The sequence below is a fragment of the Chiloscyllium punctatum genome, chromosome 46 (assembly GCF_047496795.1).
Source record: "Chiloscyllium punctatum isolate Juve2018m chromosome 46, sChiPun1.3, whole genome shotgun sequence".
In the NCBI taxonomy this organism is placed as follows: domain Eukaryota; kingdom Metazoa; phylum Chordata; class Chondrichthyes; order Orectolobiformes; family Hemiscylliidae; genus Chiloscyllium; species Chiloscyllium punctatum.
This window is the reverse complement of record NC_092784.1, coordinates 20955681-21027769: the sequence shown is the minus strand read 5'-3', so window position 1 is coordinate 21027769 and position 72089 is coordinate 20955681.

Genomic DNA, 72089 nt, shown 5'->3' with positions numbered 1-72089 from the left:
TTGAATTACACGTGTTTCCCTCTGGTTTTCTCCCTGACCATGATTAAGAGCTCTGTGGTGTCAGTGATGCCAGCCTTATGCAGTTTCTAAGCGAATGAATGTGTGCACTTCAGTTCCCAGTGTAGGGCGCTCCGTGTTGGGCAGGGCGTTTGAGCAGCTTTCAAACACGTCATTGGAACTTGTTCAAAAACAGAAATTGCTGAAGCAATGAAGCAGCTTTGGCGGCATCTTCTGTAGTGAATGTAGAGTTAATCTTTAGAGTCCAGTGGCCCTCTACCAAGCCCGCAGTTTCTTCAGCAATTTTTGTATTTATTTCCAGTATCCACAGTTATTTGTTTCATTGAAAGTTTGTGCTGTGCCTATTCGTTTCTGAAGAACCTCAGCAGGTCTGGCAGAATCTGCAGAAACAGAGAAACAGAGTTAGCGTAACAAGTCCAATGTGACTTGTTCTGAACTGAAAAGGGTTGGACACTGGGCTTTTTAATCCCTTGCCGGAGATGGGGGATGGGTGACTTGGAAAAGAGGATGTGGCAAAAGGTAAACAGGCTATTAGCAGTGGTGAACGAGAAGATGATGCAAATTGGGTTTAAATTAAGGTGTGAATGGGGGAGCGGGGTTCTCTCTCGGTGAGTGTAAGATAAAGAAGACACAACCACACATGGCCATAGGGAGAACAGGAGAGAGAATGTTGACAGTGTGGTATTATATAGATATAGATCTATACGTTTTCACGGTATACATCATCACTGCCTTCACACAATGGAATTCAGGTGCTTGACCTCTTATTGGCACTAGTAAGAGTTTCATGCTGCCTTAGTTTTGTAACATAGTTCAAAACTAACAGTTTGAACTTTGGGCTGTTTTCTACACCTGTCATTTGTAATATTCTTTCAAATTTGCAGTGCATATCGTTAAACGTTTGATCTTGAAGTTAGTATCAAATTGAGTGTACGAGGTTGAGGGGTGGCTTTCTAGAAGGCACGGATAGAGTGAATAGCGAAGGTCTTTTCTGCAGGATCGGGGAGTTCAAACACAGATGCATAGCTTTAAGTGAAAGGGGGAAACTTGAAACCGACTAAGGGACAACATTTTTTACACAGAGTGTGATGTATGTATAGATTGAGCTGCCAGAGGAACAGTGGGAGATGCAAGTACAGCTACAATATTTCAAAGACATTTGGGCCAACATATGAATGGGAAACGTTTAGAGGCATATGGGCCAAGTGGAAGCAGATGGGATTAGTATAATTTAGAGCTATTACAAGGGGGCATAGCTTTAAATTAAGGGGGGGTAGATATAGGACTGATGTTAGGGGTAGGTTCTTCACTCAGCGAGTCGTAAGATCATGGAATGCCCTGCCAGTAGCAGTAGTGGACTCTCCCTCTTTATGGGTATTTAAGCGGGCATTGGATAGGTATATGGAGGATAGTGGGTTAGTGTAGGTTAGGTGGGCTTTGATCGGCGCAACATCGAGGGCCGAAGGGCCTGTACTGCGCTGTATTGTTCTATGTTCTATGTTCTATGTAAAACCTGGTCAGCATTGACAAGTTGGACCAAAGGGTCTGTTTGTGCACGATATGACTGTATGGAAGAAGAAATTGGGGAAAATGTACGAAAAGATATGATATAATAAATTGGTAAGAAATATCAAAACAAGCATCATGGGCTTTGCTGTCAACATAAAAAAAAGCTTGAAGATGTGTGTGTGAGCTGGGGGGGAAGTGAAGTGAGGAAGGTACATTGAGGCCAATAGGAGTGAGTGACTGGAGGACTGGCCACAGGGAACAGGCAGATAATTTGTACTCGTATTTTAAATCACTCCTCATGTGGGACGTAGTGTAAGCATGTCAATGGTATAAACAAAATGGTAACAGGAGGGAAGTTATTGAACTGTCTCTAACAAAAGGAACAAGGTATTTACCTAACAGATAAAAATAAGGGTAGGTAGGTCAGCAGGAATTTATAGTTAATTTTAAAGAAAGTGGTCACAGACGGACTAGTGGCATTGTGTGAAATATTCCATAACTCTCTGGATTACAGGAGTGTTCCAGTGAAACTGGAGAATCTCCAATGTGGCGCCTGTCTTCGAGAAAAGAATGAGACAGAAGGCAGGAACAATTTAGCCTCACCATTATTGCTGGGAACATGCTAGAGCCTGTTATTAAGAAAAGAATTGCAGGGCACTTAGAAAAGCTTAATGCAGAGATGGCATAGTTTTTTGAAGGGAAACTATTTTTGCTCTGTAAAATCATACAAATTCTTTTTTGGAGATCCCTGAGAATGTCAAGATTAGAGTCATTCTGGAAAAGCACAGCATGTCAGGCAGCATCCAAGGAGCAGGAAAATCAATGTTTCGGGCAGGAGCCGTTCATCAGGAATCCCTGAGAATGTGACAAGCAGATTTGATAATAGGACCTGGACAACATGAGGCTTTCCAGAAAGTTTTCACAAGGTATCACAAAGTAAACGTACTGACTCAAGACAGAGGCTTGTAGTATGATGAATAATATATTTGCATGGGATAATGGTTGCTTAACACATAGAAATCGGGGAGTCAGGATCAATGGATCTTTATGATAAAGACGTATCTACTGGATTACCGCAAATATCAGGCCGATGGCATCAGTTATGTACAATCTACACTGATAGCCTGACGGCGGAAGATGAGTGCAATATACATCAGAGTCAGTGGATCACTTTGAGAACCAAAATGCAGGCTGCTATTTAATGAAGAGGACTCCGAAAAAAAGAGTAGTGCAAAGGGATTGGAGTGTTCCTGAGTATGAAACGTAACGTCAGCATGCCGATGCAGCAGGGAACTAGGTTGGTTCATGAGGCAGTTTTTTTTGGGATGGAAGGGTTGAATTATTGAATACATTTAAAATGGTGAGGATGTTATTCATTGTGGTTGAAATGAATGAGGGTGATATTACTGAAATGGACAAGATACAGAGGGGGCTTGACTAGGTAGATGCTGAGAAGTTGTCTCCCCTGAGTCTCGAACTCGAGTTGGTAGATACCGAATACGGAACATCGATTTCAATCTGAGGTGAAAAATGATACATTCTCTCAGAAGGTAGTGAATGTCTGGAATTCCCTAACCCAGAGAGTTGTGGAGAGATGCAGGAAATTGGGTAGGAAAGTGGAGTTGAGCCCGGAACTAGATCAGCCATGTTCTTATTGAATGACAGTTCAGTCTTGAGGGGCCGAATAGCCGTCTCAGGTTCCTAATTCTTAGTTTTTTATGTCAAGCTTTTGGAAAGTAATTGGTTATTTTCCTGGAAGTCGTTTTATACAATGTTGCATTCCGGAGAGGAGAAAATTTGCCTGAGTTAACCCTGGATGGGATATGGGAACTGCATTCAAAGCAATTCCAGAGCAGAAGTTACTGAGTGGGGAAGCATGGCTGAAAGGATTACGGCTGGGGCCACTTCATGGCCAAGCCTGGAATTTCCAAGTGCATTTCCGAAACTACACCTAAGCATAGGCGTGGCTTCGATCTGCCTGTGTGTAGCAGGTCGGAAGGGCTGAATGGAACATCAGAACATAGGGCTGAGGGACACGAGTGGGCTAAACGGCCCTTTGACACTACCCCACCTGTAAATAAGGTCGTGGCTTATTTCATTGTGGTCCCAGCTGCACTTTTCTCTCCATGCACCATTATCCCTGATTCACCTGTCTATGGAAAATCAGACAAAGCCAGCCTCGATATTATATAAAGATTCAGCCATCACAAACTTCTGGCGACGGGAATTCCCACTTGACTGAAATCCGACTTTGTGAATTTTTCCTCACTCCGGTTTTGACTGAGAATGGAGGGTGTCACTGTTTCCTTTTCTAGTCCCACTCCTCCACTGCTCACAACAAATTTTAAATGTAACCGGTTCGGTGATATGACCGATGATAAAGGTCTCAGACGGGATCAGTTTCAATGAGAGGAACAAGTCAGGCAGATTTCTTTCGTCAGCCGCAGGTAACTAATAGGGCTAACGGAGCAGCATGTTAGATTTGTGGTGAGTACTGCTGCCTCATATCAGCAAGGAGCTGAGCTCAATTCCAGCCTCGTCCGACACTCTATGTGGAGTTTGAACATTCTTCCCGTGTCTGTGTAGGTTTCTTCCCAGTTCTTCAGTTTCCTCCCACAGTTCAAAGATGTGTAGCTTAGTTTTATTGGCCATGCTAAATTTCCCATAGGACCAGGGATGTGAAGGTGAAGTGGGTTAGTCATGGGAAATGCAGCGTTACATGGATAGGGTAGGGGGACAGGTCTAGTGGGATACTGTTCGGTGGGTTGGTATGAACTCGATGGGTCGAATGTCTTACTTCCATACTGTAGGGGTTCAATGACAACAGCATCATGATTGGGCTGTACAAACTTCCAGTCAGTATATACCTGGTTCACTCGCCTCAAGGCTTTACATATTTCAGTACGATCAGCTCTCACTCCAAGGGTAACCTATTAAAGTCCCCATAATACCAGCCCTTCATGAATGGAATAAATGAAGTGAAACACCTCTGAACTGCTTCCAGTGTTGCTATATTCTTTCTCAGATAAGAATGCAAAAATAAAACTAATCTCACACACCGATGAGTCTGTTTATTTTTGTTTTCTCAGGGTTTAGTGAGTCTTTGAAACACTCTTCCCTGCAAACCATTCGAGGCAGAGGTATTGTACATTTTTGAGGCAAAGTTCACGAATCACAAAGGAGTCAAGGATAATCGAGGAGTGGGCAGCAATGTGCAGTTTTGGGGAAAATCTAGACAGTGGTACTGAATGACATGGCTCCAGAATATCCAGGAATTAAACGAAATGTTAACATCGATAAAGTTTTAACGCGGAAAAAAGATGTCAAAGATCTGAAAGGTCAGCTTTGCTGATCTCTGCATTACAATAATGGTCTACCCAACCCCACCACATTAATTTACTTACAATTGAACACTAAAAGAGCTATAGAATCCATACTAATGCCATTTTGTTAAGTGGAAATGACAAAACATGGGAAAGGATCGAATAAGTCCCAACACACAGCGCACCAGTCAGAAGCTTTCAGCTTTCCCATGGCCGCACCTGTAACACCCTCTGCTCGTTCAATGGACCGAGTTACTCACCAGGACTTGGTCACCGAGTTCACCAAGTTATAGGAAATGATTGAAACCATGATTGAAGAAACATTCAGCACGAGGATAGAACCACTCTCAGCAGTGCTCCAAAAACATGAACAGCAACTTGAAAGCCTTGGAAAGAGAACGGATGAGGTCGCGAGCCAAACTGCAGGGGCAGAGACTGTGATCGATTCCTGTAAGGAGCGGATCCTCACCCTTGAAAAATAGGTCTGTACATTAACTGAACAAGGTGACGTCCTCGGAACAGGGGAGGGATGAAGAATGTTCATATAATCAGTCTGCTGGACCGTACATAAGGTGATCAGTCAGTGTTTTTTTTTGTGATAACTGGCTGCAGCGATTCCTTCACTTCGAAGCTGAAGAGTGAAGAATGGGACAGTTCATCGGGTTACGGTGCGCAGGTCAAGCTTAGACCAACGCCCTCACCCTGTCCTTGTGCGATTACGTTGTTGCAGGGACAAACAAAGACTTAGGGAACCTTCCAGAACACACGGAAGGGACATGAAGAGGGCTCCAGGATTATGTTCTTCCATGTCTTTTCAGCGGCAGTGATTCAGAAAAGAAAATCTTTTGATGATATCAAGAGAAGATTCAGGGAACTTGGGATTCCTTATTCCTTAATGAACTCAATGGTGCTCCGTATGCACTAGTGGATCTTTCAATAGATCCACTAACTCTCCAGAGGATGTGAAAGCTTTGTGGACACTTTAAAGGAGGCTGGATGCATTAATGGAAAGCGATAACCTTGTTTCTCTTTTTTAAAAGAAAGTTTGTTGACCGTTTCTGGTATTAAGCCGTGTTAAATTATAGTCGGGGATGGATAGAGCACACACTTTTAACTACTTCATTAATATTACTATCGTTTTTCTCTTGCTTAGTTTGTGTGTCGGGTTCGGCTCAAGCTGGAGGGAGTTATGAAGGTGATCGTGATGACTGAATTCCTACCTAATGGCAGTTCAATCCCGATGTTTGTGATTAATTGCCCTGGATGCAGTATTGATAATGGGGCAGATGACGTGCAAATGCCCCCAGTGGGCGTGGTATAAATGTCACTCCTGTGTGCCATTGGCACTTTGTATCTTTCTTTTGTTTTTGTATGTATTTAGTTTTGGAACGTTTTGAGATCTTGCTAGTTGTAGTAGCTTTAGTTTGTATGCTTTTTTCGACTCTATGATTTTTTTTTTCATTGGTGCTCAGCGATTTGTAATTCGAGTTCTTCCTCTCTGAAGTTCAAATATTGTTTCAGTGTGTAATGGTTAATGTCATGCTTAAATGGTGTATCTGGAACATTAAAGGGCGCCATTCGCCAGTTAAGATGGAAAAGGTACTTTCTCATCTTAAAAAGGAGAGAGTGCATATTATCGTATTGCAGGAGATGCACTTTGATAACAAGGAACATTTGACCTTACTGCAAGGTGGGTGTGATCGGGTTTATTTCTCGTCTTTTAACACTGGGAATAGGAGAGAAGCCATACTGGTGAGGAAGAATCTTTCATTTAAATTACTAGATTGTATGAGACACCCACGGGAGGATCATAACGCTCAAAGATATATGGGGAAGAAAGCAGTCTTTTGAATGTTTATTTCCCCCGGCTCACTGCTTGAAATTCCTGATAATTGCATTTTCCATATTAAGTAATCTTTCTTCGTAGCACATTATCGTAGGAGGGGATTTCAATTATCTTTTGCACCCACAATGGACAGTATGCCCAAAGGCTCCCAGCACCATCTTTCCAATCTAAGCAGTTAGTGGATTTTTGTGTGGAACTGGGGCTGGTGGATGTTTGGAGGCAGATCCACCTCATAAATAGGGATTTAACTTTCTTCTTTATTCCGCAAAAATGCCACACTAGTGTTGAACTCTTCTTCACCTTGCAGCAACCTTCGATTCAGTGGTGTTCTTTACAATTGGGAAAATTACCATTTCTGACCATGCAGCAGTATACTTATTGTTTAAGATTAAGGACAATACAGCAGGTTCGAAACACTGGAGAATGGATCCCTTTATTCTTAAGAATAGTAAGTACATTGAGTATTTCTGTAATGAATTCAGATCTTTCTTAGCCATTAATTAAGATTCAACCTGTAACCCATCCATTTTATGGAAAATTGCTGAGTCTCATGTCAAAGGAACAATTATTCGTTCGAATGCGGCAGAAGCTGGAGGAGGAACGCTTGCTCCAGGCACGGTTGAAGGCAGCCGAGAGGGCACATTGTGATAGACCTTCGGTGGCTAGGCTGCAGAGGATCGCAACGCTTCGGTTTGCAGTGAAGTCCACGCTCACACAGACAACCAAGAAGGAACTTACTTTTGCAAAACAAAGGCTGTTTGAGCATGGTGATAAACCGGGTAAGTAATTAGCCTAACTTGCGAGGACAAAAGAGAGCCCCAAAGCCATTACCTGAATTAGGAAGGTACTGGGATCCTTTCTTGCGATCCCATAAAGTTTAAAGCAGCATTTCGGAGATTTTACTCTGAATTATATCAGACTGAGCATTATGAGGATAGATGGATTAAGATGGAATCTTTCTTCAAGAACTTGGATCTTCCAGGCGTAACCCCCAAACAAGAGTCTTGCCTTAATGCACAATTTTCAGTGCTGGAGGATCTAAAGCAGCTTCCAGGCGGAAAGGCACCCGGTCCTGACGGAAGTCCACGTGAGTTTTATGAGGAAATTATAAACCTGTTGTCAGAGCCGATGCTTACTATGTTCGTCACTCACACAGTCACGACTGCGTCCCACCGTCCTTAAGAGAGGCTCATGGGGGATCCAAGATGGCGGCGACCCAGCAAGTCTGAGTCTATAGTGCATCTCCCAAGACTTGGGTAAAGTGGGTCAGCACCCCCACCACACTCACCAAATCATTTATAATAGCTGTTTAATTTAATTAGTTGTTTAATAGTAAATTTAATCGATCTAATATTTAGTAAAAATGACCAAAGGGAAGGCAGCCCGCAGCTCTCAGCAAGCAGGACCCCCTCCCCCATACTCTCCAGCTGCAGCAGAGGCGCCCATAGCCGCCCAGGGGGACTGACCTACAGTGACAAGCCTAAAAGAAATGATCTCCAAACTGGATGCGAAGATCGACGCATTTATTGAAGAATCCCGAGATCGATGTGACTCACTCTTGGCTGCGCTGCAGAAGCACGACCGAGACATCGAGAAAATCGAGCGCAGAGTTTGAGGGGCGGAGCTAAAGGCCGCGACCTCCGAAACTACAGCACAATCGGCCGAGGATCAGATCCGGACTCTCGAACAGCGAGCCAGGACCTTAGAGAATCATATTGATGACCTCGATAATCGAGGTCGTCGAAAAAATATTCGTTTGCAGGGCCTTCCCTAACGGGAAGAGAAAGGCCAGCTTACAGCATTCCTCGAGCAGTGGCTGTCACAGCTTTTAAATCTGGAGGCTGGATCAGGCAAGGTAAGGGTAGAATGGGCCTACCGGGTCGCAATACGCGGGCCCGGCTCGAACCAGCACCCACGCCCGGTCCTGTTCCGACTGCAGAGCTATAGGGAGAGGCAGATACTCCCAGAAGCTTCTCGAAACCTTGGAAAAGACCCCCAAGCTATGATCTATAAAGGATCCAAGATCATGTTATTCCAGGACTTTTCTCCATTTCTGGTCCGAAAGAGGCTGCATGCGACGAGACAAAGAAGCATTTAAGGGACTTAAATCTTCAGTTCTCCTTACTCTACCCAGTGACGCTACACTTTAACCATGAAGGATCCGTATACAACATCGGATCACCAGAAAAGATAAGGAATTCTTGGACTCTCTTAGATAAACTGTAAGAGATAATGAATGTTGGTTTGCCTTCCACCCCACTTTGATTTTGTATCCCCCTTTTTCCCTTTTTTCTTACCATACTGTTTAATGTTATCATGGGGGGAGAGGAATTTGATTCTGCCCCCCCCCCGGGATGTTTTCTTTTATTATTTTATGAATATATGTGGATATGTATGTATGTACATATGTATGTATGTATATACATGTGTATATATATATATATATATATATATATATATATATATATATATATATATATGTGTGTGTGTGTGTGTGTGTGTGTATGTGTGTGTGTTATGTGTATGTATATGCATATATATAAATATATATATATATATATAATATATAAGCTGGGGCGTTTGGTTGGTGTTGGTGGGGGGAGGTGGTTACCTTATTCTATTTAATTTCTGTCTTTAGGAGTGGGGTTGTTTCTCCCTTGTTATTTTGCTTTATTATATTTAATTGTTATTTGTTGAGGTTGTAATTTTATAGTTATATGTTTATAAATGGTATTAACATTACCAAATATATCCAGGTGTCGGTATGGGTGGGAGTAAGATGCTCACTGTTAACTCGAGCTTTGTATTATATCTGAATTCTCCTCATTTTATTGAGGAGCGCCTGAGTCAAGGGTGGGGCATTTGTTGGTAGAAGATATAATGGACTTTTGGAGAGGAAATGACACCCCTTGTGTACAAGGGGGAAAATCTCCACTTAGATGGGTTTTAGATTTTTTTATTTAGAAATTGATTTTATTATACTGTTGTGAGTGTATTAGAGAGCCTTTATTTTTGTAAATTTTATATACTCTATGCTTGGGATGTTCTGGATAGGGTTTCCCCTTCAGAGGGGTCTTAGATTTGCCCAGATGGTTATGGTTGATCAGTCGGTTAAGTGGTGCACCTGGATTGTCAAGGGGGGTAATTCACCAGTCAATAGAAAGAAAATATTATCAAATCTTAAGAAAGAAAGAGTTGATATAGCTCTCCTACAGGAGACACACCTGTCGGATAAAGAACACTTGAAGTTACGACCGGAATGGATTTGATCAGGCCTTTTTTTCTTCTTTTAGCTCAAAAAGCAGGGGAGTTGTTATTCTTGTTCGGAAGAATTTCCCTTTCAAAATCCTAAATCAGATAAAAGACGAATCTGGACGATATATTTTGATTAAAGCCCTCATAAATGGAGAGGAATATGGGATTTTAAATTTGTACTGCCCCCCGGCACACCCCTTTAAATTTGTAACGGAAGCCGTTTCAAATTTGATGGCTTTTGGTGCCCGTCATACAATTATAGGGGGAGACTTTAATTGTATTATGGATCCGGAAATAGATCGCATTTCCAAGAGTACTGCAGGAGTAACTCCCAGATCTAGACAATTGGTGGATCTGAACAAAGAATTAGGATTAGTAGATGTATGGAGATTTCTTCATCCACAGGGCAGAGATTTTTCTTTCGACTCCAATCCACATAAATGTCACACCAGAATTGATATGTTTTTTTTGCCCGCTCGATTTTTTTAAATTCCATATCATCCTGTAAAATAGGTAGTATAGCAATTTCCGACCACGCTGCTGTATATATGGAAACTAAGGCGAGGAACAATTGGACATCCCCTCGCCATTGGCATATGGACCCCTTCCGAATGAAAATAGTAAATTTGTCAAGTATTTCTCTCAAGAGTTCAAAACTTTTTTAGAAATTAATTCAGGTACGGCTCTCAACCCATCAGTGATGTGGGAGACCATCAAAACTTACACATGAGGTTTGATCATCTCCTACTCAGCGTCCCAGAAAAAAATGAAGGGAGAACAACAGAGTCTGCTTGAAGCTCAATGAAAAGCAGCTGAAACAGCATACGCTGATAGACCTTCTATTATTAAATTGCAAAGGATTACGGCTCTTAGCACAGCTCTAAACACTACGCTTACTCAAATGGCTAAGAGGGAAATATTATTTGCAAAACAAAGGTTATATGAATATGGCGACAAACCAGGTAGATACTTAGCATTTCTTGCAAAGAAAACAAAGGCCCCTCAGACTATTACATCTATCAAGGAAAGTACGGGTATTTTGACTCATGATCACAAAAAGATTAATGCGATCTGGAGAGAATTTTATTTCGAGTTATATAAATCGCAGGATTGTTAAGATAGGACAAGGAGGATGCAGTCATTTTTTCAAAATGTGACCTTTCTGCGCCTAACTCCGGAACAGGTATCGGTCCTAAATGCTCCTCTCACAGTCCAAGAAATACTTAATGCAATTAGGCAACTTCAGAGCGGTAAGGCACCGGGCCCAGATGGTTTTCAAGCTGAATTCTATAAAGAATTTACAGAAATATTGGCTGGTACACTTGTGGACATGTATAACTATGCATATAGTCAGGGCTGTCTCCCGCCTTCACTGAAAGTGGCAAATATCTCTCTTATCCTTAAAAAAGGAAAGGATCCAGAAGATTGTAAGTCATATAGACCAATATCCTTGCTAAATGTAGATTTTAACATCCTTTCTAACACGTTAGCACTGATTCTAGAAAGGGTACTGCCACATATTATAAAGGAGGATCAGACGGGGTTTATTAAGGGTGAACTGGGTGGCTGAGGGCCCCCCTGGACTTTCAAATTGGCACAGATTAATTATGGAATGTATTCCCCTTGACGTTCTTTCAAATATGGTGCACCAAAAGAGCGAATTATTTTATAAAACATGGCAGCCCTCTCTGAATTACATAAATACAGATATTTCGGCTCACCTCAAAAGGGCTTTTATTTAATTGAGATTACAAACCTGGCTGGTCCGGAGCCCCTTAGGAGAGGAATCCCGCACGAATACGGGTTTTATTACATCTGATGTTAACACTTTCAGAGCATGTAAGAGATTTAAGTATACACTCTGGTTAGATGTAGGTTAGATTAGTAGACAGTTGAGTTCTGTTTTGTTTTTCTTTTTCGGTATTTTTTTCTTTTGTTAAATTTTGATAATTGTATATTTGATTTAATTGTATATCAATGCTTGTATATGAGAGTTTTGTTTATTTTTGTAAAATTGTAAAAATGTTAAATTTCTAATAAAAATATCTATTAAAAAAAGAGAGGCTCATATCTCTCTTATTCTTATGAAAAGGAAGACACCGAAAGACTGTGATTCCTATCGGCCCACCTCACTTCTAAATGTTGATTTCAAAATTCTGTCTGAGTCCCTTACATTAAGGATGGAAACTATTTATCCTTCCATTGTCAAAGTATACCAAACCGGCTCATAAAGGCTGCAGATATTCCAACAATGTTAGGAGATTACTCAATATGATACAAGCGTGTCAACAGCAAATTATACAGGTATTAATGATCTTTTTAGATGCAGAGAATGCATTTGCTTGGGTTGATTGGCTGTATCTCATCTATACGTTAGAACGGTTTGGTCTCGGCAAAGTTGTTATCAAGTGGGTGAGGGTCCCTGAAAGTGACCCTCTGTGTACGATCCTGTAAAAGTAATCTTTCTAGAGGCAGTCGACAAGTTTGTTTGCGCCAGTGTTGTTTACGATGGTGATTGAGCCATTGGCGAAGGCCATCTGCAGGGACCCCAAAATATCTGCCCCAGAAGTGGGATAGAAGTTACGTAAGATTACATTGTCTGCAAATGATGGTCTTAAATTTTTGTTAAATTTCACAGTTTTGATACGTCACCTCATGCAATGCATCAGTTCGTTTGGTGCCTTGTACTGCTATACCATTGATTTTGCAAAGTCGGAGGCCATGCCTTTGGGCGAACTCAGGGAAATACCTGATAGAACATAGAACATATAGAACATAGAACAATACAGCACAGAACAGGCCCTTCGGCCAACGATGTTGTGCCGAACTTCTATCCTAGATTAAGCACCCATCCATGTACCTATCCAAATGCCGCTTAAAGGTCGCCAATGATTCTGACTCCACCACTCCCATGGGCAGCGCATTCCATGCCCCCACCACTCTCTGGGTAAAGAACCCACCCCTGACATCTCCCCTATACCTTCCACCCTTCACCTTAAATTTATGTCCCCTTGTAACACTCTGTTGTACCCGGGGAAAAAGTTTCTGACTGTCTACTCTATCTATTCCTCTGATCATCTTATAAACCTCTATCAAGTAACCCCTCATCCTTCGCCGTTCCAACGAGAAAAGGCCTAGAACTCTCAACCTATCCTCGTACGACCTACTCTCCATTCCAGGCAACATCCTGGTAAATCTTCTCTGCACCCTCTCCAAAGCTTCCACATCTTTCCTAAAGTGAGGCGACCAGAACTGCACACAGTACTCCAACTGTGGCCTAACCAAAGTCCTGTACAGCTGCAACATCACTTCACAACTCTTGAATTCAATCCCTCTGCTAATGAACGATAATACTCCATAGGCCTTCTTACAAACTCTATCCACCTGAGTGGCAACCTTCAAAGATCTATGTACATTGACCCCAAGATCCCTCTGTTCCTCCACCTGACTAAGAAACCTACCATTAACCCTGTGTTCCGCATTCTTATTTGTTCTTCCAAAATGGACAACCTCACACTTGGCAGGGTTGAACTCCATCTGCCACTCCTCAGCCCAGCTCTGCATCACATCTAAGTCCCTCTGCAGCCGACAACAGCCCTCCTCACTGTCCACAACTCCACCGATCTTCGTATCATCTGCAAATTTACTGACCCACCCTTCGACTCCCTCATCTAAGTCATTAATAAAAATTACAAACAGCAGACGACCCAGAACTGATCCCTGCGGAACTCCACTTGTAACTGGGCTCCAGGCTGAATATTTACCATCTACCACCACTCTCTGACTTCGACCGGTTAGCCAGTTTTCTATCCAATTGGCCAAATTTCCCTCTATCCCATGCCTCCTGACTTTCCGCATAAGCCTACCATGGGGAACCTTATCAAATGCCTTACTAAAATCCATGTACACTACATCCACTGCTCTACCCACATCCACATGCTTGGTCACCTCCTCGAAGAATTCAATAAGACTTGTAAGGCAAGACCTACCCTTCACAAATCCGTGCTGGCTGTCCCTAATCAAGCAGTGTCTTTCCAGATACTCGTAAATCCTATCCCTCAGTACCCTTTCCATTACTTTGCCTACCACAGAAGTAAGACTAACTGGCCTGTAATTCCCGGGGTTATCCCTATTCCCTTTTTTGAACAGGGGCACAACATTCGCTACTCTCCATTCCCCTGGTACCACCTCCGTTGCCAGTGAAGACGAGAAGATCATTGCCAACGGTACTGCAATTTCCTCTCTTGCTTCCCACATAATCCTAGGATATATCCCGTCAGGCCCAGGGGACTTGTCGTGGGAGAATCCTGATTTCCTTTTCAATGGTCCCAGTGGATAATGGGGATGTTCCCTGTTTCGGTATATTCATTAATCTTATGTTTGGACTTATATTTTACGTGGGATTTATCTATTTGTTTGACAAAATTAAACAAGACCTTCGAAGATGGGAGACACTTCCAATATCCTGGCTGGGTCAGATAGCTCTTATTACCATGAATTCCCTCCCTTGTTTGCTATACCCCGTGTGAATGCTTTCTTTGATGTTTCCCAGACAGACATTTAGGAGACTAAATGGATGATGTAGCTCTGATTTGTCACCATAAGCGACCCCTTATCAAGTTAACCAAATTACAACGACCCCACAGTTTGTGGGGAGTAGATCTCCTGGTTATTAAAAGCTATCCATTAAGCTCTTCTTTCACCGATGTTAGTGAGGTCTCGGCGTCAATATTGAAGCTTCTCAGGCAAAGTGCTCCCTTATTAGTCTGCTACTCATAGAGAAAATGAGGACAGTTACGAAGTATTATCATTTCCCAATAAATATCAATAATTTTAAAGTAGGGAGGGCAATGTGCCCGATCGAGGACAATATAGCCAACCCTCATTTCTTCCCCCAAAGCGTGGTGTACCATGTTTCCGACAGGGGGAATACTGGATTCCATGTTTAAACTATGGACAACTCGTGGATGTATCTTGCTTGGTGGTTTATCTGAGGGAGAAACAAGGATATCCTTTGATCAAATAAGTCGTAACTACAGACTACCAAATAGAGATCTCTTCTGCTTTCTTTTTATCAGTTCAGAGATGTTATTCAGAAAAGAACCACGCTTTTAACAGACCCGTACAGATCAGATAGAGAGAAGAGGGTGCTTAGTGCTAAGAACACACTCTCTGTCAATACACTTTATCATTTGTTGGAGAGTGGCCCCTTAGACGACACTTCGTGCGTTTCTAAAGTCTGCAAAGAGTTTTGGGGGTTCCGATCTCTTCAGACACAGGGGAGGATATTTGTGAAAATGCAAGAAGTATTTCGATCTGTAAGAAGAGTCTTGCCATGTAGTTGAAGATTCTTCATAGAGTCTATCTGGCCCCAGATACTCTCAAAATTCAAGAAGAGAGTATGTCTTATATACAAAATGACTATGGACACTCTTATTCATTGCTTGTTGACCTTCCACCGGCGCTATAGGAGCGGTTTGTTCGCTGGGATGGAGAGGACAGAATTGGAGCTGCGTCAGGTTTCCCTTTGACTGGGCCTGCCCAGTCTACCTTACTCAGATGTGTATAGGAAATAATACTTCAATACCCTCACTCTCTGAGTACAGAAAAAAAAGTTCTGTTGTGTTGGGTGTCTGAAAACCCCCTGGGTCTCTTGGTTTGTCGTAACCTCGTCATGGAGCATAGCCCTTTGGACTTTTTTAAAGGTATGTTGCACCATAAAATAGAGGATTTTTATAAGACATGACGGCCCTTTTTGAATTATCAAGGTACAGGATGATCTGTCACTCTAAAAAGGACTTTTATATACATACGACGAACTTGACTAATAAATCTAATGTCCAGAGAGGAAGAATTATGAACAAATGAATGTGTATTAGCTAATGCTCTTGAAAATTGAGAGCTATAGTTTTGATACACTGAGTTCTAGTAGTTGTTTTTTATTTTTTTATTTTTCTTCGGTCCGTTGATTTACCTTGTTTTTCTTTATGTACATACATATGGGTGTAATTGTGTTCAATTTGCATTGCTTTTTGAGTTGGGTACTTATTGGTTCATTGAAGCATTAAAATATTTTCGCTGAATAAAAATATTTTTGAAAAAAATAAAATGTTAACATGGATAGAATAGAGTCCCAAAGGACCACTTTCTCATTAGTGAGACCACGAATTATGCTTTATCTTAAGGGTAATCACAACGCGGGCGACAGGATGATGTTGAGAGGGCGTCCGCTTCATGGAAACCTCACTCTGTGTGGGGAATTGAACATGCGCTGTTGGCTTTCCTCTGCATTACAAGTCAGCCATCCAGGCAACAGATTGAGAGACTGTATAACTGTTATAGATAGAAATAGCCAAAGTCAAATAAAATATAAACTTTGATAAGAAGGGAAAAAAAAGTTACAATTCAGATCACGGTCAAGATAATGGCTGAGGGGGAAAATATCTCCGCTGGAAATTGTACTTTATAACGAGTTAGTTGATTGGATGCTATCTTTGGTTGAATAAGTTGACCCAAGCGAAATAACCAGAATTACTAATTGTGATTAAATGTCGATAACTATACAATATGAGTACATTTTTGATTGGTCAGTGTGAAGCATGCTAACCATTGTATGAAAGTAAAAAACTGATGGAACATATTTTTTGGAGGGTTGGTCCCCATGGATAATGCCTCCCAAACACATGCTTGAAGAAACCCAGGGTAGAAAGTGTGTGAGTGTCGTCTGGTCAGTGACAGGAAACCAGGGGGCTGAATGATTGAAAGTTCCTGCAACGTGAAGCTCAGGAGACATTCAGATCAACCCCCACCATCCTTTTAAATGGTACAGCACATTTGAAGGGCTAAGTGGACTCATTATGGATTTTAATTGCATATGATTTAAAAAAAACACTTGAACATTCCATAATCAACATTCTCCGGAGCATTCTACAATCTGTGGAGATATTACAAAGGAAAGAGACACAGGGGGGGGGGGGGGGGGGCGCTGCATGCAGGAGTGAGAGTGGTGGAGCATGAGACTTTTTTCCGGTGTCGGTGCTGGAACAGACATACATTGAGTGTGAGGGACCAGACAGCATACGATGACCTTATCCTCAGAGTTGGGAATGTTATCGATGTTTGTCCTGTATTGCTGGACATTGCTACTGATCGCAGATACTGCACTGAGCTGGGTGAAGAGCTCAGATCATGCTCGATGGGTCTGGTGTTATGTCCCCCTTGGGAAGAGATGTACTCACCATCTGCCAAGATATCTGTGATCCTGTTGATAAACCGTGGTGTAATTGATCCTTATCTGCTGTGCTCTGGGTAAAACGTACATGGCAGCTCCAAACTGAGGAAAGCTCAATCGAGTGCCCATTGTCCTTTTAAAGGTGGCGCCAGTGCCAGCGATAATGGAATATCCAGCGGCATCTGGGCGATGGTGGGTACCTCCAGCCAAAGTGGGTGGGAGAATCGGGTTAACATTGAATGAGAGTGACACCATGGGTTAGGGTGGGTACTTAATGATGTGAGTTCGATATGATAGCACCAGGAAACTAGCTTGGCCTCGTGCAGAGAATCCCCCTGTCACACTCAATGAACATCACTCAAAGATAAATTATTGTTAGATTCAGACGGATGAGTTGAAGACTCTGCTGACCCCATTCACAGACACAGCTGCAGAACAAATCCTGATCCACAACTCCATCATCTGAACTCACACCTATATTCTGTTCACCATCATTCCTGGTAATACTGGCTTATTTTGCTTGTTGCTATCGCAATGTCTATATCTTAGCATTCTGAAACCTGTGAGCACATCCTTCCATGATATTGTTGCTCAATCCCACCCTGTCTGTACCCAAAACCACTTTCATTTACAGTCATGCACGCAGAAAGGCCCTTCGGCCAAAACTGGTCCATACCAACCAAAATGTCCGTCACATTAACCCTAATTCCCTGCACTTGGCCCATATCCCTCTCTGCCTTTCCATTCATATATTGTTCGAACAAAGTGCAGCGAGGTTTTGCGACATCAAGGAAGGCCTCAGGAAAGATCTCGCTGAATCTACCATTCATTTCATCCTAGCAATCAGATTACACAGAAAAAATTTGGCTGGAGGGTATAAACAAGAAGTACACGCAAACACTGGTGAGAGATGTGTATGGAAGTCAATACTGCAGGGAAAAAATGTGTACGTTCTAAACAGGAAATTAGATATACAGAGTTTGCAGGCAATACCCGACGGGTCTGGTACCATTTGAAGGAAGAAAGTCGAAAGTTTGGCCCTCGAATAGTACAGCAGGTTAGGGTGCCTCCAAGGAGTGGGAAAGTCGATGTTTCGGACATAAGCCCTTCATCAGGAATTCACTTTTTCTTAATCCTCTGTAGGGAGAGAGTGAGTCAACATTTTTAATTTGGGAATTCATCATCAGAACATCTTTTGTTTTTGATCTCCAGTATATGCAGCTCTTTGTTTTATTTTAGATCAGCAATGATCTTGCATGCTGCAGTACTAATGGACAACTTGATCTGAGAAGAAGGGAAGGGGTGAGGGCAAAGAGTAGGCAATATATCAGTCACAGCTTAAGGCCCTGTGGAATTAAAGGAAGGCTTGTTGGAAGCACCACACTGGAATTCGGCATCATTTGAACAGATGTGACAGATCCAGAGAAAGTGGAAGGATGCAGTTTCTCTCGCAGCTGGTCATTGAGTGTCACAGTGGCGAGCAATACTGCCTTACAGCATCAATTACCTGGGTTCGATTCCACCCTTTGTGACATTCTGTGCGGTGTTTGCACACTCTCCTTGTATGTGCGAGAGTTTCCTCTGGGTGTTTGGTTTTCGTCACAGCCAAAAATGTCCAGGTTAGGTTCAGTGACCCCACTAAATTGTTCTGCAGTATCCAGGGATGTGCAGGTTCGTTGGATTGTCTATGGGAAATGTAGAGTTACTGGGGTAATGTTTGGGGTTTTTGGTCGAGATGTTATCTGGAGGGTCCAGAACACAGAACACAGAACACAGAACACAGAACACAGAACACAGAACACAGAACACAGAACACAGAACACAGAACACAGAACACAGAACACAGAACACGCCCTTCGGCCCACGATGTTGTGCCGAACTTCTATCCTAGATTAAGCACCCATCCATGTACCTATCCAAATGCCACTTAAAAGGTCGCTAATGTTTCTGACTCTACCACTCCCACAGGCAGCGCATTCCATGCCCCCACCACTCTCTGGTTAAAGAGCCCACCCCTGACATCTCCCCTATACCTTCCACCCTTCACCTTAAATTTATGTCCCCTTGTAACACTGGTACCCGGGGGAAAATTTTCTGACTGTCTACTCTATCTGTTCCTCTGATCATCTTATAAACCTCTATCAAGTCACCCCTCATCCTTCGCTGGTCCAACGAGAAAACGCCGAAAAGTCTCAACCTATCCTCGTATGACCTATTCTCCATCCCAGGCAACATCCTGGTAAATCTTCTCTGCACCCTTTCCAAAGCTTCCACATCTTTCCAAAAGTGAGGCGACCAGAACTGCACACGGTACTCCAAATGTGGCCTAACCAAAGTCCTGTACAGCTGCAACATCACTTCACAACTCTTGAATTCAATCCCTCTGCTAACGAACGTTAATACACGATAGGCCTTCTTACAAACTCGATCCACCTGAGTGGCAACTTTCAAAGATCTATGTACACAGACCCCAAGATCCCTCTGTTCCTCCACCTGACTAAGAATCCTACCATTAACCCTGTATTCTGCATTCTTATTTGTTCTTCCAAAATGGAAAACCTCACACTTGGCAGGGTTGAACTCCATCTGCCACTCCTCAGCCCAGCTCTGCATCATATCTAAGTCCCTTTGCAAACGACAAATGCCCTCCTACTGTCCACAACTCCTCATATCTTCGTATCGTCTGCAAATTTACTGACCCACCCTTCGACTCCCTCATCCAAGTCATTAATAAAAATTACAAACAGCAGAGGACCCAGAACTGATCCCTGCGGAACTCCACTTGTAACTGGGCTCCAGGCTGAATATTTACCATCTACCACCACTGTCTTCGACCGGTTAGCCAGTTTTCTATCCAATTGGCCAAATTCCCCTCTATCCCATGCCTCCTGACTTTCCGCATAAACTTACCATGGGGAACCTGATCAAATGCCTTACTAAAATCCATGTACACTACATCCGCTGCTCTACCCACATCCACATGCTTGGTCACCTCCTCGAAGAATTCAATAAGACTTGTAAGGCAAGACCTACCCTTCACAAATCCATGCTGGCTGTCCCTAATCAAGCAGTGTCTTTCCAGATACTCATAAATCCTATCCCTCAGTCCCCTTTCTGTTACTTTGCCTACCACAGAAGTAAGACTAACTGGCCTGTAATTCCCGGGGTTAACCCTATTCCCTTTTTTGAGCAGGGGCACAACATTCGCTACTCTCCCCCTGGTACCACCCCCGTTGACAGTGAAGACGAGAAGATCATTGACAACGGTACTGCAATTTCCTCTCTTGCTTCCCACATAATCCTAGGATATATCCCGTCAGGCCCGGGGGACTTGTCTAACCTCAATTGTTCAAAATGTCCAACACATCTTCCTTCCTAACAAGTATCTCTTCTAGCTTAACAGTCCGTTTCACACTCTCCTCTTCAACAATACGGTCCCTCTCGTTCGGAAATACTGAAGAGAAGTACTTGTTCAAGACCTCTCCTATCTCTTCCGACTCAATACACAATCTCCCACTACTGTCCTTGATCGTACCTACCCTCGTTCTCATCATTCTCAGGTTTCTCACATACGCATAAAATGCCTTGGGGTTATCCTTGATCCTATCCGCCAAGGATTTTTCTTGCCCTCTCTTCGCTCTCCTAATCCCTTTCTTCAGGTCCCTTCTGGCTATCCTGTATCCCTCCACTGCTCTGTCTGAACCCTATTTCCTCAACCTTATGCAAGCCTCCTTCTTCCTCATTACTAGACATTCAACCTCCCTCGTCAACGAAGGCTCCTTCACACGACCATTTCTTTTCTGCCTGATAGGTACATACATATCAAGGACACATCGTATCTGCTCCTTGAAAACGTTCCACATTTCCACCACATCCTTCCCTGACAGCCTATGCTCCCAACTTATGCTCCTCAAATCCTGTCTTACAGCATCGTAATTTCCCTTCCCCCAATTGTAAAATCTACCTTGTTGTGCGCACCTATCTCTCTCCATAACCAAGGTGAATGTCACAGAATTGTGGTTACCATCACCAAAATGTTCACCCACTAACAAGCCCATCACCTGTCCCGGTTCATTACCGAGTACCAAATGCAATATGGCCTCCCCTCTGGTTGGACAATCTACGTATTGAGTTAGAAAAGCTTCCTGGACACACTGCACAAACACCGCCCCATCCAATCTACTTGATCTAAAGAGCTTCCAATCAATATTTGGAAAGTTGAAGTCGCCCATGACTACGACCCTGTGGCTTCTGCACCTTTCCAAGATCTGTTTCTCCACATCTCTGCTTCTATTGGGGGGCCTAGAGTAAACACCCAAGCTGACTGCACCTTTCCTATTTCTGAATTCAGCCCATACTACCTCCAAAGGCAGATCCCCCTCAAACTTCCTTTCTGCAGCCGTTATACCATTTCTAATTAGCAATGCCACCCCCCTCCTTTTTTACCACCCTCCCTAACCTTACTGAAACATCTGTAACCAGGAACCTCCAACAGCCATTCCTGTCCCTCATCTATCCACGTTTCCGTGATGGCCACAGTCCCAGGTACCAATCCACGCCTTAAGTTCACCCTCCTTATTTCTGATACTGCATGCGTTGAAGTATACGCACTTGAGCCCATCACTGTGTCCGCAAGTATTCCCTGTCAGTGCTACCTTCTCCACAGCCTCCCTACAGTCTTGGACATCCTGACACACAGCTGGCTTACTTGGTGGACCACACACCCACTCAAATACTAATCACTTACCTTCCCGACCAGCTCTGCGCTCCAACCTCACTTCCGCCCAGCTCGCGCTGCTCTCTGCGGTGAAAAGTCTCCCGGGTTCGCTTTTACTCGGCCGCTGCTCCCACTCAAATGACCGTTGCTGTTAAAGGGTGAGTTTTAAACTCACTGTTCTCCTTCCCAGCTGCCCCTCTGCATGCCGTCACTTCCTCTGCTGCTCCCGCTCTTTCTGTGAAGAGAGAGAGAAAAAAGAACACCACTACCCGCTACAGGTAAGTAATTTTAAAACAAACTGTCTTACCTTAGCTGTAGTCTCCCGGATACACATTTACTCGGCCGCTGCTCGCACTCAAAAAAATGATGTTTCCATGGACTTTAGCAAGGCCTTTGACAAGGGTCTGCATGGCAGATTGGTGAGTAAGTTTAGATCACACATAACCAGGGAGCACTCACCAACTGGATACAAAACAGGATTGACGGTAGGCGACAGAGTGTGCTCGTAGAGGGTTACAGCCTGCAGCAGGCCTGTAACCAATGGTTTGCCATGGGGTTTGGTGCTCGGCACTGTTGTGCATCATTTATATAAACGGTTTGGATGATAATTCAGGAGCCATGGTTAACAAGTTTGTGAGTGAGACCGAAATTGGTGGTAACGCGGACAGTTAGAGCTTAGAAATAGCAGTTGGAGAAATGCACAGTGTTGCATTCTGGTAAAGCAAACCAGGCTGAATTTGTACAGTCAATGTTCGGGCCCTGGGTAGTGTTGTCAATCAGAGAACTCGGGATGTTTGGTACACAGTTCTTTGAATGTGGTGTCCCAGATAGACAGGCTGGTGAAGCAGGCGTTTGGGATGCTTAGCTTCATTGTGCAGAGCATTAAGAGTAGGAGTTGGGATGTCATGGTGTGTCTGTACAAGACATTTGTGAGGCCATCATAAAGCATTGTTGATCTACCCGAACAAAGCCCTTCAGAATCTTGGACTTTGCATTCAATTTCTCTCATTTTGCTAAACGTCAATGGGTTCAACCTCAACCTACTCCACCTCATATTGGAAAATGTATCCATTCCCAGGATCAACCGAGTGACCCTTCCCTGACCTTCCTCCAATAGAAGAATATCTTTCTTTCGGGCACTCACACTGTTCATAGTATTCTGGGTGTGGTCTGACTCGTATCTTGTATAGGTTTAGAAAGATCTTCCTAGTTTTAGACTCCATTCCCTTTGTAATAAATGGCAGCATTTGGTTTGCCTTTTCTATTGCCTGCTGACACTGTAAGCTAACTTTTTCAGATTTGATAAACAAGAAATCCCATAACTATTTCTGCTGTCAGTCTGAAACCAAATTGTATTTGCCTGACACTAAGTCAGGAGCATGCTGAAATATGTTAGAATGATATGTTAATAAACAGTAATTGGACACTTAGAAACACATTTCATAAAAGAAAATTTGTTTTTGAACCTGTCGAATTTTATTTGTTGGTGTGAATATAAATGGCAGTATAGATAAGGATGTAGGAAGAGCGTGTTATTACGGGGGATACGTTCTATTGACATTTCAGAAGTCTTTACGTAAGGTCACGTATGTGTGGAACCAGGGGAGATGGGTAAAATCTTATCAGTATTTAATGTGGAGAAAGACATGGAATCTCGGGAACTTGGGGAAAAAACTAGTGATGTCTTGGAAAGAATCCTCAACAGAAAAGAGAAAGTGCTGGAATCTTAAAACAAATAAAGCTAGATCAATCCTCAGTAGCTCATGAGTTCTAAACTATAATATTGTGGGAAGCTAGGGAAGAGATTGCAGTGTCCCTAACAGAGATATTTCTTTTATCAACAGACACAGTGAGATGTTGGAAGACTGGAGGGCGGCTAATGCTGTTCCATCGCTTAAGGACTGCAGGGAAAAGCTAGGAAATTACAGCGCAGTGAGCCCAGTGATTGGGAAGTTGTTGGATGAGATTCTGAGAGAAAGGAGCTGCGTATATTTGGAAAGGCTTATCACAGATAGTCAGCATTGCTTTGTGAGTGGAAAACCGTGTTTCACAAACTAGATTAACTCTTCGAGGGGATGGCCAAGAGATAGATGAAGGCAGAGCAGTGAACATTGCCCACATGGACTTTAGTGAAGCATTTAACAAGTTTCGAAGGGATGTAGAACATCTAGTCAAGAGGAAGAAGGAAGCTTACTTAAGGTTGAGGAAGAAAGAATAAGACACGTCTTTTAAGAGCTACATGAAGCAGCAAGATTGTTCAGTGGTTAGCACTGCTGCCTCATAACACCAGGCATCCGATTTTGATTCCAGCCCCGGGTGACTGTCTGTGTGGAGTTTGCACATTCTCCCCGTGTCTGCATCGGTTCCCTCCAGGTGCTCCAGTTTCCACCCAAAATCCAATGGTGTGCATGTTAGGTGAATCAGTCATGCTGTATTACTATAGTGTTCAGGGATGTGTAGGTTTGGCGCATTAGTTGGGGCAAATGTAGAGTGATAGGGTAGGGAATGGTTCTGGTGTAATACCCTTCAGTGGGTCGGTATGGGTTTGTTCGGCAAATGGCCTGTTCCCACACTCTGGGGACTCTTGAAGGTAGCCAGAAAGGAACTGAAGAATGGACTTAGTACAGCGAGAAGGGGGCATGGAAAAGCGTTATTGGGAAGGATTAAGGAAAACCGTAAGGCATTCTCCACTTATGTGAGGAACAAGAGGATGGCCAGAGTGAGGTAGGGTCGGTCAGGGATAAAAGAGATAATTTGTGCTTGGAGTTGTAGGCGGTAGGGGAGGTCCTTAATGAATACTATGACTCACGATTCACTCCTGAGAGGCGCATTGTCATTTGTGAGGACTGCGTGAAAAGGATTAATATATGGGAACAGGCTGATGTTAAGAAGGAGGATGTGCTGAGATACATCTGTTGAACCAGACGGGACATACCCAAAGATATACACGAAGCGAGGGAAGAGATTGTTGCACCTTTTGCGATAGCCTTTGCACCCTCACTGTCCAGTGGAGTCCAGAAGAATGGAGGGGGCAAAAGTTTTTCTCCTGTCCAAGAAAGAGAATAAGGTTAGTCGTGGGAATTACAGACCAGTTAGTCATATGTCTGTGGTGTGCAGATTATTAGAGATGACTCTGTGTGACAGGATTTATAATTATTTGGAAAACCCATGGCTTGACTAGAGATAGTAAGCCTGGCTTTGTAAGGCTAGATCATACCTCAAATCTCATTGAATCCTTTGAGAATGTGACAAAACACGTTTATAGCTCATTCAGAAAGTGTAGAAGCATGGGATAAAGGGAAACCTGGCTGTCTGGATAGAGAACTCCTGGCTCACGGAAGGCAGAAGGTGATGACGGATGGAAAACACTCTGCCTGTTGTGCAGGAATTAGTTCCGGGAGCTCTGTTTTATATGATTTTTTAAAAATTGCTTGAAAGTGGGATTGGACGAGTGAGTTAGTAACTTTGTCAATGTCATGAAGGTTGGTGGAGTGATGAATAGTGTGGAGGGCTGTTGTAGGTTGCAACAGGACATTGATATGGTGTCGAGCTGGGCTGAGAAGTGGCAGATGAACTTCAATCTGGAAAAATGTGAAGTGATCGAATGCAGAATAGTGTTGAAAGCAGGCTATTTAGCAGTGTGGACGAACCGAGAGAATTTGGGGTAGACTTCCAGAGAGCCCTCAGAGTTGCCACACAAGTTGATAGGGTTGTGAAAACGGAAGATGTTGAGTGGCTTTCATTAGCTGTGGGATTGAGTTTTAAAGCGGTGAGGTTATGCTGCAGCTCTATCGAGCTGGTTGGAATAATGTGTACAGTGCTGGTCCCTTAATTACAGGAAGGATGTGGAAGCTTTAAAGAGGGTAAAGAGGGGATTTACCAGGATGCTGCCTGTACTGTGGACCATGTCGTATGAAGAAAGTTTGAGGGAGCTACGGCTTTTTTTCATTGGAGTGAAGAAGGGTGAGAGGCGACTTGGCAGAGGTGAACAAGATGACGAGAGGCAGAGACAGAGTGAATAGTCAGAGACTCTTTTTTTTTCCTGTGGCAGAAATGGCTATTACAGAATGTGTATTTTTAAGTCGACTGGAGGATGGTTAAGGGGAGATTTCAGAGGTAGGTTCTTTGAACAGAGAGTGATGTTGGGTGCAATGCATTGCCAGCTGTGGTAGTAAAATTAGATACATTAGGGACATTTAGTAGACTCTTGGATAGGCACATGGATGATAGTAAAATGAAGAGTATGTAGATTAGTTTGATCTTCCAGTCAGAGAGTCATAGAGAAGTACAGGATGGAAACGGACCCTTCGGTCCAACCCGTCCATGCCGACCAGATATCCCAAACCAATCTAGTCCCACCTGCCAGCGCCCAGCCCATATCCCTCCAAACCTTTCCTGTTCATGCACCCATCCAAATGCCTCTGAAATGTTGAAATTATACCAGCCTCCACCACATCCTCTGGCGGCTCATTCCAGACACGGACCACCCTCTACGTGAATAAGTTGCCCTTTAGGTCTCTTTTATATCTTTCCCCTCTCTCCCTAAACCTCTTCCCTCTAGTTCTGGACTCCCCGACCCCAGGGAAAAGAATTTGTCTATTTACCCTATCCATGCCCCTCATAATTTTGTAAACTTCTCTCAGGTCACCCCTCAGCCTCCAATGCTCCAGGGAAAACAGCCCCAGTCTGATCAGCCTCTCCCTGTAGATCTGATTCTCCAACCCTGGCAACATTCTTGTAAATCTTTTCTGAACCCTTTCAAGTTCCACAACATCTTTCCGATAGGAAGGAGACCAGAATTGCACGCAATATTCCAACAGTGGCCTAACCAATGTCCAGTACAGCCGCAACATAGAACATAGAACATAGAACATAGAACATAGAACATAGAACATAGAACAATACAGCACAGAACAGGCCCTTCGGCCCACGATGTTGTGCCGAAATTCCATCCTAGATTAAGCACCCATCCATGTACCTATCCAAATGCCGCTTAAAGGTCGCCAATGATTCTGACTCTACCACTCCCACGGGCAGCGCATTCCATGCCCCCACCACTCTCTGGGTAAAGAACCCACCCCTGACATCTCCCCTATACCTTCCACCCTTCACCTTAAATTTATGTCACCTTGTAACACTCTGTTGTACCCGGGGAAAAATTTCTGACTGTCTACTCTATCTATTCCTCTGATCATCTTATAAACCTCTATCAAGTCACCCCTCATCCTTCGCCGTTCCAACGAGAAAAGGCCGAGAACTCTCAACCTATCCTCGTACGACCTACTCTCCATTCCAGGCAACATCCTGGTAAATCTTCTCTGCACCCTCTCCAAAGCTTCCACATCTTTCCTAAAGTGAGGCGACCAGAACTGCACACAGTACTCCAAATGTGGCCTAACCAAAGTCCTGTACAGCTGCAACATCACCTCACGACTCTTGAATTCAATCCCTCTGCTAATGAACGATAATACTCCATAGGCCTTCTTACAAACTCTATCCACCTGAGTGGCAACCTTCAAAGATCTATGTACATAGACCCCAAGATCCCTCTGTTCCTCCACCTGACCAAGAACCCTACCATTAACCCTGTATTCCGCATTCTTATTTGTTCTTCCAAAATGGACAACCTCACACTTGGCAGGGTTGAACTCCATCTGCCACTCCTCAGCCCAGCTCTGCATCATATCTAAGTCCCTCTGCAGCCGACAACAGCCCTCCTCACTGTCCACAACTCCACCTATCTTTGTATCATCTGCAAATTTACTGACCCACCCTTCGACTCCCTCATCCAAATCATTAATAAAAATTACAAACAGCAGAGGACCCAGAACTGATCCCTGCGGAACTCCACTTGTAACTGGACTCCATGCTGAATATTTACCATCTACCACCACTCTCTGACATCGACTGCTTAGCCAGTTTTCTATCCAATTGGCCAAATTTCCCTCTATCCCATGCCTCCTGACTTTCCGTATAAGCCTACCATGGGGAACCTTACCAAATGCCTTACTAAAATCCATGTACACTACATCCACTGCTCTACCCTCATCCACATGCTTGGTCACCTCCTCGAAGAATTCAATAAGACTTGTAAGGCAAGACCTACCCTTCACAAATCCGTGCTGGCTGTCCCTAATCAAGCAGTGTCTTTCCAGATACTCGTAAATCCTATCCCTCAGTACCCTTTCCATTACTTTGCCTACCACAGAAGTAAGACTAACTGGCCTGTAATTCCCGGGGTTATCCCTATTCCCTTTTTTGAACAGGGGCACAACATTCGCTACTCTCCAGTCCCCTGGTACCACCCCAGTTGCCAGTGAAGACGAGAAGATCATTGCCAACGGTACTGCAATTTCCTCTCTTGCTTCCCACATAATCCTAGGATATATCCCGTCAGGCCCGGGGGACTTGTCTATCCTCAAGTTGTTCAAAATGTCCAACACATCTTCCTTCCTAACAGGTATCTCTTCTAGCTTATCAGTCCGTTTCACGCTCTCCTCTTCAACAATACGGTCCCTCTCCTTCGTAAATACTGAAGAGAAGTACTTGTTCAAGACCTCTCCTATCTCTTCCGACTCAATACACAGTCTCCCACCACTGTCCTTGATCGGACCTACCCTCGTTCTCGTCATTCTCAGGTTTCTCACATACGCATAGAATGCCTTGGGGTTATCCTTGATCCTATGACCTCCCAGCTCCTGTACTCAATACTCTGATCAATAAGGGAAAGCATACCAATTGCCTTTTTAACTATCCTATCCATCTGCAACTCCACTTTCAAGGAACTATGAACCTGCTTTCCAAGGTCTCTTTGTTCAGCAACACACCCTAGGACCTTACCATTAAGTGTATGAGTCCTGCTAAGATTTGCTTTCCTAAAGTGCAGCACCTCGCATTTATCTGAATTAAACTCCATCAGCCGCTTCTCAGCCCATTGGCCCATCTGGTCCAGATCATGATGTAACCTGAGGTAACCCACTTCGTTGTCCACTACACCGCCAATTTTGGTGTCATCTGCAAACTTACTAACTGTACCTCTTATGCTCGCATCCAAATCATTTATGTAAATGCCAAAAAGTAGAGAGCCCAGCACTGATCCTTGTGGCACTCCACTGGTCACAGGCCTCCAGTCTGAAAGACAACCCTCCACCACTACCTTCTATCTTCTACCTTTGAGCCAGTTCTGTATCAAAATGGCTACTTCTCCCTGTTTTCCGTGAGTTCTTGCTAATCAGTCTCACATGGGGAACCTTGTTGAACGCATTACTGAACTCCATATAGATCACATCTCCTGCTCTGCCCTCGTCAGTCTTCTTTGTTACTTCTTCAAAAAACTCAATCAAATTTGTGAGACATGATTTCCCACACACAAAGCCATGTTGACTATCCCGCATCAGTCTTTGCCTTTCCACATGCATGTACAGCCTGTCCCTCAGGATTCCCTCCAATAACTTGCCCACCACCGAGGTCAGGCTCACCGGTCTATAGTTCCCTGGCTTGACTTTACCACCCTTCTTAAACAGTGGCACCACGTTTGCCAACCTCCAGTCTTCCGGCACCTCACCTATCGATGGTACAGATATCTCAGCAAGAGGCCCAGCAATCACTTCTCTAGCTTCCCACAGAGTTTCGGGTACACCTGATCAGGTCCTGGGGATTTATCCACCTTTTCGTGTTTCAAGATATCCAGCACTTCCTCCTCTGTAATCTGGACATTTTGCAAGATGTCACCATCTATTTCCCTACAGTCAATATCTTCCATATCATTTCCCACAGTAAATACTGATTCAAAATATTCAATTAGTATTTCCCCCATTTTCTGTGGCTCCACACAAAGGCCGCCTTGCTGATCTTTGAGGGGCCCTATTCTCTCCCTAGTTACCCTTTTGTCCTTAATATATTTGTTAAACCCCTTTGGATTCTTCTTAATTCTATTTACCAAAGCTGTCTCATGTCGCAGTTTTGCCCTCCTGATTTCCCTCTTAAGTATACTCCTACTTTCTTTATATTCTTCTAAGGATTCACTCGATCTATCCTGTCTGTACCTGACATATGCTTCCTTACTTTTTCTGAAACAAACCCTCAATTTCTTTAGTCATCCAGCGTTCCCTATAACTACCAACCTTTCCTTTCACGCTGACAGGAATATACTTTCTCTGGATTCTTGTTAGCTCACTTCTGAAGGCTTCCCATTTTCCAACCATCCCTTTACCTGCGAACATTTCCCTCCAATCACCTTTTGAAGGTTCTTGCCTAATTCTGTCAAAATTGGCCTTTCTCCAATTTAGAACTTTAACTTTTAGAGCTGGTCTATCCTTTTCCATCACTATTTTAAAACGAATAGAATTATGGTCGCTGTTCGCAAAGTGCTCCCCCACTGACCGCTCAGTCACCTGCCCTACCTTATTTCCCAAGAGTCGGTCAAGTTTTGCCACTTCTCTAGTAGGTTTATCCAAATACTGAGTTAGAAAATTGTCTTGTACACACTTAGAAATTTCTCTCCATCTAAACCTTTAACACAATGGCAGTCCCAGTCGATGTTTAGAAAGGTAAAAAAGCCCTATCGTAACTACCCTAATATTCTCAGAAATGGTTGAGATCTCCTTTCAAGTTTGTTTATCAATTTCCATCTGACTATTGGGGGGGTCTATAATACAATTCTAATAAGGTGATCATCCCTTTCTTATTTCTCAGTTCCACCTAACTACCTTCCCTGGATGTATTTCTGAGAATATCCTCCCTCTGCACAGCTGTAATGCTATCCTTTATCAAAAATGCTAATACCCCTCTTCTTTTGCCAATATTTCTATCTTAACTGTAAGATTTGTATCCTGGAACATTCAGCTGCCAGTCCTGCCCATTCCTGACCCATGTTTCTGTAATTGCTATGAGATCCCAGTCCCATGTTCCTAACGATGCCCTGAGTTCATCTGTTTTCCCTGTTCGGCCCCTTGCATTGAAATAACCGCAATTTAATTTATTAGTCCTACCTTGTCCCTGCCTGCCCTGACTGTTTGACTCACTTCTGTTCCTAGCTGTACCCGCCTCAGATCGATCTCTTTCCTCACTATCTCCCTGGATACCACCCCCCACCCCCTTACTAGTTTAAATCCTCCCAAGCAGTTCTAGCAGATTTCCCTGCCAGTACATTAGTCCCCTTTCAATTTTAGCAACTTATCCTTCTTGTACACGTCATTGCAAACCCAAAAGTGATTCCAGTGATTTAAAAATGTGATTCCTTCTCCCATACACCAGCTCCTGAGCTAAGCATTCATCAGCTCTATCCTCCTATTCCTGCCCTCACCAGCTCATAGCACCGGGAGTAATCCAGATATTACTACCCTTGAGGACCTCCTTTTTAAAATTTCTACCTAATTCTATGTAATCTCCCTTCAGAGTCTCAACCTTTTCCCTTCATACGTCGTTGGTTCCAATGTGGACATTGACCTCCTGCTGGCCCCTCCCCCCCATGAGAACATTCTGCACCCTCTCTGAGACATCCTTGATCCTGGCACCAGGGAAACAGCACACCATTCTGCTTTTCCTCTGCGGGCCACAGAAACGTCTGTCTGTACCTCTGACTAGAGAATCCCCTAACACAATTGATCTCTTGGAAGCCGACGTACCCCTCATTGCATTAGAGCCAGTCTCAATACCAGAAACGTGGCTCTTTGTGCTACGTTCCCCTGAGAATCCATCACCCCCTACATTTTCCAAAACAGTATACCTGTTTGAAATGGGTATATCCACAAAAGACTCTTGCTCTAGCTGCCTACCTCTCTTACCTTTCCTGGAGTTAACCCATCTATATGACTGTATGTGAGACTTGCCCCCCCCCCCTTTCTATAACTGCCATCCACCACATACTGTTGCTGTTGCAAATTCCTCATCGCTTCTCTCTGTCTCTCCAACCAATCCACTCGATCTGAAAAGATTCGCATCCAACAGCATTTATGGCATATATAATCTGCAGTAACCCTTAAACTTTCTTTAAACTCCACATCTGACAAGAAGTACATATCACTGCAAAGGCCATTTTTGCTCCTTCACAATCTACAGACCCAGAAAATAACACCGGCTTATTTCTCTACAAACTGTGCCCAGGTTAAATTAATAGTTATGTCTTATATTTTAAGTTTAATCAAGAGACTTATCTCCAAAAATATGCAATCAAGAAAGAATGCACTGTACCCACTAATGCAGACTTTCTCTTGGACAGACTTAAAACAACAATTAATTCATTTAATGTATCTGATTCTGTGCTGTGGACTTCGCCCAACAGTTCCTCCAAGATTAGATGTGAATTTCACAGTTGGTTAATTTTCCCAGATGCACTCCGATGTCCAGCGATACACGAATTCAAAGAGCAAAGGGTAACTGTGCAGGTTCTCTCTCTCTTTCTCTCTTTGTTCTTCTCCCTTTCAAACTGCTGTTGTTTTGACATTTTTTTCCAAAGTTCAAAAACAATGCAACAGCATATTAAACTGTAATTGCTGCTCCGGTAATTCGAGGAAATCACCTCCAACACCTAAAATGCCTCCAAAAAAGTAGCAGCTCTTACAGCCAGAATTTTTGTTCCCATCCTCCATCTTGGATTAGGATAAAAGGCTGGCATGGCATCGTGGCCGAAGGGTCTTGTGCTGCTCTGTTCTGTGTTCTACGTTCCGTGTGGTAAACTGGGTAATAAGCCCAGATCATTGTAAAAGGATATGGCATTCAGGAGGAGCAAGTGAACTGGATAGTCAATTGGCTTGATGATAGGAGACAAAGGGTGATGGGAGACAGTTGTTTTTCTGACTGGAGGCATGTGACCAGCAGTGCAGTGGGTCCCATGTTGTTTGTCATTTGGATAAATGGTTTGTATGGGAATGTTGGTTTCCTGGTAAGTAAGTTTTTTGGGTGACACTGAAATTGGTGGTAAAGTGGACAGTGAAGAAGGTTATCTATGATACAACAGGATGGACAGTACTGCTGGGATAGTGGGCTGAAGAATAGCAGATGGGGTTTAATGGGATAAATGTGAGGTGTTCCATTTTGCTGAAACAATCCAGGGTAGGAGCTGTACAGTTAATGTTCGGGCCCTGGGTAGTGTTGTCAGTCAGAGACCCGGGGATGCAGATACCCAGTTAATTGAAAGTGTTGTCACAGGTAGACAGGCTGGTGAAGCAGGCATTTGGAATGATTACCCTCATTGGTCAGAGCATTGAGAGTAGGAGTTGAGATGTCATGGTGTGGCCACAATGAAACCATTGTTGATCAGTAGGAAGAATTGATCTAGTTCACTTACCTCCTTTAATCTAGAACATCTGACATTCTAACATGGGGTGGCCGACATGTGAACCCAGACCCACAACAGTATGGCTGACTCTGAGCGACCCTCTGGATAATTAGCAGAAAGGCAAAGATTCCTGGCTCAATCAGTGACATCCTCATCCCATGAAAGAATAAATGAAAGTTACACACCTTCCTTTCCTACCTCTACAAACCCTTCCCTCTGCAGCAATCTTTACTGGCTTTGTAACACCGTTCAGGCCCTGACCACTCTCTGTAACACTCTCACCACCTCCATCACCGTCACCTCTCCCTATTCCTGTCATGTCAATGATACCCCTTCCCACTGCACTCTTCCTGCCAGCACACCCTTTGCAATCTCTTTAAAAATTACTCCTAAAACACCTCTCTCACTTCAGGGTTTTAAGTAATTTCTTGTGATCTTCTCGGCCTGATGATCTAATATGATCCATTTTGTCCGGATTGAGGGACAAGTGGGGATTTCTTGCTGAGGTTTGTCTGTTTCAGCGGAATATCCTTTTGTTAAATGTTTCTTCATATGCTTTCTACTGTTCATTTACAGATACATGTTTCAGTCTGTTTAGCGTGTTTACCTTGGTCAGTTCTCCTCTCAAACTTAAGTCATTGGCTATTTTTGTTTCCGCTTGTAGCTTGTCCTTTCTGTGAGTCACTTTAAATTTTTTTATTTCTTTAAACGACACTTTATCAAAATATCCCAGAGGATCTTTCTGTATGATATTACTCATTCAAAGTTTCATTAGACAACGGTCGGTCTGAGGTAGTTATGTCCCTAGCCAGTTCACAATATGTTATTCAAAGATACACAAAAAAAATCTCCACGCTCACTTCCAATATCAATGTTATCATTTCGATTATCTCAGGTTATATGAATATTGAAGTTTCCCGAAATTATCATAATGTGTTTATTTTTTAAAAATCCAATTGATTCCTGTTTAATGTAGGGTTGAGCAATGAAGTGCTGTTCGGTGGCTAAAACTGTTCTGCTTCTTGTGTTCTTGGGAAGGAGTAGCCAGAATTTACATTCAGACACGCTCTACTTCATGATCTGCGGCCAAATGCTTTCACTGTAATGTCTTTGTTATCCATTACTATTAACGTTGACCATTTGCCTGAATTTTGACAAGATTGTGAACATTGAATATTTGTGTTGGCCCTGTAACCACGTCTCTCTGGTGTCTAATTTCCATTTATCTCCATGTCACAAATCCATCTACCTTATTGATGAGACTTTGTGCATTTGACAAAAACACAATTTACTTTTCCCCACAATTCCCTGTCAAAGCCCAAGTCGCTGATTTGCCACTTTAGTTCAGCTTTGTCACATCCTGTTCTTTTCTGATTATTTTCAGCCACATTGCCAAGCTGCTCCGATGCTTCACCTTTTTTCTTTTGATTTGGAAAGCTCCTTTCACCTGAACCCTGCCCTGCATCCTCTCTATCAGTTTATAGCCCTGTCCATAAACCTACCAACATGATTGGCCAGGACACTGGTCGTAGCACAGTACCATTGGGACCATCCTAATGGATTATATTTTAAATCATGTATGGGATTTTGGTGTCTCTGGCTGACCAGCCTTTCTTGCCCACCCTAGCAGCTCTTGAACTGAGTAGCTTGCTCGGCCATTTCAGAGGGTAATTGAGAGGAAAACACTTTGTTGTGGGTATGTCGTGCAGACCACGTGAGGATGGGCAGATGTCCTTCTCGAAAGGTCAAGTGTTTGGGCTTTTTTTGTTCATCAGCAATGGTTTCATACGTATTTATGGATTGTTAATTAGCATTTTTTTAAAAAATTGCTGATTTCAAAATTTCTCCATTTCTGATGGTGGGATTTAAACCTACTTCCCCTGAACATTATCTGAGGTTTGGCATACAGGCTGTAGCAATAATACCACTAGGCCAGCACTTCATCTGCTCAGTGGTTGCTCATCCCTGAGCACCGATGCATCATGAAGCTAAACCCGTTCTTCCTACACACTGATTTGATCCTGAAATTATCCTGAACTCTGGTGATATCACTCATATCTCTACATGTGGCATCCCTCACTGTGTGTGTGTCTAATTGCTGCCTCTGTCAGCGTCTCTCACTCTTGCAGCTACCCCAGATCCTGATTCAACCGAATTCTTGACTCCAGAGGGATACAGCAGCACAGGCCAGGGATGAAGAATGGGATTTTCTAGATATCTGTGGGACACAGTATCATTCTTCTGGTGTAACCCTCACTGCATCAGTCTAATTTCCCATTCTGTCTATTTCTCTGCCTCCTGTAGGTACTTAAGAAAGTCCTGACTCAGTAGACTTCCCAACTGCTGGGTGTCTCGTCCATCACCACATTGAAGACGATTTGTCAGCCAGAGAGACAAAGGGCAGGGAGATCTGGATCCTTAAATAAATCCTGCAGTGAGGTAAGATCACTCACAGTGACCAGAGTGCACTGAGAGGGCTCCAAACATTGGTTAACATGGCATGACATAGATACAGTGCTGGAGGGGGAGCACAGTACAGACACAGCCCAGGCTCAATCACCGCCCCTAATCTAACTTACTTTGTACTAAGACAGCATCAGGAATTTACAGTTATTAATCCAGACCTGTGCTGTCTTAGTGAGCAACGGTATAACAAAGGGGAAAACAGGCCTCCCACATGAGGGTGAGACTGCTGCCTGGGATCTTTATGTTCTATGCTCCCTCTCCAAAACTGTATCTATGGCATGTCTCATTGACCAGTGTCTTCAAAAACGTGTAACTCCTACATCAGTTCCAGTCCCTGTTACCTCCTCCCTTCCCTTTTGTCCCTCCACATATATCAAATGTTCTGCATACCAGCCTACCATCCTTATCACTGTAACTTGCTTCAGTGTCTATAACATGCCTTATCTCAGTAGTGTCCTCCTCCAATAACTGGAGACAGAGGCATGCAGCACGGAAACAGAACCTTTGGTCCGTCTAGGCCAATCTGACCAGGTTTCATAAACTGAATGATTCGCTTTTGCCTGTGTTTGACCCATATCCGTTCAAACCTTCTCCTCTCCATGTACCTGCCCAAATGTCTTTCCCATGTTGTAATTGTTCTTGTTTCTCCTTATGGCCCTGGCAGTTTGTTCCGTCTATGCACCATCCTCTGTGGATAATGTTGCCCCTTACCTCCCTCTTTAAATCCTTGCTTTCTCAACTCCCGTTTATACCCTGTAGCTTTGGACTCACCTACCCTTGGCTATTCACCTATCTCAGAGCCTGCAAGATTTTGAAAACATTGATAAGGTCACCCCATAGCCTTCTCTGCCTTAGGAAAATATTTAGGACAATGTTACAAATATCTCCAACTCATTTATCAAAGTGCTGGCCAGTGACGGCAAATGCGCCAAATGCTGCTTTCCCTACCCTGTCCCCCTGTGAAGCCACTTCCAAGGAACAATGTAACTGCAGCCTTTGATCTCTCTGTTCGACGACACTGCCCAGGACCCGACCATTAACTGTGTTATTCCTCCCTGGTTTGTCCTAACAAAATCTACCACCTGAATTCAAATCAATCTTTCATTCCTTGGTCAACTGGTCCAGTTGGTTGAGATCCCCTTTGATAACCGTGTTCACTGCCCAGTACAACATTAATTTGATCATCCACAAAATTACTAACAATGACTCCTATATTCTCAACCAAATCGTTTATGTAAATGATGCACATCAGTGGACTCAGCCCCGGTCCTTATATCACACTGCTGGTCACAGGCCTCCAGTCTGAACAACAAACCTCACCCATTACCCTCTGCCTCCTACTGTCAAGCCAATTACTTATCCATTTGGCTAGCTCTACCTGATCGTATGTGGTCAAAACTTACCAACAAGTATATCATGCTAAATCCTGTCAAAGGCCCTGCTGACGTTGGTGTAGACAATGCATGGTCACCACTTCAAAAAAGCAATCAAATTAGAGAGACCTGACTTTGGACGCACAAAGCTGTGCTGACTGTCTTTCCAAATGAATGTAACTCCAGTCTGGCAGAATCACTTCCACAATTTACCCATCACTGAAAGCTGGCTAATTGGTGTTGAGTTCCTTGGCTTTCCATCGCAGCCTTTCTTAAATAATGGAACAAAACCATATTCTTGTCATAGTTGTATAACATGGAAACTGACCCTTCAGTTGATACCAACCATAATCTCAAACTAAATTCAACCCCGCTGCCTGTTCCTGGCCCGTATCCCTCTAAACCTTCCCTATTCCCGTACTTAAACAAATGTATTTTAAACTTTGTAATTTTACCCACATCCACCCCTTCCTCAGGAAGTACGTTCCACAATTCTCCTACCCTCTGTTTAACAATTTGCCCCACATGTCTTTTTTTGAACATCTCTCTCCTCTAACCTTAAAAACGTGGCACCTCCTCTTGTGACTCCCCCATCCTGGGGAAAAGGCAACTACCATTAACTCTATCTATATCCCTCATCTTTTTCATAAACTTCCATAAGGCCATCTCTCAACCTCCAGGCACCAGTGAAAAAAGAAAATGTCCAGCCATTTTCCATAACTCAAGCCTTCCATACCCACAAATGTCCTGGTAAATCTCTTCTGAACCGCCTGCTGGTTAGTAATATCCTCCCTATAACTGGACGACCAGAACTGGACAGAGTATTGCAGAACAGGCCTCACCAATGTCTGTATAATCTCAACATGACGTCCCAAATCCTCCACCCAATGGACTGAGCAATAGTCAGGCATGCCAAGCAGTGTCTTATCCATCCTGTGATGCAAACTTCGAGAATTATGTAGCTGATCCTGGAGGTTCTCTGCTCTAAAACACTAACCGAAGCCCAAACATTAATTGTATAGCTCTACTCTTGTTTGTTGTACCAAATGCATTACCTCACATTTATTCAGATTGAATTCCATCTACAGTTTTTCAGCCCATTCGCCGACATCATAAAGATCCCTTTGTAATGTTAGCAAACCTCCTTCACGGTCCACTATTCCACCCTCCAGCCTTCCAGCACATCACGCATGGCTGTCAATGCGACAAATATCTTTGTTAGGGGCTCCACAATTTCTTCCATAACATCCCACAATGTCCTGTGATACACTTAATCAGGTCCTAAGGCATTCCATACCATTGTGTTTTAAAATCTCCAGCACCACCTCTTCTATAACACGCACTCTTTTAAAGTAATAGAGATTTACAGCAGGGAACCAGACCCTTCGGTCCAACTGATATGCTGACCAGAAGATCTAAATAAATCCATCTCATTTACCAGCATTTGGCCCATGTAACTCATAACCCTTGTTATTCTTATACCCATTCAGATACCTATTAAATGATGTCATAGCATCAGTGTCTGTTACTTTCTCTCTCAGCCCATTCCATACACACATCACCATGCGCGTGAAAAAGCTGTTCATTCAGTCCATTTTCAACCTTTTCCATCTAAACTTAAGCTTATGCCCTCTACATTTGGACTACACAATCCCTTGGAAAAAGACCTTTAATGTTTACCAAATCCGTGCCCCTCATGTTTTTTTCAACCTCTGTCAGGTCACCGCTCAGTCTCCGATGCTTCAGTGACAGTAATCCCAGCTTATTTACCAACAACCCGGGCAATATCTTGTTAATCTTTTCTGAACACTTCCAAGTTTCACAGCATCATTCCTATAGCAGGGAGACTGGAATTGCAAAGAACTCCAATTGCAGTCTAACGTATTGCTCTTGTTCGCTGAGTTCCCCAGTCTTTGTCCACAGTAAGTTCTGGTTGGGAAAAAATTGTTGAGGGTCTTCGTAAATATCCTGCAGTTCCAAACATCAATTGCCTCATTGGTCTTTAAGGGCACCTATTTTGTCCTGAGTTACTCATTTATTTATATATATATAATGACTTTTAGATTGTCCTTCTTCTCTGCTGAGGCTATTTCATGTCCCCTTTCTACATTCCTGATTTCCAAAGTGTGTTCCTACAGCCCCTGTGCTCCTCAGGGATCCCCTCGATCCAGCTGGCTATACTTGACATATGCCTCCTTTTCCTTGACCAGACCCTCAATGGACGGTGAGTGTTCCTGAATGCTGTCAGCATTGACCTGCACACAAACAGGCGCTGAATGCTCACTTTATCTCACTTTTAAAATATTCTCACTTGCCAGACTTCCTTTTCGCTGCAAATAGACTCCCCAGTCACCTTTTGAAAGTTCCTGGCTGATACGATCAAGATTGGGCTGGCACCATTTTATAACTTGAACTTGTGGACCAGGCCTGTCCATTTGCATCGCTGTTTTCAAACTCATAGAACTGTGGTCACTTTGGGAATATCTTTTCCCACTAACACCTCAGTCTCTTTCCCTACCTTGTTTCCGAAGTGGAGGTCAGGTTTTGCCCATTTCTGTTTTCAGGCCATTTACATATTGATTGGGAGTTTTCTGGAACTCAATTACCAAATTCCTCCCTTGCAAACACTGAACACTGGCAGTCCCAGTCTCAGTTTGCAAAGTTTAAAAACCCTACCATAACAGCCCTATTATTATGATTGATATTTGAGATCTCCCCATATATTTATCCCTCAGTCTGCCACGGATTATTCGGGGTCAGCAGTACAATCGTGTCAGTACAAAAGTGATAACTCATTCTTATTTGTCAGTTCCTCTGACATAGCTTCACTGGGCGATCCCACAGGAATATCCTCTCCAAGTACTGCTAGGATGATTCTTTTAATCAAAACCCACCACCACACGTCCTCTCTTGCCTCCCCTTCGATGATTCCTGTAGCATCTCTACCTTGAAACAATGAGCTGCCAGCCCTGTCACTCCTTCAGCTGTTTTTCTGTAATCACTATAATCTCCCAGTCCCACTTTCAAATCCACATCCCGAGTTCATTTCCCTTAGCTGTCAGGCCCCTTGTAATGAAATAAATGCAGTTTAATCATCAGTTTTCCCCTATTCCCTGCTATGTTCTTGCCTGCATTGTCTGTTGAAATTGTTGTCTTTAACTTGTGTACCAGCCTCAATCTTCTTTCCACCCTCTGACTGTTTCAGGTCGAACACCCTGCCAGAGTAGTTTATATCATATCAAGCAGCTCTAACAATTCGACTCAACAGGATATGTGCCCTCTCCCGCTCCTAGTTCAGGTGCCTTCCCCCACCCTGTCTACCTGTACTGACAACTTCAGGGATATAGGGACTTGTCCTCTCAGGTCCTTGTGTTCCTCAGTACTCCGCAAAAACCAGCCATTCTTTATGTCTGTTCTTCGCTTTTCATCCTCACATAAGTTATGACCTCACTGTGTTCAGAATTAAACACTGCTCAGATTATCATCTGATCGTCGTCAGACTGTAGTGAGACTACAGACTCACTGTGAACAACATGTTCATCTTTCACGTCATCTGCAAACCTACAAATAATTCCTTTTGCTTTCACATCGAAGTTATTATTCCACAGACTAAGCAGCAATGGTTCCTGCACAGATCCCTCTGGTACATCCGCTGGTTAAAGAAAATCAAAGACGAAGATGTCAATCCACGAATTTTGTATCCAATTTACTAACATGCCTTGAATCCCTTTGGATCTTCCCTTTGGACCAGCCTTCCATGTGAGAGCTTGTCAAAGGCCTTATTCAGGTCCACGTAAATCACATCATCTGAACTGCCCCCTCAATATTTTGAGACACCATTTAAAAAAAACGCAACTGAATTCCTGCTGCCCTTCTTGAAAAAAAGAACCATATTCGCTATCCTCCAGTCATTCAGCACTTCACTTGTGGCCAGCAAAGTGTTAAATATATCCACCACGGCCCCAACAATCTCCTCCCTTACCTCCCATAGCAGCCTGGCATATATTTCATTGGGCACTGGGGATTGCTCCACCTTTATGCCTGTGTAGACATTTAATACTTGCTCCTTATTGGTCTTAACATGTTCTCGAACCTCATCATCCCAACTGAAATCCCCAGCTACAATGCCTTTCTGTGTGAATGCACAGAGTATCCCTTTGGTTTATAACAGGTGCAATTCTTTAACTGGCAATCTTCTTCCTCTAACTACACTCATAAAATACCTAATGGCCTGTCCTTAACAGTATCTGCCAAGAATATTTCATGCCCATTGTTTGCCCCTCATTTTAAGCCCACTCCCCCCTCCCCTTGCATACACTATACTGTTGAAGGGCTTTCCCTGTTTTTATCACACTGTACCTCCTTTTTCCAGCTCATGATATCGCTTGACCAGTATTCACTGGAGTTACTGTCTTTGTCATTCACTCTTCTGGTAGCACACTGGCCCTGAATTCCCACTGTATCACTTAAGCTTTCTTCTTTTATGAACCCAACTGCAAATAGTTCCTCCCAGTCTGTGTTTTTCAGATCCTGTCTCGTGATGATGAAAATGACCAGTGACAGGAATATTCTAATGATTAGGGAGCTTCTCCAAATTTGGCATCTTCACTTCTGCACTCTCCTTATCTCTTTCCAAAATGGCTTTGACACTTAGTGTTGTGTCCACTATCCCCAAAGCGCTGCAAAAATCCTTATGTCTGTCATCTTGTCCAGCACCTACAACCCAACTCTGTCTGTAACATCCATTCCTTGCTGACCTGTCCTTCAGCCTCTCCAGCACATGATATCACTGTAACATTCTCCAGTCCCCACAGCACTTCCCATCCTTTCATACAGCGCCTCATTACCTCTACCCATTCAGGAAGTACGGAGGCATGGGATACAGAGAAACCTGTCTGTCTGAATGCAGAATTCCTAGCCCACAGAAGACAGAGGGTGAGATAGATGGAAAGCATTCAGCCTGGAGCTCGGTGATCCGTCGTGTTCTGCAGGCTTCAGTTCCCGGAACCATGCTCTTTGTGATTTTTATAAATGACTTGGATGTGGGAGTGGAAGATTGGGTTAAGTTGGCCGATGACACAAACATTGATAGAGTGGTGGATAGTGTGGAGTGCTGTTGTAGTTTGCAACGGGGCATTGATATGATGAGGAGTTGGGCTGAGAGGTGGCAGAAAGAGTTCAACCTGGAAAAGTGTGAAGTGATTCATTTTGTAACGTCGAAATTTAATTCAGAATATTGTGTTAAAATAGGATTGTTGGCAGTGTGGATGAACAGTGGGATGTTTGGTTTCACATCTAGATCCCTCAAAGTTGCCACCCAAGCTGATAGGGTTGTTAAGAAGAGATATGTTGTGTTGGCTTTCATTAGCTGGGTGATTGAATTTCAGAGCCGTGAGGCTGTGCTGCAGCTTTATGGAGCTCCACTTAGACCACACTTCGATATTAAATTCAGTTCCGGTCGTCTCATTATAAGGATGTGGAAGCTTTAGAGATGGTAAAAAGGAGATTTACCAGGATGCTGCCTGGACTGGAGTGCATGTATTATGAAGAAAAGTTGAGGGAGGTAAGGCTTTCCTTACTGGAGTGAAGAAGGGTGAGGGGCGACCTGGTAAAGGTGAACAAGGTAATAAGAGGCACAGACAGTGAACAGTGAACGATTTTTTTCCCATGGCAAAAAATGGCTATCAGAAGAGAGTATAATTTTAAGGTGATTGGGAGAAGGTTAAGGGGAGATTTCAGAGTTTGGTTCTCCACATAGAGTGGCGGGTGCGTCAAATGCACTGTAATGGTGGTAGTAGAGTTGGATACATGAGGGACATTTAATGTACTTTTGGAAAAAGCATATGGATCATAGTGTAAAATGAAATATATGTAGGTTAGTTTGATCTGAGAGGAGGATAAAAGGTCGGCATAACATTGAGGGCCGAAGGGTCTTGTTCTATACTGTTTTATGTTACGTTCCATATGGAAAACTGTGTAATATGTTCTGATCAAGGTAAAAGGATACGGCATCCAGGAGGAGCGAGTCAACTGGATATACAATTTACTTCACGGTAGGAGACAGAGTGTAGTTGGAGACATTTTGTTTTTCTGACTGGAGATGCAGTCAGTCCATTGTTGTTTGTCAGTTGGATAATTGATTTGGCTGAGAATATTAGTTTCCTGGTAAATACGTTTGTGTGTGGCACTAAAATTGGTGATATACTGAACAGTGAAGAAGGTTACTATGTAAAAACAGGATGAACAGTACTGCTGGGATAGTGGGCTGAAGAATATCAGATGGAGTTTATTTCGGTAAATCTGAGGTGTTCCATTTTGGTGAAACAAACCAGGGTGGGACTTGTACAGTTAATGTTCGGGCCTGGGTAGTGTGGTCAGTCAGTGACCCAGGGATGCATGTACACAGCTCTTTGAAAGTGGTGTCTCTGGTAGACAGTCAGGTGAAGCAGGCATTTGGGATGGTTACCTTCACTGGTCACAGCACTGATAGCAGGAGTTGGGATGTTATGTTGTGGTGGGCATTGATGAGGTCACCATAAAAGCATTCTTGGTCAGTAGGAGAAATACATCTGGTTCACTTACATCCTTTAGGGAAGGACATCTGACATTCTAACCTGATCTGGCCGACATGTGACTCCAGAGCCACAACACTATGGCTGACTCGGAGCTGCCCTCTGGTTAATTAGCAGTGGGCAATGTATGCTGGTTCAGGTAGTGACACCCACAGCCCACGAATGAATAAACAAAAGTACAAATGTGCCTCCCTACCGCTGCAAACACCTCCAGCAGCAGCAATTCGGATTGCCTTTCTAACACCGTTCACGCCCTGACCACTCTCTGTGACACTCTCACCACCTCCAGCACCTTCACCTCTCACTTTTCCTATTGTGACATTAAACCCTGACAATGGTTTCCCTTCCCACTGGCCACCTCCTGCTAGCAGATATTCCACAATCCCTCTAACACTTACTGCACAAACACTCTCTTGCTTGAGAATTGTTTTTACTTTTTGGTGATCTTCTAAGCCTGATAATCTAATATGGTCCATTTTGTCCTGAGTGAGGGGCAGCAGGGAATTTCTTGCTGAGGTCTTGACTATTTCAATGTAACGTCCTTTTGTTGAGTGTTTTACATCATTCTTCAAGTGTTTTCAACTGTTCGCTTACAGACACATATTTCAGTCTGTTTATGCTGTTAACTCTTGGTCAGTTTTAGATTAGATTAGATTACTTCCAGTGTGGAAACAGACCCTTCGCCCCAATAAGTCCACACCGACCGGCCGAAGCGTAACCCAACCAGACCCATTCCCTCACATTTACCCCTTCACCTAACACTTTGGGCAATTTAGCATGGCCAATTCACCTAATCTGCACATTTTTTGATTGTGGGAGGAAACTGGAGCACCCGGAGGAAACCCATGCACACACGGGGAGAATGTGCAAACTCCACACAGACAGTCGCCTGAGGGGAGTTCTCCACTCAAACCCATGTAAATTTTGTTTCCAGTTGTGTCTTGTCCATTCTGTGATTCATGTTAAAGCTGTATAACTATTTAACTGTCACATTATCCCAATTTCCCGGAGGCTCTCTCAGTGTGACATTACTCATTCACTCAGCTTCATTAGACAACGGTCACTCTGGGATAGTTACATCCCTTGCCAGTTGCACAATGTGTTATTCAAAGAAACACTGAGGAAAAAACAAGTTATTTGAACTCCTCTTCTTTTGTCAGTGTGATCGTCCCAGATTATATGAATATTGAAGTTTCCCAAAATTATCACAATGCCTTTGTTAAAAATTCCAATGAGTTCCTGTTTAATGCAGTGATGAGCAATGAAATGCTGTTCGGTGGCTAAAACTGTTCTGCTGCTTGTGTCCTTGGCAAGTAGTAGCCATAATTTACGTTCAGACTGACTAGACTTCATGATCTGAGGCCAAATACGTTCTCTGTAATGCCTTTGTTAACCATTTCTGTCAGCGTTACCCAACCATCCTTTCCAATTCTGCCTTAGATCCCGCAAGATTATGAACAATTGAATATTTATGTTCCACCTTTTGTTCGTCATGTAACCATGTCTCTCTAGTGTCTAACTCACATTTATCTCAGTGTCACAAATCCATCTACGTTATTGAAGATAATTCGTCCATTCCAAAAAAAATTCCTCTTTCAAATCACCTGTCACAAACCTATTGACTGATGTACAGTTTTAATTCAACTTTTTCCATCCTGTTCCTGTCTGCTTGACTTCAGTCACATTCCCATGCTGTTCTGATGTTTCACTTTTTGTCTTTGGATTTGGAAAGCTCCTTTCACTCGAACCCTGCCCCTGTATCCTTTCTGGCATTTTTAATCTCCGTCCATAAACCTGACAACATGATTACCAGCATCCGTTCTCATCATGGTTCCATTGGGTCCCAGTGCAACGGGATTGTTTTTATTTCCTTGTGGGATATGGGTGTCTCTGGCTGACCAGCGTTTCTTGCCCCCCGCCCCCCCACTCCCGAGCCCTAGCTGCCTTTGAGCTGAGTAACTTGTTCGGCCATTTCGGAGGGTAATTGAGAGGCAAAAACTTTGCTGTGTGTATGTTGTGCAGACCACATGATGATGGGCAGATGTCCTTCTCGAAAGGACCAGTGTTTTTGATGAACAGAGATGATTTTGTACATCAGCAATGGTTTCATACTTATTCATGAATTGTTAATTGCAATTTTTTAAATTATTGATTTTAAACTTCCCCCATTTCTGATGGTGGGATTCAAACCTGTCTCCCCTGAACATTAACTGAGGTTTCGGATACATGCTCTAGCAATAATGCCACTTGGTCATCACTTCACCTGCTCAGCTCACAGATTGCTCATTCCTGACCGGTTATACCAGTGCATAATGAAGCAAAACCCATTCTTCCGACACAATTGTTCGATACTGATATTTTCTAGCATTCTGGTGATATCACTCAGTCTCTCTCCATGTGGTATCCCTCACTGTGTGGGTCTAATTGCAGTCTCTGTCAGTGTCTCTCACTGTTGCATCTACTCCAGATCCTGAGCCAACAGAATTCCCCACTCCAGAGAGACGCAGCAGAACAGGCCAAGGATGGAGCCTGGGATTTTCCAGATCTCTGTGTGACTTAGTGCTATTCTCTTTGTGTAACCCTCAGTGCATTATAGTCAGCATGGTTTTGTGAAGGGCAGGTCGTGCCTCACAAACCATATTGAATTCTTTGAGAAGGTGACCAAGGAAGTGGACGAGGGTAAAGCAGTAGATGTGGTGGATATGGATTTGAGCAAGGCGTTCGATAAGATACCCCAAGGCAGGCTAATGCAAAAACTACGGAGGTGTGGTATTGAGGGTGCATTAGAGGTTTGGATTAAGAATTGGCTGGCTGGAAGGAGACAGAGGGTAGTAGTTGATGGTATAGGTTCATCTTGGAGCGCAGTTACTAGCGGTGTTCCACAAGGATCTGTTTTGGGACCATTGCTGTTTGTCATTTTTATAAATGACCTGGAGGAGGGGCTTGAAGGCTCGGTGAGCAAGTTTGCGGATGACACGAAAGTCGGTGGAGTTGTGGACAGCGAAGAAGGATGTGGCAGGTTACAGAGCGATATAGATAAGTTGCAGAGCTGGGCAGTAAGGTGTCAAATGGAATTCAATGTAGCTAAATGTGAAGTCATTCACTTTGGTAGGAATAACAAGAAGATGGATTACTGGGCTAATGGTAGACTACTTGGTAGTGTGGATGAGCAGAGGGATCTTGGTGTCCATGTCCACAGATCTTTGAAAGTTGCCACCCAGGTAAATAGTGCTGTGAAGAAGGCATATGGTGGACTGGGCTTTATTGGTAGAGGAAATGTGTTCCGGAGTCCTGAGGTCATGTTGCAGTTGTATAAAGACTCTGGTGCGGCCTCATGTGGAGTATTGTGTGCAGTTTTGGTCGCCATACTACAGGAAGGATGTGGAGGCATTGGAACGGGTGCAGAGGAGGTTTACCAGGATGTTGCCTGGCATGGTAGGAAGATCATATGAGGAAAGGCTGAGGCACTTGGGACTTTTCTCATTGGAGAAAAGAAGGTTTAGGGGAGTTTTGATAGAGGTGTACAACATAATTAGGGGTTTAGATCGGGTTGACAGTGAGAACCTTTTTCAGCATATGCAGTCAGCTGTTACTAGGGGACACAGCTTTAAATTAAGGGGTGGTAGGTATAGGACAGATGTTAGGGGTAGATTTTTTACTCAGCGGGTTGTGAGTTCATGGAATGCCCTGCCAGTAGCAGTGGTGGACTCTCCGTCTTTATGGTCATTTGAGCGTGCATTGGACAAGCATATTGAGGTTAATGGGCTAGAGTAGGTTAGGTAGGCTTCGGTCGGCGCAACATCGAGGGCTGAAGGGCCTGTACTGCGCTGTATTTTTCTATGTTCTATGTTCTTTGCATCAGTCTAATTTCCCATTCTGTCTATTTCTCTGTCTCCTGCAGGTATTTAGGAATTTCCTGATTCAATAGAATTTCCAACTGCTGGGTGTCTCGTCCATCACCACATTGAAGATGGTTGGTCAGCCAGAGAGACAAAGGGCCGGGAGATCTGGAGCCTTCAATAAATCCTGCAGCGAGGTAAGATCACTCCCAGTGCATAGAGCGGAGAGCAATGAGAGGGCTCCAAACATCGGCTAACAAGACATGATATAGATACAGTGCTGGAGGTGGAGCACATTACGACACACCGCAGGCTCAATCCCCACCCGTACTATAAGTTATGTTGTACTAAGTCCCACTACTCTGCAACACTGTATCTGTGGCATATATTGTGGAATAGTATCTGCAATAATTTGTAACTCCTATAACAGTTCCTGTCTCTGTAACCTCTTCCCTTTCCGATATCCCTCCATATATTTGAAATGTACTGCATTCTAGACTGCCATCCCTATCGCTGTAACTTGCTTCAGTGTCTATCACATGCCTTACCTCGGTCGTCTCCTCCTCCAATAACTGGAGACAGAGCCATGCAGCACGGAAACGGTTCCTTCGATCCAACTAGTCCATGCTGACCAGAGTCCATGAACGACTCGTGTTTTCCTGCACTTGACCCATATCCCTTCAAACCTTCTCCTTTACATGTACCTGCCCAAATGTCTTTTACATGTTGTCATTCTACTTTTCTCTACGACTTCCCTTGGAAACCCATTCCATATCTGCACCATTTTCTGTGTGAAAAATGTTTTCATGCAATCTCATCTAAGTCTTTCCTCTCCCATCACATATTTATGCTCTCTAGAACACAGAACATGACATTGCTAGCCTTTTGGCTCTCGATGTTGTGTCGACCTGTGGAACTAATATGAAGCCCAAGTAGCTAACACTAGTCCACTCCCGTCCATATGCCTATCCAATGACCGTGTAAATGCCCTTAAAGTTGGTGAGTCCACTCCTGTTGCAGGCAATGCATTCCATGCCCCGACTATTCTGAGTAAAGAACCTACCTCTGGCATCTGCCCCATATCTATTTATTAATATTAGTATCTACTTCAATTTAAAGCTGTCTGCCCTCGTTCAAAACATCGCCATCCGAGGGAAAAGGCTCTCACTGTCCAACCCATCTAACTCTCTGACTATCTTATATGTCTCAATTAATTGACTTCAAATGTCTTCTCGCGAACAGAAACAGATTCCAGTCCCTCAGCCTTCCTCATAAGAACTTCATTCCAGACTCGGAAAAATCTTAGTATGTCTCCTCTGAACCCTTTCCAAATCTTTCACATCCTTCCTGTAATGCCGTGATCTGAACCATAGGCAACACTCCAAATGCGGCCGCACCCGAGTTTTGTACAACTGCAGCATTATCTCATGGTTCCGAATCTCAATCCCTATACCAATAAAAGCTCACACGCTGAATGTCTTGTTGACAACTCTATCAAACTGGTAGGCAACTTTCACCGATCCATGTACATGGACAAAGTGATCTCTCTGCTCATCCACACTACCAAGATCTGCTTTACCCACATCCATCTGTTTGGTCACCTTCTCAAATACGTCAGTAAGGTTTGTGAGGCGTGACCCATCCTTCACAAAACCGTGCTGACTATCCCTCATCAACGTATTCATCTCCATATGATTATAAATGCTAGCCTATTTTACAAGCCTTTCCAACACTTTACCCAGAATCGAAGTATGGCTCACAAGTCTATAATTACCGAGGATTGTCTCTACTTCCCTTCTTAGACAAGGGGACAACATTTGCTATCCTCCAGCCTTCTGGAACTATTCCTGTAGACAATGATGTCATAAAGTTCAAAGCCAAAGTTTCGGCAATCTCCTTCCTGGCTTACCAGCGAATCCAAGGATCAATCCTATCCAGCGCAGGGGACTTACCTAATTTCGCAGTTTCCAGAATTGCTAACACCTTTTTCCTTCTGCAGTTCAATCCCATCTACTTATGGACCCCACTACCCTGGGGTAAAGACGTTGGATAATCAACTTACCTGCACTTTCATGGTTTTCTACACATTTATAAGGTCACCCCTCAGCCATCTACACCCAATGGAAATGCGAAAGACAATGACAAAAATATCCCTATTTGGGACCCTGCTAAACTTTGTCACAATTTTCTGGCATACACCTGTTCAGGATCTAGGGATTTCTCTACATTTGTGTTCTCAGACTTCCAGCACAAACTCTTCTGTAATGGGGCCTTGTTGCAAGCCATCACGGGGCAGCATGGTGGCACAGTGGTTAGCGCTGCTGCCTCGCAGCGCCAGAGACCGGTGTTCAGTTCCCGCCTTAGGCGACTGAGTGTGTGGAGTTTGCACATTCTCCCCGTGTGTGCGTGGGTTTTCTCCGGGTGCTCCGGTTTCCTCCCATGGTCCAAAGATGTGCAGGTCAGGTAAATTGGCCCTGCTAAATTGCCTGTAGCTTTGGGTAAGGGGTATGGGTGGGGTTGTGCTTCGGTGGGGCGGTTTGGACTTATTGGGCCAAAGGGCCTGTTTCCAAACTGTAAGTAATCTAATCATTGTTTCTTTTCCTTTAATTCCTCGTCTTTGTCCGCAGTGCGTTCTGACAGGAAATGTTCATTTAGTGTCTCGCCCATCTCCTGTGGCCCTACACTTGGATGGCCTCACTGACATTTAAGGAGCCCTATTGTCTCTCCAGTTCTTTTTTGTACTTGTATGCTGCAGACAATTATTTGCCTTCTCCTTAACCTTATCTGCCAAAGCTATCTCATCACCCCCATGTTGCATTCCAACTTAGCCAGCCTCTCCGATTGTGTCAAACGCTCCAGTATCAGTAACAGCTTTGTTACTTTTTGCTCCACTTCCAGTTTTGGGAAATGCTTCCTAGATCAGAATGGTCAGAATTCTACGCAGCACTCCAAAGCTGTGCTGACTATCCCTAATCAATCCTTGCCATTGCAAATGTAACTCCTGTCCCGCGGAATCGCTTCCAACAACGTACACACCACTGGCATCAAACTAATTAGTGTTGATGTCCCTGGCTTTCCGTCGCAGCCTTTCCTAAATACTGGCACAACATCAGACACCCTCCAGGCTTCCAGCTCATCACCCGTGGCTGTCAGTGATAGAAAAATCTCTTTAAGGGACCCCACACCTTCTTCTTGAGCTTCCCACAATATCCTAGGATATACTTGATTAGTTCCCAAGGATATATCAATCTTATATGCATTTTAGAACCTTCAGTACCTTATGGAAGACATGATTTTTTCCCCCTGACCTCCCCAGTCTTCCTCCACAGTAAGTTCAAACGTGAAATTTTTGTTCAGGATCTCGCCTAACTCCTCTGGTTCCACTCATTCCTCTTCATGGAGCCATATTCTGCCCCAGTTAATGTTCTGCTGTTAATATATTTGAAGAATCTCTTTGGATTTTCCTCAGCCTGATCTGCCAACGCGTTTTGTGGTCCCCTTTAGGCCCTCCTGATTTCCCTGTGAAGTGAATTACTCCACCTACAATGTTCTTCAATGAGTTCCATTAACTTGGCTGGCTATATGTGACACGTGTCCCCTATTTGTTGACCAGAGCCTCAATACCCCCAGTCATCCAGTGTTTCTTACTTGTGTCAGCATTGTCATTCACACTAATAGGAATATGCTAGTCCCGAACTCTCATTTTATCTCTCTTTTGAATGCTTCACATCTGCCTGACATCCCTTTACCTGCAAATAGCCTCGACAATCAATTGTTAAAGCTCTTCACTCATAGCTTCTAGATTCAGGGAAGGTTCGTTTTGATCATTAACTTGTGGATCAGCCATGTTCTTTTCCATTGCTATTTTCAAACTCATATGATTTGTGGCGACTTTACCAAAGTGTTGCCCAACGAACACCTCAGTCCCTTTCCCTACTTTGTTTTCCAAGGGGAGGTCAGTTTTTACCCATTCCTGTAGTCCGATCAATTATATTCTCACTGAGACAGTTTTCTAGAACAGGCCTAACAAATTCCTCCCATCCAAGCTCTGAATACTCTGGCAGGCCCAGTCGAAGTTTGGAAAGTTAAAATCCCCGACCATTACTCCTCTTTCATATTACCGATATCTGAGATCTCCCGACATATTTGCTACTCCTTTTCCCGCTGACTATTGAGGGCCTATAGTGCAGTCATATCAAAGTGATGACCAATTCTCATTTCTAACTTCCACCATTACAGCATCACTGGGCGATCCCCAGGAATATCCTCTCTAAGTGCTTCAGTGATGCTTCACTGATCAAAAACTCCACTCCCCCTCCTCTCTCACCTCCTATTCTCACCAACCCGTAGAATCTGTACCTGTAACATTGAGCTGTCAGTCCTGTCCCTCCCTCAGCTGTGTTTCTGTCATACCTATGGTGTCCGAGTCCCATGTCCATGCACCAAGTTCATCTCCCTTACCTGTTTGGCCTGTTATGTTGAAATAAAGTAGTTTAATTGATCAGTTTTCCCTCATTGCCTGCTGTCCTCTTGCCTGCCTTGTCTATTTGAATCACTCTCTTGAAATTCTGTCCTAGCCTCAACCTTCAGACTGTATACTAAGACCACCCCCCTCACTGTGGACATCACCCTTAGCTATCATGTCATCTCTAAATCTAATAATTATACCTTCTTCTTTCACATACAAGGTATTAATGTACTTAATAAACAGCGATGGTTCCTGCACAGTTCCCTGTGATACACCCACTGGTGAAAGAATTTCAAACACAAAACCAACACTCCATCAATTGTGGATCCAATATGCCAACTTGCCTTGAATCGCATTGGTCTGTTGGACCAGCCTTCCATGTGGGACCTTGTCAAAGGCCATACTGAACCCCAAAGAATCCACATAATCTGCACTGCCCTCATCAATATTTTTATTCGTGATTTCAAAGAAAACTCAGCTGAATTTATCAGACAGGATCTTCCTTTACCAAATCCGTGCTGACTATCCCTAATTGTTTCCTGCCTTTCCAATTATTGATTCATTCTGTCCATCAGGATTGTTTCCAATAATTTCCCTCCCCCTGCTGTCAGACGATCTGCTGTGTAATTACCTGGCCTGTTCCTGCTTCCCTTCTTGAACAAAGGAACCACATTAGCTATCCTCCAGTCATTTGGCACATCACCTGTGGTTAGCAAAGTATTAAATATATCGAGCAGGGCCCCAGCAATATCCTTCCTTCCCTCCCATAACAGCCTGGGATAAATTTCATTGGGCTCTGGGGATTTCTCCACCTTTATGCCTGTGAAAACATTTACTACCTCCTCCATATTGATCTTAACATATTCTCGAACCTCATTATCTCAACTGAAATCCCCGGATACAATGCCTTTCTACTGTGTGATTACAGATAGGAAGTATTAATTGAAGACGTTACCGACTTCCTCTGGCTCCATGCACAGATTGTCCCCTTGGTTTCCAAGAGGCTGCAGTCTTTACTGGGAATCCACTGACTCTGAGTATAGTCACAAAATATCTTGTAGCTTTTCCTTAATAGTGTCTGCCAAGGATATTTCATGGCCATTGCTTACCCTTTGTTTTTAAGGACCCCTTGCCCTCTCTGTTCTTGTGAAGATTTTCACCAGTGATTATTGAACTGCATTTCCTCGATCAAACTCACGATCTCACTTGATCAGTATTCACTGGACTTTCTCCCTTTGTGATTCCCAGTTTATTAACACACTGGCCATGGATCCTCATTGTATCACTTTAAAATACTCTACTTTCCAAATATAGCCCGATCTGCAGGTAGTTCATGCCAGTCTCTGTTTGCCACATTCTGTCTCATTATAGGAAACTCAGGTGTGAGGGGGACAGACAGGAGACTGTGTGGCTGCAGAAGTGACCCCAGGATGGTGTACTGCCTTCCGGGTACCAGGGTCAAAGATGACTCTGAGCTGTTACTGAACATTCTGAAGGTGGAGGGTGTACAGCCAGAGGCTATTATGCACATCAGTCCACGTGACAGAGATAGACAAAGGGATGGGGGCCTGTGAAATGCGTATCGGACATTAGGTCAGAAGTTAAAAGCAGCACTTCAAGGGTATTGAGCTCCAGATTACTCCCAGTGCCACGTGCCAGTGAGGATATACATAGAAAGATAATCCTGATGGATGTGTGGCCGAGGAGCTGGTGTAGGGGGCACAGTGTATTCAGTTCTTTGAGCATTGGGATCTCGTCTGGGTTAGAGGTGACCTGTACAAATGGGGGGGCGACTTGGACTTGAAACAGAGGAGCACCAGTATCCCTTGTTGGGGGGGGGGGGGGGTTGGGGGTGCAGGTGGGCTGACTGGCAACGCACGAAGCCTGACTGGGAAGGCAGACGAGCTCAGAGCATGGATCGGCTCTGGATACTGGAATATTCCAGCCATAGCAGAAATAGGACTGACAGATATAGAACACTACTAGGCAAGGAACAGCTACATTCGAGGCTTCAATCCCACCATCGTGTGAGGACATTTCTTTCCCCTCTGCTGTATGGTCCTCACTGAGACAACCCAGGTGGTCCCAGGTATCAATCCTGGCCCATGCTGTATTAGTGATCTCAGTAATATCCTCCATTCCCGATCATCTTTCATCTGTTTAGAATCTCCTCTAGTCCCCACAATGCTCTCTTTCTCTGTCAGGTTCTCTAATTCCTAGCAACCTAATCCCTAAACGTCTCCAGTAGATACTAAATTCCTTCATCCCGGTAAACCCTGACAGTCCTGTCTATCCCTGTAATCCCCTCCTACCAATACTAATTTCCATGTCAATGTATTTGCCTTTAACCTCTCCATCCTTCCCTATCTGGGTAAACGTCTACAGCTCCACCAAGCCTTCCTTGTCTGTGAAAAGTTATTCACTCCATTGAGTTGTCCCGATCTGTGCAATCCCTTCCAGATCGAAATACCTTCCTGTCTTTGTAACTATGTCAGGCTCCTACATGAGAATCTCACTATCAGTGTAATCTCCCAAGGAACTCCTGACTTTAGGAACCCCCTCCACCTGATAACACCCTCCATGTCTGTAGAAATCTTCCAGTTTAACCGTCCCTATCATGGAACTTAGTCTCTGTAATCCTAATGATGACGATAAACTCTTCCTCGAAAAAACGCACTCAGTCTCTGTAAACTCTGCTGGTTCCTACTCCCCTCCCTGTGCATGTAATCTGCTTCAGTCACTACATATCTTTATACCTTCAACGTCCTCCCGATGTGACTGCACTATTTACTTCCGTTACCTTCATGAGCTTCCGTAATTCTCACTGTGACTCTCACCATGTCCCATTCCTACATCCCTTCGTTTTTCTGAAAAGTCCTCCTTTTTCTTAAAACCCTCCCTAACTATGTCTCCTGTTCTAGCCTCCACATCTCTCCCTGGAGAAGTCAAATCTGCTCCAATAACCTCAAAGCCTTCTGGTCTTTCTAATTCCCTTTAGTTGTGAAACTCTCCTCATGTCTGTAATATATCCTGCAGTGTCGAAAGCTCTCCCTATATTTGTATGGTCCTCCAATCCCTACAACTGCCCCTGTTTTTGCAACATTATTCTGCACCTTGAAACCTCCTGATGCTGAACCTTCTTCAGGCTCTGCACTTTCTCTATTTCTGCTCCTTTCTCCTGTTCTTAGAACACTCCCTGTATGATCCCCTGCAGTCTCTGCAGCCATCCGTATCTCAAACCACAAGCTGCCTCCACAACCCTCCCCACACCTTTCCCTGCTTCCAGTCCCTTCAGCACCTTCTATAACTGCAAACTGCGCATTTGCCAAGGCTACTCCAGTTCCTACAATGCCTGTCAGAATCCGATGCCTTCACTCTCTCTAATCTGCAAGTCTCTCTGTAATCTGTTAACATCTGCAGCCACCACTACTGTCCGTAACTTTCTTCGGTCTTCCAGTCCCATTAGGTTTCCCATTCTTGCATTAACTAAAGCCTGTGTATCTTAGTACTGCCTAAAAACTTGCATGTCTATGTAAACTGCTCCAACCCCTCAGTAGCTCCAGAAAGACCTGCTACCCCTAAATCCATCTCTATTTCTACTACTTCTTCCAGTCCCGTCAAAACCCCAATCTATGGAGCCCATTTAATCTTCCCTTGTTGGCTAGTCTCTTGAAGTTCCTGGCGATTTCCCAATTTTAGCAGTTTCCCCAATGTTTATGACTCTCTAATTCCGATAAGACTCACTTTCAATGCCAGCTTATCTAGTCTCAAAACATACCGATAATCTGCTTATACTTCTCCAATTCTTAGAAATTAATCGATTTAAATTTCACCCTGGTTCTACCCCAACCCTCCCAACCACAGGAACCTCTTCCTGTTTGAGCAACCCTCCCCATCTGTGTAACTGTCTCTAACCCAGTAACCTGGCATTCTCCATTGCCTTCCTATCTATGAGCCTTCAGAACCTAGAAGCCTTCGAATATCTGTAAATGTCTTCTGTCACTACAACCTTCTATATCTCTCTTAGGACTCTTCTTTTGGAAACACCCCCTGTCTGTCCCTTTCAGTCTACCTGCCTCACCCTACACCCACCCCTATCCCTATCTACAGAATTTAATCCAGCTCCCTCTATCTCTAAATTCCTACAATCCCCAAACCCCTTTGTCCCGCTGACATTCTTGATCAGATGTAACTCTGTTTAAATCTAACATCTTTGTGTCCCTGTAAGCCTCCCTATCTCTGTAACCTCTATCCATCTGTGCAACTCCCCACTACTGAGGAATGACTCCCTGTATTCGCCATAAGGCAGATGGAATGACAGTGAATTGATATGATGGAACCGTCATTCCGGAGATGTAGCTGCAGAATCACCATCGATGGAAAGGGAATACTGAAGGGTTGTTGGGATCTATGCAAAAAAGGCAACAAGTTGTGAAGAAAGGATGAGGTTAATACATTAATGAGACAGTCATATGGATCTGAAGATCAAATGTTGGAGTCTATTTGGGTGGAGCAAGCAGCAGCAACCGTGAGCAGGAATTATTTTATGGGCACCAGAAAGTGATGGTAATGTCAATATGGTTACGATCAGGACACTGAATATACTTGTAGCAAGGGCAGTACAGTTACTGTGTGTGACGGTGGTCTCCGTCCCGACTGGATAACTAATGCATATCAGGGCTATAATGGATGGAATCCTGGATTGTACACGCGATGGTTTTCCATGACATCATATCAAGGAGCCATCAACAAAATTGTCAATTTTAGATCAAATGCTGTGTAATAATAAATATCTAACATTCCCAATCTAAAGGAGTTTCGTGAGCAGAGACCCACAATGTTATAATGTAGATGCTCAGTCTGAGGTAAGACCATGAGAAGTAGGAATGAAATTAGATCATTTGGCCCATTGAGGATGCTCTGCCCTTCAATCTGATCATGGCTGACCTGATACTCTTCAACTCTACTTTCCTGCCTTTTCCACAAAGCTCTTGTTTCCCTGATTCATTAACATCTGACCATCTCTGCTGTAAATATTCTATATAACCCAGCCTCGACAACCCCCTCGATTAAGGAATTCCCACAGAGTCACTATCCTCTGAGTGAAGACATTCCTCCTGATCTCCATCTTAAATGGGTGCGCCCTTAATTGGATTTTATGGCCTCTGGTTACAGATTCTCACACAACTGAAACGAAGGGAAATGACAAAGATAATTATTGGAGATGAAATGAAAATTGGTGGAGATAGGGATAACGAACAAGAATGTCCAAGGTTGCAGAGCTTTACAGATCAGTTGGAAAGATGTGTATTGAAATGGCAAATTGAGTTTAATCTGGGCAAGTGTGAGGTGATGTCAGATTCAAGCGGAAATTTAGGATACTGAGGGAAGTTGATAAACAGAAAGATTTTGGTGCAGGACACTAACTCACTGAAAATTGCTACAGAAGTGTTTCAGACAGGAAAGAAAACAAATAGAGCACTGGCCTTCATCGGTCACAACGTTGGGTACAGTGGTTTGCATCTGATGTTGTAATTGTATGAAACTTCTGCTTGGCCACATTTGCAGTACTGTGTGCAGTTCTCATCTCCACACAGTAGGAAGGATGTGGAGACTTTGGAGAGGGTACAAAAGGGGTTTATCAGCCTGTGTTAGGTTTTTCATGATGTGTTAGGTGTAAGAGGAAATTAATCAAAGTTGGATTGTTTTGCGAGAGTATCAGAGGCTGACAGGAGATCAGGTACAAGAATATAACATACGGAGAGGGATAGATAATGTGAATAGTCGGAGTTTCTTTTCCAATGTGTAAGTTTCAAATACTAGAGTGCATAGGTTTAAGATGAGAAAGAGGACATTTAAACGAGATGTGTGTGACAAGATTTTTTTTAAATATAGAGAGTGGAGGTTACCGAGGGAGGTCGTAGCAACAGAATGTGAATAAAGTTTCAAAATGGCATTTAGACAGAAACATGAACAGGGATATGGGTTATGGACCATGTGCAGGCAGATGATATGAGTTAGAATAGCATCTTGCACAACACAGCCACGGTGGGCCGAAGGGCCTATTGCTGTGCTCTACAGTTCTATTTTCTAACTTCACAGCATCTGCCCGATCAAAGCCCCTCAGAATCCTGGCTGGTTCATTCCATTTCTCTCTCATTAGCTAAACTTCAATGGATTCAACCTCAACCTACTCCACCTCTTCTCACGAGAAAATCCCTCCATTCCCAGGATCAGCCGAGTTACCCTTCTCTGACCTGCCTCCAATGCGACAGTATCTTTCCTTCGGACAATCAAACTGTTCATAATCTTTTAGGTGTGGTCTGACTTGAACCATGCCTAATCTTAGCGAGATCTGCCTATTTGTAGACTCCATTCCTTCTCTATTACCTGCTGACCTTGGAAGCCAACCTTTTTAGATTGATGAACTCCCATAACCCTTTCTCCTGCCAGTCTGAAACCAAATGGTGTTAGCCTAAAATTAAGTCGGGAGAATACTAAAATTGTTAGAAAGGATATTTTAAAATACAATAACTGGCCACTTAGAAACACATTTTATAACAGAGAATTTGTTTTTGAGCCTGTTGGATTTAATTTGTTTGTGTGAATATAAATGGCTGAATTGAATGGGTATAGAAGGGGTGTAGTGGTACGGGGGCTATGGTGTTTTTGAATTATCAGAAGCTTTTACAAAAATTTCAATTAGGGCTAATGAGTAACTTGGTAGAGAATAGGGCCTCTGAAATTTGAATAACTTCGCCTATGTGTGGAACCAGAGGAGGTGGGTGAGATATCAGACAAAATAGTGTTGTCAGTATTTACTGTGGCGAAAGACATGGAAGCTCGGGAAAATGGGGAAGTAAATAGTGATATCGTAGGAAGAATCCTCAACAGAGGAGAGAAAGTACTGGAATCTTAAAACAAATAAAGTTAGATCAATTCTCAGTAGCTCATTAGATGCATCCTAGAATATTGTGGAAATCTAGGGAAGAGATTGCACTGCTCCAAACAGAAATATTTATTTTATCAACAGATGCAGTGTGGTAACGGAAGACTGGAGGGAGGATAATGCTGTTCCATCACTTAAGGGCTGCAGGAAAAAAGCCAGAAAATTACAGCCCAGTGAGCCCAGTGGTGGGGAAGTTGTTGGAGGAGATTATGAGAAAAAGGTACCACATATATTAAGAAAGGCAAGGGTTGATTCGAGGTGGTCAGCATGGCTTTGTGAGTGGAAAATAGTGTTTCACATACCGGATTGACTCTTCGAGAAGGTGGCCAAGAGATAGATGAAGACAGACCAGTGAACATTGTCCACATGGACAGCGAAGCATTTAACATGGTACGAAGGGATATCGAACAGCGAGTCAAGAGGAAGAAGGAAGCTGATTTAAGGTTGAGGAAACAAGGGTCAGAAAGCTTTTTCGAGGGTAACATAGAGCAGCACGATGGCTCAGGGGTTAGCACTGCTACCTCATAGCACCACCGACTCCATTTTGATTCCAGCCTCAGGCGACTGTCTGTGTGGAGTTTGCACATTCTCCCCGTGTCTGCGTGGGTTTCCTCCAGTTGCTCCGGTTTCCCCCCACATCCCAAGGATGTGCATGTCAGGATAAATTACCCATAGTGTTCACGGACGTGTAGGTGTGGCGCATTAGTCAGGGCAATTGGAGAGGAATAGTGGGGGAAATGAGTCTGGGTGGAATACTGTTTGCAGGGTTGATATGGAGGTGTTGAGCCAAAAGGCCTGTTTCCACACTGTAGGGATTCTCTAAAAGTACCAGGAAGGAACTTAGGAGTGGACTTCGGACAGCTAGAAGGGGACATGAAAAATCATTGTTGGGAAGGATTAAGGAAAACCGTAAGGCAGTCTCCACTTAAGTGAGGAACAAGAGGGTAGCCAGAGTGAGAGTTGGGCCTGTCAGGGATAATGGAGGGAACTAGTGCCTGAAGTCGGAAGAGGTAGGGAAGGACCTTAATGAATCCTATGCCTCAGTATTCACTGCTGAGAGAGACATTTGTGAGGACAGCCTGAAACAGGTTGATGTTAAGAATGAGGATATGATGAGAATTTTGTAAAAGATAAGGATAGATAAGTCCGCTGAACCAGATGGGATGTGCCCAAAGTTACTGCACGAATCGAGGGAAGAGATTGTTGCACTTTGGCGATGACCTTTGCACCCTCACTGTTCACTGGAGTCGGACCAGATGATTGGAGAGTTACAAATTTTATTCCTTTGTTCAGGAAATTGAATAGGGATAGTCCTAGGGAATACAGACCTGACAGTCTTATGTCTGTGATGTGCAGATTATTGGAGAGGACTGCGAGACATGATTTATGATTCCTTGACAAACCATAGTTTGATTACAGATATTCAGCATGGCTTTGTGAGGGGCTCATCATGCGTTATAAATCTTATTGAATCGTTTGAGAATGTGTCAAAACACCTTTTAAGCTCAATTCAGAAAGTAAAGAGACATGGGTTGCCGGGAAACCTGTCTGTCTGGATATGGAATTAATGGCCCCCAGAAGACAGAGGGTGATGACAGACGAAAAGCATTCATCCTGGAGCTCAGTGACCAGTGTTTTTCTGCAGGGAGAGGTTCCAGGAACTCTGCTCTTTGTGAGTTTATGAATGACTTGGATATGTGAGTGAAAGAGTGGGTTAGTAAGTTTGCCAATAACACAAGCGTTGGTGGAGTGGTGAATAGTGTGGAGGACTTTTGTAGTTTGCAACGGGGCAATGACAGGATGCAGAGCTGGGATGACAAGTGGCAGATGGAAGTCAATTTGGAAAAATGTGAAGTCATTCATTTTGAAAGATTGAATTTGAATGCATAATGCAATGTTAAAGGTAGGATCTTTGGCACTGTGGAGGAACAGAAGGACCTTGGGTAACAGGTCCTGAGATCCCTCAAAGTTTGCCACCCAAGATGATAGGCTTGTTAAGAAGGAATATATTGTGTTGGATTTCAATAGCTGGGGGATCGAGTTTTAAAGCCGTGAGGTTATGCTGTAGCTCTATAGAGCCCTGGATGGACCTCACTGGTAATATTGTGTTCAGTTCTGGTCTCTTCATTACAGGATGGATGTGGAAGCTTTAGAGAGGGAAAAGAGGAAATTTACCAGGATGCTGCCTGTACTGGATAGCATGTCTTATGAAGAAAGGTTGAGGGAGCTCAGGCTTTTCTTATTGGAGTGAAGACGTGTGAGGGTGACTTGGCAGAGGTGAACAAGATGATGAGAGGCACAGAAAGAGTGAATAGTGAGAGACATTTTTTACCCTGACAAAAATAGCTATTACAAGGGTGTGTAATTTTAAGGTGATTAGCGAGTGGTTAAAGGGAGATTTCAGAGGTAGGTTCGTTACCTACAGAGTGGTAGGCGAGTGGAATGCACTGCCAGTGGTGGCAGTAAAGTTAGATGCATTAGGGACATTTAATATATTTCTGGATAGGCTCGTGGATAATAAAATGAAGGGTGTGTAGGTTAGTTTGACTTATGTTCGGATAAATTCTTGGCATGGCATCATGGCCGAAGGGTCTGGTGCTGCACTGTCCTGTGTTTTTTGTTCCATATGGTAAAGTGGGTAATGAGCTCAGATCAATGTAAAAGGATATGGCATTCAGGAGGAGTGAGGGAAATGGATACAAAACTGGGCTTGATGGTAGGAGACAGAAAGTGATGAGAGACATATTGTTTTTCTGACTGGATGCATGTGACCAGCGGTGCAGTGGGTCCCCTGTTGCTTGTCATTTGGACTAATGGTTTGGATGGGCATATTGGAAAGTAAGATTTTATTTTTGTGTTCTACTGAAATTGGTGGTAAAGTGGACAGTGAAGAAGGTTTTCTGTGATACAACAGGATGAACAGCACTGCTGGAATAGTGGGCTGAAGAATAGCAAATGAAGTTTAATTAGATAAATGTAAAGTGTTCCATTTTGGTGAAACAAACCAGGGTGGGACTTGTACAGTTAATACTCGGGCGCTGGGTGGTGTGGTCAATCAGAGACCCAGTGATGTAGGTACACAGTTCTTTGAAAGTAGTGTCACAGGTAGACAGGCTGGTGAAGCAGGCGCTTGGGATGGTTACCATCATTGGGCAGAGCATTAAGAGTAGGAGTTGGGGTGTCATGTTGAATCTGTACAAAACATCGGTGAGGCCACAATAAAAACATTGTTGATCAGTAGGAAGAACTCATCTGGCTCACTTACATTCTTTAGTGAAGGACACCTGACATTCTAACCTGGTCTGGCCTACATGTGACTCCAGACCCACAGCAATATGGCTGACTCTGAGCTGCCCTCTGGGTAATTACCAGTGGGGGTAAAGAATGCTAGTCAGGCAGTTACGCCCACATCCCATGAATAAATAAATAAAAATACACATGGCGCTCCCTACCTCTGCAAACCCCTCCAGCTGCAGCAATCCGTACTGACTTTGTAACAATGTTCAGGTCCTGACCACTCTCTGTAACACCCTCAGAACCTCCAGCATCTTCACCTCTCCCTGTTCCTTTTGTGAAAATAAACCCTGACAATGGTACCCCTTCCATCTGACCTCCTCCCGGTAGATGACCCTCTGTAATTCCTTTAAAACGTACTCCTCAACACGCCCTTACTGCAGATTTTTAAGTAATATTTGGTGCTCTTCTCAACCTGATATTCCAATATGATCCATTCTGTCCTGAGTGAGGGACCAGTGGGAATTTCTTGCTGAGGTTTTGTCTGTTTCAATTGAGTGTCCTTTTGTTGAGTGTTTTACACTGTTCCTTCAAATGTTTTCCGCTGTTCATTTACAGACACATATTTCAGTCTGTTTAGCCTGTTTACCTTGGTCAATTATCCGCTCAAACTCAAGGAATTGGCTATTTTGATTTCTAGTTGTAACTTGTCCTTTCTGTGAGTCTCCTTACAACATTATATTTCTTAAAACTGCATTTATCACAATTTCTTAGAGGATCTCTTCAGGTGATATGACTCATTCACTAAGTTTCATCACGCAACGTACGATCTGAGATAGTTACGTCCCGAGCCAGTTGCCCAATGTGTTATTCAAAGAAACACTGAAAATAAAATTCTTGGAACTCCTCTTCCAATATCACAGTTGTCCGTCTGACTGTCCCAGGTTATGCGAAAGTTGAAGTTTCCCAAAATTAAGACAATGCTTTAGTTAAAAATTCAAATGAGTTCCTGTTCAATGCAGTGATGACCAATGAAATACTGTTCGGTGGCTAAACACTGTTCCGCTGCTTGTGTCCTTGGCAAGTAGGAGCCAGAATTTACATTCAGACACGCTCTACTTCATGATCTACGGCCAAATGCTTTCTCTGTAATGCCTTTGGTCTTCATAATTGTTAGTGTTACCGATTTTGCATGAGTTTCCACAAGGTTGTGAACCACTGAATATTTATGTTCCACCTTTTGTTCGCCCCGTAACCACGTCTCCCTGGTGTCTAAATCTCTTCGTATCACTGCATCACAAATCCATCTACGTTATTGATGAGACTTCGTCCATTCTAAAAATAGTCATAATTTACTCTTTCCCTCGATTTCCTGTCACAAACCGATTCACTGATGTACAGCTTTATTTCAACTTTGTCCCATCCTGTTCCTTTCTGTTTGTCTTCAGCCACATCCCATGCTGTTCCGATGCTTCTCCATTTCTTTTTGGATTTGGAAAGCTCCTTTCACCTGAACCCTGTCCCTGCATCCTCTTTGTCAGTTTAAAGCCCCATCCATAAACCTACCGACATAATTGGCCAGGAAACTACTCCCAGCACAGTTCCAGTGGGGCCATCCTAATGCATTTTTTTAAAGCCAGGTATGGGCTGATGGTGTCTCTGGCTGACAGGGCTTTCTTGCTCAGTCCTAGCTGCCCTGGCGCTGAGTAACTTGCTCGGCCATTTCAGATGGTCATTGAGAGGCAAACACTTTGCTGTAGATATGTCGTGAAGACCACATCAGGAAGGGCAGATGTCCTTATCTAAAGGACAAGTGTTTGAGTTTTTTTGTACGTCAGCAATGGTATCATACTTATTTATGGATTGTTACTTACTATTTTTTAAATTATTGATTTTAAATTCCACGATTTCTGATGGTGGGATTCAAATCTGTCTCCCCTGAAAATAGCTGTGGTTTGGGATACATACTCTAGCAATAATACCACCTGGGCATGTCTTCACCTGCTCACTGGTTGCTCATCCCTGGAACTAATGCATCACGAAGCTAAACCCATGATTCTGTGATCCCGGCACCTTCCAGCACTCTGGTAATATCACTCACTATCTCTCCATGTTTTATCCCTCACTGTGTGGGTCAAATTGCAGTCCCTGTCAGTGCCTCCCGCTCTTGCAGTTACTCTAGATCCTGGGTCAACAGACATCTACACTCCAAAAAGACACAGCAACACGGAGCAGGGACGGAGTTTGTGATTTTCCAGATCTCTGTGGGAGTCAGTGCCATTCTCCTTGTGTAACCCTCACTGCATCAGTCTCATGTCCCATTCTGTCTATTTCTCTGTCTCCTGTAGGTACTCAGGAAGTCCCTGGCTCAATAGACTTTCCAACTGCTTGGTGTCTCGTCTGTCACCACACTGAAAATGTTTGGTCAGCCAAAGAGACACAGGGAAGGGAGATCTGGAGCCTTCAATAAATCCTGCAGTGAGGTAAGATCACTCACAGTGCACAGAGCAGGGAGCAATGAGAGGGCTCCAAACATTGGCAAACAAGACATGACACAGATGCAGTGCTGGAGGGGGAGCATTGTACAGACACACCCCAGGCTCAATCAACACGTCTACTTTAACTTACGTTGTGAGACAGCATTGGGAGTTCAGAGCTATCAATCCAGGCCTCTGCTGTCTTAGTGAGCATCAGTACAACAGAGGTTAAAGCAGGCCTCCCACAAGATGTTGGGAATGCTGCCTGGGATCTTTCTCTTCTGTGTTCTCCCTCCAACACTGAACTAAGACTCAGTCCCCTGTAACACTGTGTCTATGGCATGGCTGGTGCAGTGTCTTCAATAATTTGTAACTCCTATAACAGTTCCTGTCCCCTGTATCCTCCTTCCTTCCCTGTACACCCTCCACATATTTCAAATGTACTGCATTCTAGATTACCATCCCTATTGCTGTAAATTGCTTCAGTGTCTACAACATGCTTTATTTTGGTACTCTAATCATCTTTAACTGGATATAGAGTCATACAGCACGGAAACAGAACCTCTGGTACAACTTATTAACGCTGCCCACGTTTCCCATACCGAACAAGTCTCATTTGCCTGCGTTTGGCCCTTTTCTCTTCAAACCTTCTCCTCTCCATGTACCTCTCCATGTTCCTGCCCAAATGTATTTTCCATGTTGTAATTATTCTTGTTTCTCCCCTGTACCTCTGGCAGTCCATTCCATCTATGCACCATCCGCCGTAGATAATGTTGCCCCTCAGCTCCCTCTTTATATCTTTGCTCTCTCAACTCATATTTATAGCCTCTAGTTTTGGACTCACTTCCCCTTAGGTATTCACCATTTTTAGCAACCGTATGGTTTTGTAAAACTTTATACCGTCACTCTGTAGCCTCCTCTGCCCAAGAGAACTATTTAGGACAATGTTACAAATATCTCCAACGTATCTAACAAAGCGCTGGAGAATGAAGGCAAGTGTCCTAAATGTCACTTTCGCCACCCTGTCCACCTGTAACTGTACCATTTGTTCTCTCACTGTTCGACAACACTGACCAGGGCCCTCCCATTAACTGTGTAATGTATTCCTGGTTTGTCTTAACAACATCCACAACCTGAATTAAACTCCACCTTTCATTCCCTGATCCACTGGCCCAGTTGGTCAGTGTATTCACTGTATTCGATAACTGTATTCACTGCCCACTACACCATTAATTTGATAATCTACAAACTTACTAACAATGACACCTATCTTCTCAACCCAATCGTTTGTGTAGGTGATGCATATCAGTGGAACCAGCCCTGAACCTTATGGCACAAAGCTGGTCACAGGCCTCCAGTCAGTACAACAACCTTTTCCCACTACCCTCTATCTCCTATTGTCAAGCCAATTTTGTATCCAGTTGGCTAGTTCCCACTGATCACATGTGAAATACAAACCAGTATATCTTGCTAAATCCTGTCAAAGACCCTGCTTACTTTAGTGTAGACAATGTATGGCAACCGCTTCAACAAAAGTATCAAGTTAATGAGACGTGACTTTGTACACACAAAGCCGTGCTGACTAACTTTCATCAATCCTTGCCTTTTCCAAATGAACGTGACTCCTGTCTGTCAGAATCACTTCTACAACTTACCCACCATTAGGCTAATTGGTCTTTAGTTCCCTGGTTTTCTATTGCAGCCTTTCTTAAATAATGGAATGAAACCTGGAGCCCAGTTACAAGTGGAGTTCAGCAGGGATCAGTTCTGGGTCCTCTGCTGTTTGTAATTTTTATTAATGACTTAGATGAGGGAGTCGAAGGGTGGGTCAGTAAATTTGCAGATGATACGAAGATAGGTGGAGTTGTGGACAGTGAGGAGGGATGTTGTCTGCTGCAGAGGGACTTAGATATGATGCAGAGCTGGGCTGAGGAGTGGCAGATGGAGTTCAACCCTGCCAAGTGTGAGGTTGTCCATTTTGGAAGAACAAATAAGAATGCGGAATACAGGGTTAATGGTAGGGTTCTTAGTCAGGTGGAGGAACAGAGGGATCTTGGGGTCTGTGTACATAGATCTTTGAAAGTTGACACTCAGGTGGATAGAGTTTGTAAGAAGGCCTATCGTGTATTAACGTTCATTAGCAGAGGGATTGAATTCAAGAGTTGTGAAGTGATGTTGCAGCTGTACAGGACTTTGGTTAGGCCACATTTGGAGTACCGTGTGCAGTTCTGGTCGCCTCACTTTAGGAAAGATGTGGAAGCTTTGGAAAGGGTGCAGAGAAGATTTACCAGGATGTTGCCTGGGATGGAGAATAGGTCGTACGAGGATAGGTTGAGACTTATCGGCGTTTTCTCGTTGGACCAGCGAAGGATGAGGGGTGACTTGATAGAGGTTTATAAGATGATCAGAGGAATAGATAGAGTAGACAGTCAGAAACCTTTTCCCCGGGTACAACAGAGTGTTACAAGGGGACATAAATTTAGGGTGAAGGGTGGAAGGTATAGGGGAGATGTCAGGGGTGGGTTCTTTACCCAGAGAGTGGTGGGGGCATGGAATGCGCTGCCCGTGGGAGTGGTAGAGTCAGAATCATTGGCGACCTTTAAGCGGCATTTGGATAGGTACATGGATGGGTGCTTAATCTAGGTTAGAAGTTCGGCACAACATCGTGGGCCGAAGGGCCTGTTCTGTGCTGTATTGTTCTATGTTCTATGTTCTATGTTCTAAACCATATTTTTGTCATAGATCCATAAAGCATGGAAACTGACCCTTCACTTGATACCCACCATACTCTCAAACTAAACTCATCCCAGCTGCCTGTTGCTGGCCCAATCCCTCCAAACCATTCCTATTCACATACTCATGCAAATGTCTTTTAAACATTGTAATTGTTCCCAAATGCACTCCTTCCTCAGGAAGTTTATTCCACACTCAAACCACCCTCCGTGACAATTTGCCCCCATGCCTTTTTTTTAAATCTCTCTCTTCTAACTTTAGAAATGTGGTCTCTCCTCTTGAGAATCCCCCACTCTGAGGAAAAGGCACCTAACATTAAATTGATATATATATCTCATTATTTTCATAAAAAGTACTCTGCCTATCCAGCCATTTTTCAATTTCAAGCCTTCCATACCCAGCAACATCCTGGTTAATCTTATCTGAACCCCTGCAGTTTAATAATATCCTCCCTATAACTGGGTGACCAGAACTGGACAGATTATTGCAGAAGAGGCCTCACCGATGTCCATAAAATCTCAACATGACGTCCCAAATCCTACACTCAATGGATTGAGCAAGAGTCAAACATGCCAAGCACTGTCTTATCCATCCTGTGATCCAAACTTCAAGAAATATGTAACTGAACCTGGAGGTCTCTCTGCACTAAAACACTAACTGAGGCCCGAACATTAATGGTATAAGCTCTATCCTTGTTTGTTGTACTAAATGTATTCGTTGCATTTATTCAGACAGAATACCATCTACGGTTTTTCAGCCCATTCACCCATATTGTCAAGGTGACTTTTTAATCTTAGTAAACCTCCTTCACTGTCCACTATGACATCGTCTCGCCTTCCACCACCTCACACTTGGCTGTCAATGGTACAAATACCTTTGCTAGGGGCTCCACCATTTCTTGCCGTGCATCACACAATTTCCTGTGATACACTTCATGAGGTCATAGGGCTTTCCATACCTTTATGTTTTAAAACCTCCAGCACCACCTCTTCTGAAACATACACTCTTTTCAATTCATACAGATGGACAGCATGGAAACAGAGCCTTCGTTCCAACTCATCCATGCTGACCAGGAGATCGAACACATCCATCCCATTTATCAGCATTTGGCCCATGTACCTCAAAACCGTTGTTATTCATATTCCCATCCAGTTACAATATAAATGCTGTCATAATATCAGTCTCTGTTACTTTCTCTCTCAGCTTATTCCATACACGCATCACAATGTGCATGAAAAAGCTGTTCCTTCAGTCCCTTTTAAACCTTTCCCCTTTAACCCTAAACCTATGCCCTCTCGTTTTGGACTCACCAACCCCTGGGAAAAGACATTGAATATTTACCCAATCTATGTCGGTCATGTTTATATAAACCTCTGTCAGGTCACCCCTCAGTCTCTGATGCTCCAGGGAAAATAACCTCAGCTTATTCAGCAACAACCCTGGCAACATCTTCTAAATCTTTTATGAGCACTTTCAAGTTTCACAACATCCTTCCTATAGCAGGGTGACTGGAATTGCAGAGAACTCCAATTGTGGTCTAACGTATTGATCTTGTTCCCTGAGTTCCCCAGTCTTTCTCCACAGTAACCTCTGGAGTGAAAAATTTGTTTAGGGTCTTAGTAAATATCCTGCAGTTCCACACATGAATTGCCTCATTGATATTTAAGGGCCCCAACTTTGTCTTGAGGTACTCGTTTACTTTTAATATTTTATCCAATCACGTTTGGATTCTCCTTATCGTTCTCTGCCGAGGCTTTTTCATGCAGCTTTTCTGCATTACTGATTTCTACCCAAAGTGTATACCTACAGTCCCTATGATCCTCAAGGATTCCCTTGATCCAGTTGGCTATACCTGACATTTTCCCTCTTTTCCGTGACCAGACACGCAATAGACAGCCAGCATTTCCAAATGCTGTCAGCATTTACCTACACACAAACAGGAACATGTTGGCGCTGAACGCTCAATTTATCTCACTTTTAAAATTTTCTCACTTGCCAGACTTCCCTTTCCCTGCAAATACACTCCCCAGTCTCCTTTTGAAAGTTCCTGTCTAATACTATCAAAACTGGGCTGGCCCCGTTTTATAAACTGAACTTGTGGATCAGGCCTGTCCTTTTCCAGAGCTATTTGTAAACTAGTAGAATTGTGGTCACTTTAGCAAAATGCGTTCCCACGACCACCTCAGTCCCTTTCCCTATCTTGTTTCCCAAGGAGTGGTCAGGTTTTGTCCCTTTCTCTTTTCAGGCCGTTTACATATTGACCGGGGATTTTCTGGAACGCAATTACCAAATTCCTCCCTTGCAAACGCTGAACACTGGCAGTCCCAGTCTAAGTTTGGAAAGTTTTAAAAAATCCCTAAAATTACAGACCTATTATTATGATTGATATTTGAGATCTCCCGACATATTTGTTCCTCAATCTACCGCTGGTTATTCGGGGCTAGTAGGACAATCGTATCAAAGTGATGACACGTTCTTATATCTGAGTTCCACACAGCTTCATTGGGCGATCCCACTGAAATATCCTCTCTAAGTACTGCTGTAATGATTCATGCAATCAAAACACACCACCACCACGCGTCCTCTCTTGCCTCCCCTTCGATGCTTCCTGTAGCATCTCTACCTTGAAACAATGAGCTGCCAGCCCTGCCCCTCCCTCAGCAGTGTTTCTGTTATCACGAGAATAATCCACTCCCATGTTCCTATCGATGTCCTGAGTTCATCTTCCTAAGCTGTCAGGCCCCTTGCAATGAAATAAATGCAGTTTAATCATCAGTTTCCACAATTCTCTGTTATGTTCTTGCCTGCCTTGTCTTTTGAAATCACTCTCATTAACTTGTGTACCAGCCTCAATCTTTGTTCTGACCTTACAACTGTTTAAGGTCCAGTACCCTGCCAGACTAGTTTATATCCTCTCAAGCACCTCTACTAAATTACCCCATCAGGATATGGATCCCCCTCCCGCTCCCAGTTCAGGTGTCTTCCCCACCCTGTTTACCTGTGCTGACCCCGTCAGGGATCAATGGACTTATCCACCAAGGTCCCTGTGTTCCTCAGTACGCCGCAAGGACTGACATTCATTATGTCTGTCCTTTGCTTATCATACTTCCCACAAGTTAATACCTCACATTGATCAGAAATAAGCTCTGCTCAGATTATCATCTAATTGACATCGGACTGCAACTTGAGACCATCCCCCTCACTGTGGACAACACCCTCACATTTCATGGCATCTGCAAACCGACTAATGACACCTTCCGCTTTCACATCCAAGTCATTAATGTACATCATAAACAACAGTGGTTCCTGCACAGATCCCTGGGGTACACCTGCTGGTGAAAGAATTTCAAACGCAAAGACGTCTATCCGCTAATTTTATATCCAATTTGCCAACCTCCCTTGGATCCCAATGGCTCTTTACCTTTTGAATCAGCCTTCCATGACGGACCTTGTCAAAGGCCTTATTCAAGTCCATGTAACCCACATCATCTGAACTGCCCTCATCAATATTCTAAGATACCACTTCAAAAACTGAATTCCTCAGACAGTATTTTCCTCTACTCAATCCGTGATGACTAAGCTGAGTTGATCACTGCCTTTTCAAGTGTTGATTCATCCTCAGAATTGTTTCCAATAATTTCCCTCCCCCTGCTGTCAGACTCCCTGTTCTGTAATTACCTGGCCTATCCCTGCTGCCCTTCCTGAATAAAGGAACCACATTAGCGATCCTCCAGTTCTTCGGCACTTCACCTGTGGCCAGCAAAGTCTTAAATAGGGCCCCAGCAATCTCCTCCCTTACCTCCCATAGCAGCCTGGCATACATTTCATTGGGCACTGGGGATAATCTCCAATTTTACGCCAACGATAACATTTAATATCTCCTCGTTATTGATCGTATCATGTTATAGAACCTCACTACCCAAAATGAAGTCCGCGGCTACAATGTTTTTCTCCTGTGTGAATACAGATGGGAAGTGTTCATTGAAGACCTCAACTACTTCGTCTGGCTCCATGCACAAATTGTCCCTTTGGTTTCTGACAGGCCCCACTCTTTAGCTGGGAATCCTCTTCCTCTAGCTATACTTATAAAATACCTTGTGACCTTTCCTTAACATTATTTTAATGAGGATATTTCATGGCCATTCTTTGCTACTCATTTTTAAGGACCCCCTTGCACTCTTGATACTTCTGAAGAGCTTCGCCTGTTACCATCGTTCTGTACCTCCTTTATCCAGCTGACAGTATCGCTTGCCCAGTATTTGCTCTTCAGGGACCACACTGGCCCTGAATTCTCCCTGTATCACTTTAACATTTTTCCTCTTTCCGAATCTGAACGTAACTGCAAATAGTTCCTCCCAGTCTGTGTTTGCCAGACTCTGTCTCCTGATAGTGAGAATGCCCAGTGACAGTCAGATTAGAACGATTACGGGGCTTCCCCAAATTTGGCCCCTTCACTTCTGCACTATTCTTTTTCAAAAATGACTTTGAAACCTAGTGTTATGACCACCATCGCCAAAACATTACAAAAATCCTTATGTTTGCCATCTTGTCCAGCACCTACAGCCCACTCTGTAACATCCAGCCCTTACTGACCTCCCCATCTGTGTACCTTCCTCCAGCCTCTCCAGCACATGATGTCACTGTAACCTTCTCCAGTCCCCACAGCACTCCTCCATCCTGTCCTACAGCACCCCAATACCTCTAACCTTCCACCGTCCATTTCACCTCCCTGTCTGTACAGAGTCCTTCAGTTCTGTAGCGTTTCCTGCCAACCCTCCCTTTGTGTAATGTTCTGAAGCCA